This window comes from Pteropus alecto, unplaced genomic scaffold (genome assembly GCF_000325575.1).
Source record: "Pteropus alecto unplaced genomic scaffold, ASM32557v1 scaffold7, whole genome shotgun sequence".
In the NCBI taxonomy this organism is placed as follows: Eukaryota; Metazoa; Chordata; class Mammalia; order Chiroptera; family Pteropodidae; genus Pteropus; species Pteropus alecto.
Genome location: NW_006494614.1, coordinates 59,059,707 through 59,131,795, shown reverse-complemented (window position 1 = coordinate 59,131,795; position 72,089 = coordinate 59,059,707). Strand labels below are relative to the sequence as shown.

The following is a 72,089-nucleotide window of genomic DNA, read 5'->3' as shown; positions in this document are numbered from 1 at the left end:
AGATGGCATTAAGTGATTCTGGTGACAGATTAGAATATCAGATCCCAGTGACAATTTCTATGGATGAAAAAACAACAACAAGAAAAAACTATTCACTGAATAATTTCAATGACAGGGATTAATTTTTTTTTTTTTTATATATAACTATGTAGAGCAAAGGAGAAGGGACCAGATTTAGCCCCTAACAGTTAGATGCACTAGATATAAAAGCAGAATTTTTAAGTAGAGCAATGAAGAGGCATAATGAAAACTAGAAAAGGCTTCTAAACCCAATGTGTCCAAGTGCGGAGGCAAAGGTCAGGCTATCGTTATTTATCCTTTGTTCAAAAAATATCTTTAGTCCATGTGGCTTTTTGCCTGCAGGTATGCGACGCTTTTCCCCTCCTGTGTGTTGACAGCTTGGGTGAAAAAAAAAGGGAACACTGAACATCTGAGGAACTGGTGTTCCTGGCAGCTCTGGATTCCCCCAAGGCAAGCTCCTCTCTCCCAACAAGTTTCAATGTCACAGCTTTCAACTGCCATGGTTTCTTCTCAACTGCATGATAATCGAGAGTTTTCTCGTGTGGGCAAGAGCGAGGGGGTACATTCATTAATATGTCAGAGAATCAGCAGATTTAAAACTGGAAGGGACATCAGAAACCACCCAGGGCCAACACACACTGAAAGTTGCCAAGGGCAGTCCGAATGTCTGATATGATGTCTTGCTTGGCTGTGCAGAAAACTTCCAAGCCCTCTGGGGTCCCTTCCAGCCTCGAAACTCTGTGAGAGGAGCAGTCTGACATCAAGACAAGTGGGGATTAGAGTGCTGACTTTGTCTTATAGTGGGGCACCCAGGAGTTTATCTTAAGACTTCATTTATCATTTTGCTATGCAAGAAATTAAAGACAAGGTTCCCCATTTTCAAGTAGCTGATCATCTAGTTTGGGGTTGGGAGGGGGAATAATATACTTCGAACACTAAATTCTGTGGTTAATGTATAAAATCCAAGTGAAGGGTGCAGACAATAACGTATGCCATGAGGCTCAAAACTAGGTGAGACCACTTTGAACTGGAGTGGTTAGAAAAGCTGAGTGAATGGGCTAGGGGTAGAGGCAGCTCTTATTCTACCAAGCCTCCCAAGTAGGAATCACACAGGGATTCAGGAACTGTGCATCCAAAAGCAGGCTTGGCTAGAGACAACAGGTGAGAGTAATGAGGAGTAAGGCTGGAAATACTGTCCAGGATGGTTTGATGTACATCAAAGGAACCAAAGGAAAGACTAAATGTGATCCTTCTGGCACGTGAAGCTTGATGGTTTTTCAACAAGGGAGTAAAGACTGACCTGTGGTTTTAGAGAGAGAAGGGCACTGGGATTGCTAAGATGGAAGCTTGCACAAAGTTGTGGAAAGAGTAAATACAGTCACAACTAGAGAATACTAAAACTCCTGACTTGTTAAACTACATAAAACAAAGCCATCAATTAACTATTTTTTTTCTCTTGTCCTCCATTTTATAGAAAAAGGCAAATTCAAAGAGAACAAATCCATTTTAGATCTAGTTAAATGGTCAACTCCAGGAGTCACTGTGTAGTGACCGTGGAGCCATCGAGTTGATTGATGACGTGAGTTGCAACCGTCACCAGCTCTGTATTCTGGGCACAGCACTTGACCTCAGCAAGCATTAATCCCCTTACCTATGGCTTGCTAAGGATGAAATAAGCAAGTTCATGAAAAGCACTTACTACCCACTATGCCTGTTACCAACTCTTCCCATTCTAAAGTGGAAGCTCCTGGACCAAGCAACCTTGGAGCCTAGAGCATGCCTCATATAAGATAAACACCAGATGGCTGCGTGCTGGATGGGTGAATGGGTAGATGATTTCATTCTGAGACAGCCTCCTATGCAGTAAGAATCAAGTTCCAGAAGAACCGTCATAGAGCACTGGTCCCTGCATGAAGAAAAAAAGCCCGCTTGGATGATAGGCTACACCCAAGCCTCCCTTGAGAGGAATCAGATGGAAATGCATGAAGTATGTGAAACACGAATCAGATGGCTTGAGCCAGTAACATGGTCGATTCAGCATAGTAAGACTCCATGACTAATTTGGTGCTGGTGCAATAAACAACTGTGGGTTCTCAGTCTGTGAAGGTTTGTGGCCCTAGGTAACAGTATTGTAAATCGACCAGCTATCATGAGAAATCAAATCACAGCCATTATCATTACTCTGAGATTAATCTTTAACAACATCCAATTTCTGTGCATCTAAGGCTAAGTAACTAAGAAAGATAGTTTCTGACACCACTATAACTCATATAACATGATGGGGATATGAAGTGTAGTACAAAGAACCCCAGATTTGGATCTGGGTGGATGATCCAAGACATATCTATTTGCTCTAAGTTCTTGGGCAAGTCATACAACCTCGATATACGTTTCTTTTAGTGTAAAAGTGGATATGCATATCACCTATCTAGAGTGAGGCAATAAACACTATAACTACCATGCCAGTGTTCTTATGTAAACTAGGACATATTGTTCAACTGTTCAGTATGAAATTCTGAATGTCAGAACTTCCTGAAACTTTCAAATAATTTGTTTACTAAAAGCAAGTTGTGGTCCCTCCACATTTAAAACCAATAGTACAAAAGGACTATATTCAACTATTAGCACTCTTTCAAAAAAGTCATTATTTAAATCGAAGTATTTATTTGCATCTAACATGAGCTCACCGTGCTAAGCACTTGATTACTTCAAGAAGTCAACCAAGAATCAAGTTTCAGGGCTGAATTCCAGAAGGTAAAAAGCCCTGCAGCAGAGAGGTTATGCAGCACACAGACGACCAGAAGGCGCCCAGCTTCCTAGACGGTGGCAATCTCATCATCTAGTCATCTTTGTGCTGTTTCACAAGACTTCTTACAGGACGACAGTTTACACACCGTGAGTATGCATTTAATTTTTGCTGACACCATCCAGGTTTTCAGAAAGGCTGCCTGATGCCCAGTTTGGTACTCACTCAAGTATATACTGCATAGATGAAACTTCTCAGCTAAAATAATAAACAGACATGGAGCGCTCTAATCATGAACGAGGCGTGACAGTTGCCTTTAACGGTAGGCAAGTGCCATTTCTAGTAAGCACAACACAGTAAGGACTGGAGCAAGATATCACTAGAGGGAGCTAAGGATTCAGAAAGCGTCGGGAAGGGACGGGGTTCAGGAGTGCAACTCAAGGGGAAGTGTGCAGGGCTTCAGGAAGGGAAGGCAGAGTGTTTGGGGCTTGAGCGGCAGGTGAGGACTATACAGGGAAGACCGTCAAGAGCCCGCAGACCTAGGCGCAAGGCGGGGGCACGACCTGGGCTGTCCCCATTGCCCGCGGGTCGGAGCCTTACCCGGACGTGCGGCCCCTCCACCAGCTTGAGGGCCTGCGCCTCGAGCAGGTCGGCCCGCAGCTGCACCAGGAAGCGTACGCCGCCGTCCAGCTTGCTGATTTGGTGGAAGAGACCGCGGTAGCGCGGCACCAGGGCGTAGCGCAGCCGGTCCTCGGCCTGCAGCAACACCGCCGCCTCCCGCGGTTGCTGGCGCAGTTGGAGCACGCCGGCGCTTTGCTCTGCCACCTGGCCGTGGTCCACGCCGAAGCCCTGCGCCAGGCGGCCCAGCAGCTCGGCGCGTTCGGCCGCGTCGGCCAGGCCGCCGTAGAATCTCACAAAGTCCGCGCACTGGCCCTCCGCCGGCGCCGGGGTCTTCTCGCGCAGCTCGTAGGACGGCGTCGCGGGTACCGCGCGGTGAAGCAGCTCGTCCATGGCCCGCCCCAGGGCACCCACCCCCGACTGCACAGTTAACAGCCGGAGTACAGGTGGCCGCGGCGGCCGTCGGGGCAGCCTCAGCGTGGGGAAGCACCGCGTCGTCAGGCTTGATCGGAGGCCAAGCATAGTTCCAGGGAACAGCTGCCTAGCAAACGCCGCCAGCCTCACTGTTGTGCTTCCGGCTTCCGGCTTCCGACTTCCGGTGTGTGCCGGCCTCATTGGCCGAGGCCGGAAGACGGGCAGGGCGGAGGCCAATGAGAGGGCAGAGCGGAGGGACTGGGGCGGGGCGAGCGCGGGGCGGAGCGCGACCCGAGGCCAAGTGCAGCCAAAGGTCCCAGCACCGCAGCGAGGCAGGCTGCGGCTTCATCCCCTCCCCTCTACTCCACTACCCTGTCACCTGGCTACCCAAAGTCAACGTCTCAGCCTCGCTCCTCTTAACCCAGAGATGAACTCTCCAACCTCAGGGTGCGTCAAAGTCACCTGGAGAACGTGTTAAGCATGCAGATTCCTGGGCCCTATTCCCAGTGGGTTTGAGTAGGCGCGGAGGAATCGGCGTGCCTACGAAGTTTCGTGGTGGCAGTTCTCTGGCAAGGTAACCTAAGTGCTCTCAATTCATTGTCAGAGTCTGATTATACAAGCGAGTCCCAGAGTTGCAGCTCTTCTCTGTTCTGAGCTCTGGACCCAGCTTCCAACTGCCTGCTAGAGAGCTTTTCATGGATGCCACAAACGGGGCTCTCCTGAGCATCTTGTTCCCAACAGGTCCCTCCTTCTTTTGTTCTTATTCATTCATTCGTTCAACAAAGTATTAATCGCCTGGTATATGCCAGGTCCTATATTAGGCACGGGGATAAAAAAAACCAGACAGACCTTATCGTATCCCATGGACTTCACAGTCTAATGAAGGAGACAAATGATAACGACACTACAAATTGTGATAAGTGCTATAAAGGGAATAAACAGGGTGGATTGATACAATACAGGACCAGAGTGGATTTTCCACTGGGCAGAGTCATCAGGGAAGACTTCTCTGAGGAGGTGATATTTAAGCTGAGACCAGAAGCTAGTTGTGGGTTGGGGTTTGAGGGGGAAAGCCCAGAGAAGCTGATCTATCCACTCTTCCAAGTTCAAAAGCACAATTTTTATAACCTCTGTCATGCCCTTTGTCCTAACATCTAAGTTTTATTGATTTCTATGTTAAAAGGCCTCCTGAATTCATTTCTTCTCTCTGGCCCACTGCTCCTATAGCCCACGTCACTTCTCACCAGGGCCACTGCAGTAATCTCTTTGCTTCCAGGCTTAATCCCTTCAATCTATTATCTGTATCAGCTTCAGAATGACCTTTCTGAATTATCAATCTAATGGCATGACATTCACATGCCATTGGTCAAAAAAACATATTTTAGCGTAACTGGCAGAGCTTGGCACCAACAACCCCTACTTCCCTATCCAGCCCGTCTTCTGTTTCTTCCCACCTCATGTTCCTGACTCCTTGGCTTGGTGCTCCCAAACTTTTAGATTTTGGGATCTGTTTTCAAAATAGTGGGAGCACTGATGCATAACTGGAGGGCAAGAGAGAGAGGTGGTTATTAGTGGTGGTATGGGTGTTGTTGGTGGCTAAAATTGCACTCAGTCTGTAGTTTCCACACATGCACCCATTTCAGATAGTCTGTCCTTACAGGAGTGATATTTTTGCCATGGGTAGTGAGAGATTGGAGGGAGTTGCCAAATTTAGTGGAGGAGTCCTAAATGAATGAATGAATGAATCAATCAATCAATCAATCCAGCCAAGAGCCCACTTGGTCATCAATCAATCAATCAATCCAGCCAAGAGCCCACTTGGAAAAAGAGGAAGCTCATCTAGATACAAAGGATGAAGAAGAGCAGCAAAGATCTGGGGACAGATGGTGGATAGTGTGCCCAGGGCAAGTGGGCTCTGGGGCAAGGGCTTTCTTGTTTGTTTGGGGGATGTACAGGGCACCTGGTGATCAGTGGGTACTAGAAGGGTGTACCCTTCCCTTTCTTCATCATACACTGGTAACTCAAATCCCACTAAAGTCCCTCTGATATCCCCCTGACATGGCTGTGAGGAGAGAGATGTGTACAGGCACTGGCTAAGCCCTATACACACCTCTAACATTAACAACACGTCACCACTTACTAAATGCCATTCACTGTAATTAGCCCTTAGATGCATTATCTCATTTAATCCTCACAACAACCATATAGGGCAAGAACTATTCTCATTTTATCAAAATGGACAAGGAGGCACAGAGAGATACAGGGACTTGTATGAGTGCTTGCAACTAGTAAATAGTGGTGGTGGTTTCTAGATCTGAGACTGGAGTGTGAAAGGACTGTTTGGACACGGGTCAGACTCACTCCAAAGTTTGTACTCTTTCCACCCCAGGATCCTGCTTCTGCTAACATGAGGATTTCTGCATTACTTAGAGTTGAGTTTGTTTTTGTGCTGAAATGTTGAGGAAAATACGGAAGACATAGGAATATAATCAATACCAAATCCCTTCCACATGGCAGATAGTTTACTGCATTTAATCCTCATGTCAACTCTTGTCAGGTAGTTGTCCCCAACTACAGATGAGGCTGAGGCTTGAGAGGGCACATGACTTACCAAGGTCATCCTGTTAGTGAGAGGCAAAGCCCAGGTTTGACCCTTGTCTACGGACTCCAAAGCTTTTCCTTTCTCTACTCTCCTGAGTTAGGTTTCTAGAAAGGTTTTCCTTCCTCAGAGGCCATACAGGAATCATCCGTTTGCTCCCCAGTTCAATTCCAATGGTGATGGGAACCAATAGGTGGTATTTTATTATGGGGAGTGACTCAAAGGGAGGCCAGCCCTAAGAGATCAAAGTTTATGAAGCTCCAGAAATGAACAGAAAGTCCTGAGAGAGACACAGAAGTGCTTGGGTATTCATGTGACAATGGTAGCATTCTGCACTGCCCAGGGGAAACAATGGTTAACTTAGAGAGGTTCTCAGGAAAAAGAGCAAAGGTGAGTCCCAACCTCAGACTGCACAAAGTAAATTCCAGATGGTTTTAGCAATTAAATTTTTACACAAAATGAAATAAAAGTATCAGAAGACAATATTCTCAGAGCTAGAAATGTCTTTTGAAGTATGGCACAAACCCAGAATCCTTAAAAGAGAAGACTGGTCAATTCAAGTACATAAAAAATCTTAAAAGGTTCGTTATGCTTTAAAAAAAAAAAAAATCAAATGACAAACACTACCTTGGAGAAATATTTGCAAGTTGTATCATATCCAAATGGCTAACTTCCCTAATACATGAAAAACTAGAAAGCAATATGGGAAAAGACTGTCGACCCAACAGAAAAATGGAGAAAGGCTATAACCAGAGAGTTCTTAGAAAAGGAAATAGAAATGGATCTTAAAAATATGAAACGTGTACAACTTCACTCATAATAAGAAAATGCAAATTAAAACTCCAATGATCTATTAGTTTTTGTTTATTGGATTGTAATAGTCAAGAAGTTGGATAACAGCTGTACTCGTTAGCCTGTGGGGAAACAGGTACCCTCTTGCATTGTGGGAGTGTAACTTATGACAACCCTGTGCAGGGTGCCTTTGCAATATCTAACATTACAAATTGGCCCAGGAGTTTTTGCAGAAAAATGCTCCACCTGCTGAGTGGGTCAATGACAGGTTGGATCAGACCTAGGGTACTCACTCTGCAAGACCAGGAGTCAGGCACAGAAAGCAGGACAATGGGAGAGTCCCTCCAAGGAGATACAGGTCAGGGTGGAATGGCCACCTCTGGCGATAACCAGGACTCGGGTTCAAAATCCTAGAGTCTCTCGGCCAAGGAGAAACAGAAAATAGAGAGGAGAGGGACTTGCTTGGAGCAGCTACATCTGCAGAGCCAAGCACAGGCAGGTAGGACTGCATACTAATAAAAGTCATTGGGTCCAAAGTCAGCAGAGGGCCCTGGGTATGCATCCTGGACTTTCCACTTACGAGTTCAATGACCTTGAGTACGTTTCCTCACCTTATAAAGGCTGTTTCCACATCTGTGAGATATAGATGATGGTAATATCCATCTCACAAGCTTGTGAAAATTAAATGAAACGATTTGTGTTAAGCACATGGCAAGCATCAAAGATTCCATGATATTTTAGCCAAAGTAATGTAAGCATCATAAAATGAATATATTTTAAGGTGGGTGTATATTTGCATATGCCCAGAAAGAAGCAATATGTTGACCCAAGGCAGGATTATTTCACCATTACTCTGAGACACTGTGATTCATGTGGAGCTTCTTCCTAGAATTCTGAAATAGGTGAGGTAAGAGGCATCTGTGGATGAGAAGAGGGTGGGATGGTGGTGGAGATGCACTCTGATGGAAAGCCATATCTCTGAGCAATTGCCAGCATGGCAAAAAAAATTTTCTTTTGAAATAATTTCCAAATAGTTATCAAGGGAGGTTTGTTTTATCCTCTAGAAAGTTGACTCTGAACTCCCCTGCAGTTCCCTCTCCGTCCTGCTTTTTACAATCCACTACATTTATGAAAGAGAATATCACACCAACCAGGTCTCCCACAGAGCAAAACTGTAGGAGGCATTGGGAATAGAGAGGGACTTTGTTCTGCTCAGATAGAAATAATGCAGGTATCTTTTGTTCAAGGGTGAAAGTTCAAAGGTGTGTACCTGGTAGACTCTCTCTAGGTGCCAGAATTTCTACAAGTATTGCAGTATAAAAATACTGAGAGCTAGTTCTTTACCAGAACAGCTTTTGTTGGGCACGTCTAATCTCACAGGGCATAAGAAAACTACGTTTGGCTCATTCCGCAAAGACATAGACACGCAAAGCATTCTGAAGGCCTGGCAGTGGCTTCTGAGCAGGCCACAGTTCCTCTGTACTAAGGAAGTGGTGACAACTCATCACCAGCTGGAGGAAGGAGCCAGTCTGGTCCAGATGGGCTCCTTTGGTGTTTGTCTACCCTTAGAAGGGAATATAGGTGTAAATCTTCATGCCGTTGGATTAGGTAATGGTTTCTTAAATATGACACCAAAAACACAAACAGCAAAGGAAAAATAGATAAACTGGATTTCATTAAAATTAAAAACTTTTATGCATCAAAGGACACTATTGAGAAAATGAAAAGACAACCCACAAAAGGGGAGAGATATTTGCAAATCATATAACATAAAGATCTAGTATCCAGTTTATATAAGGAATTATTACAACTCGACAATAAAAGACAATCCAATTAAAAAATGGGCAAAGGAATTTGAATAAACATTTCTCCAAAGAAGATATACGAATGACCAATAAGTACATGAAAAGATTCTCAACATCATTAGTCATTAGGGAAATGCAAATTAAAGCCACAATGAGAAATTACTTTAAATCCACTAGTATGGCAATAACAATAATTAAAAATAATTTTTATAAAGGGAAATAAGTTTTGGCGAGGATGTTCAGAAATTGGAACTCTCATATACTCTTGGTGGGAATGTAAAATGGTGCAGCCATTCAAGAAATCATTTTGGCAGTACCTCAAAAAGTTAAACAGAGAGTTACCACATGACCCAGCACTTCCACTCATAGGCACTTGAGAGTATTGTAAACATTTATTCACAGAAAAACTTGTACATGAAATTTTCATAGCAGCATTATTCATAATAGCTAAGAAGTAGAAACAACCCAAATGTCCACGAACTGATGAAAGGGATAAACCAAATGCTGCATATGTATACGATGGAATATTATTCAACCATAAAAAAGCATGAAATACTGATCCATATTACAACATGGATGAGCCTTGAAAACATTATGCCAAGTGAAAGAAGCCAGGTACAAAAGATCACATATGGTATAATTTCATTTATATGAAATATCCAGAATAGGCAAATCTATAGAGACAGAAAATAGATTGATGGCTGCCTAGCGCAGGCGAGAGGAGAATTGGGAGTGACTGATAATGGCTATGGAGTTCCTTTTCAGTGATGAAAATGTTCTGGAATTAGTGGTGAAGATTGTACACTATTGTGAATGTGCTAAAACCCAACGAATTGCACACTTTTAAATGGCTAAAATGGTAAATTTTATGTTCTATGAATTTTACCTCAAAAAAAAAAAAAAAAAAAGACTGCCCCAGAGGGATTAGCATCTCTCTAGCCAATCAGTAGAGAGAATCTGATTGGTCCAGCCTGGATCAGGTGCCCAAGCTGGGATACAGGGTTATATGGACAAAGCAGGGCTGAGGGGGAGTCATCCTTTTGGGTGGGGACACAGTGTTTAGAGGAGAGGGGTATAAGCTGGGCAACTGTCCCAAAAGATGTCTACTTTAAGTATGAAAAAACAGCATTAAAAAGAACCTTGGAAAAAAATCGGCCATAATTCTAGCATCTTAATTACGACAGTTTATATTTCTGCAAATCCTTCCAGTATTTGTCCACAGGCCAACATGTTTTTCTGAGTTGTAATCACTGTGTTTATACTGTTTATTTCCTGTTCTTTTCACTCTCCATCATATCATAAACATTTTCCATGTTTCTAAATCACCTTCGTAATTATCCTTTTTAATGACTGCATAACATTCAATTGAGTTGATGTACCATAATCTCTTAATCACTTTGCCATTTCTGGATATTTACATGGTTGCTAATTTTTTTTTGTATATATATATATATCATACTGCAAGAAATACTTCCATGCATATTGATTTTTTTCTTTACTAAAGTTGCCCAAATTACTTAAAAAGACCAAATAGGAAAAATTTCCCATGAAATGTCAAACTAACCAAGAAGCCTAGACAGAAAAGAGGCTCAAAAACTTACTGAGCTGGCTGAGAAAGCAGTCATGATTCCTAGAGACTCACTCCCTTCTCCCCACAGGGAAGTCTCTGTTCTCACTGGTGTGTTTATGCCTCTCTAACCAGTAGTTCAATGAAGTCATCTGTGCTATGAATATACTAATGTAGGTTGATCTCTTCTTTTGGGTCATATCCAGTTAGTTGGCTTTTGTTGTTACAATGCTACGCTGAACATCCTTAGACGTGTCTCCCACTCCTAGGGCACACATGCAAGAGTCTCTCTAGACCAGTTTCTCAACCTTGACATACTAGACATTTTGGGATGGATCATTCTTTGTGGTGGTGCTGTCCTGTGCATCATGGGATGTTTAGCAGATCCCTGGCCTCAACCCACTAGATGCCAGTAGCATATCCCACTTGCAACAATCAAAAATGTCTGTGGACATTGCCACATGTCCCCTGGGGAACAAAACTACCCTCCCACAGTTGAGAACCTTGATCCTCAAGCTTTGCTGCACTTTAGAGTCACATGGGGGACCTTTAAAAATATTCCATGCCCAGAACGCACCCAGTCCAATTAAATCAGAATCCCCGGGGCACACTGCTAGCACTGGTTCTCACATTGCCTGCACACTGGAATCACCCAGGAGCTTAAAAAAAATACTGATGTCTGAGCCACACACACAGAGGTACTGACTTAATTGATCTGGAGTGGGCCCGGGCATTGGGACTTTTAAAAGCAAAGTCTTAGGTAGGTCTAATGTGCAGTCACATTTGAAACCACTGGGGCAAATGCCTGTGAGCGGAATTGCTGGGCTGCAGGGTTCCACTTGACTAAGTATTGGCAAACTGTTTCCAACCACTTTGTTGTTTACTCATGTCTGCTTTCCTCCTCCATGCATCCTCCAACACTGAGCTCAATGAAGGCAAGGTTGGCCTCATTTATCTTTAGTTTCCTGTTGTCTAACCCAGTTAGTACATAGCAGCTGCTTACTGTGTATTTGTTACTGAATGATTGGGAATGGTTTATAGTTTTGCTGCAATTTAAAAACACCTCGTTGTTGGAGCCAATAGGGATAACACCAGAGTAACAGTGACTGGAGATGAGGGTCAGCAACCCCATGGAGTCTTTAACACTCTCCTCAGAGTCGAGCTAAGAAAGATGATCAATATCAGCAAGTGTGAGCACTTGTAGCTGCTTCATTATGATGCCTCTTAGGACTGAAGATAGCCATCAGGGGCCTCCCTGCTGTCTGAAGGGGGTGCCAGGAATGACGAGCTGCGGGGTACTGGTAGAAAGGAGTACGGGCTGTGATGGGGAGGCCTGAACAAAGAGAAGTTGAATGAAGACTGGGGTGAAGGGACTCGTAGGCACCATTCTGTGGTCGGCAGAACGATGTCCCCCCAATATGTCCATGTCTTAATCCCTGGAACCTGTGGCTATGTCAGGTCACATGGCAAAGAAGAGTTAAGGTTGCAGATAGAATTAAGGTTGCCAATCAGCTAACCTTGAGATGGGACAACACCCTGAGTTATCTGTGTGGAGAGGGAGGCTGAAAGTCAGAATCAGAGAGAGACTTGAAGATGGCTGTGTGGCTGAGAAAGATGGAGGAAAGGGCTTCAGGCCAAGGAAGGCAGGTGGCCTCCAGATGCTGAAAAAGGCAAGGAAACAGTCTCCCCTGCAGCCTCCAGAAGGAGTTATCCCTGTCGGCACTGATTTTAGCCCAGTGAGACTCAGGTGGGCTTCTGACCTCCAGACTGTAAGAGAATAAGTCTGTGTTGTTTTAAGCCGCTAAATTTGTGGTCATTTGTTACAGCAGCAAGAGGAAACTTATATACTTTCCAAGGTTTGCTTTATTTACTCCAAAAGGAAACACAATGAAAAAATATGTTTTGTATCAACCTCTGACTCCCGTTAATAGTAAGAATAAGCTAATGCTTGATATTGAACATGCTAGGTGCCAGACGTTGTCCTATGCATTTTACATCAACTCATTCATTTAACCCTTACAACAGTTCTGGGAGGTAGGTACTATTTTGTTTTGCATTTTTATTGGTAAGGCAAACTGAGGCACAGAAAAGTTAAATAACTGCTTAAAGTTGCACAGGCTATCTGACTCCAGAATCCACATAACACACTGTCACGCTTGTGATTGGCTACTCCAAAGGTCAGTTTCTTTCTGGGAATACCGGGGCCCTTCTAGATATGTGATGGGGCATAACCGCGGGGGCAGCTGTGTTGAGAGGAGCAGGCTTGTGTCACTGTAGAGCAAGCAAGCTTCTGCATCAGGCAGGTGAGGGTCGAGATGATGGTTCTGTGGCTTAATGACTAGGAGACTCCAGGCAAGTTACATAACCTCTCTGAGCTTTTGTTTCCTCACCGGAAATGAAACAACACGACCCTACATTAAAGAGCTGGAATCTCATGACAGGAGGAAAAGTATGAAAAAGTACTCAATAAATGTATTTCCATTTCTTGCCCCTACCTGGTTCTACAATGCAGGATGGTAATTAAGTGGTTAAAAGAGAGGGGCAATGAGTCTTAGTTCCGGTTTTCAAATCCTAAAGCCATCACTTGCTTACTGTTACAGTAGGCAAGCTACGACCTCTCCAGCCTCAATTTCCTCATTGGTAAAATGGGTGCAGCGGTGACAGCACCCTTTCATATAGCAGTTGTGGAAACTGATTGGGATACTGTGTGCAAAGTACTTGGCACAGTGCTCAAGTGTCTCAGAGAGTGTTAGTCCTTCTGCTTGCCTGAGACAGCGGCAGGAGGAGCCCAGCTGAACCTACCCTTCAGCTGAGGAGGGGACTAGAGCCTGTGATGCTGGTGGTCGTGGAGAGGCAAGAAGATAACCTGCGAGAACCAGATGCTGACAAGAACCCAGAGGGAAGGGCTGAGCGGTACAGGGGTGGGCCTGGGACCAGAGGACCAGGCATTTTCAAGGACAGAGGGTGGGCAACTGGAGCTTCAGCCAGTCCTGCAAAAGCCTTGTATGGCTTACACAGTGGTGGGCGTGCAAAGGGAGAGAGAAGCGCGGCTTCTCAGAGTCCCCTCTCTGTTCCTGTTTCCCAGCTGTAATTCCCTATGGGAGCATACGGCAGCCCTCGCTCATCGGGTGAGTATTCATTACCATGGGAAAAATATTCAGGTCCAAAACACTATTATATCATGATTGTTTTTATTTTTTTTTTAAAAAAGCATTCTGGAAAAAAGCTCACCAAAATGTTAATAGTAATTATTTCTGGGTGATGGTATTTCTTTTTTTAACAAGCTACCTTTTAGACATATTTTTGAGTTGCCTGGTTTTTATTACAGCGAGCATGTGTGACTTTTAATAATAAGAATAAGCCATATTTTCCCCATTTCCATTTTGGATGGAAAAAAAGAATCTATATTTATCTAGCTTCACAATTTGTGCCTCCTCCAGAAAGCTACGTTTTATCCTTTATTAGATGTGATTCAATGCCATGAACATTTGGAGAGCGTCTACTCTGTGCCAGCTCTGGGCCCTGAGGTGACAAAGACGAATAAAGTGTACTTCGGCTTCCAGAGAGTGCGAAGTGCCCAAGTCATCACTTCTGGTGTTGGGAAACAGCTCACGTTTTCTGCCGTGATAACTATATTAAACGTAATTCAATCTCTTCCTGATAACTCGGTGCTCTCACCGAGACCCAAGTTATTGTGAAACACTTTGTTGAGGATAAATTCACTTTTTATGGCATTTCCATCATGTTCCTGGGGGCTTCTGCGACACATAAGGACTTTGCTGACTCCTTAGACTAAGTGGCCTGAGGCTGTTAGGATTTTCTTGCCACTCGGTAATACTAATGATGATATTTGTTATCTTCTGAGCACTGACTACATGCTGGGAAAAGTGCTAAGCCTTTCATGTGTTTGATCTCACTCAATTCTCAGATAAACCCACGAAAGAGGCGCTTTATTATCCCCCCACTTTATAGATGAGAAAACTGAGGCTCAGACAGGTTATGTAATTTGCCCAAGGTCACAGAGTTAGTCTACGAAGTGCCAAGATTCGAGCCCATTTTGGGCAGATTTCAAGGCATAAGATGTTCACCCCTACATCATACCACTTTCCTATGTGTGTGATATGCTTCGTGGGCTGCAGTGGGCTGTATGTCCTGAACACAGCTGCAAAAATGATTCTTCTCTCCCATGTTTGTAGAATCATAATGATACTCTGTCAAGGGGCAAAGCCTAATTCTCTTTTTCTTGAATCTGAATGGGCTTGTGTAGCAGCCAGCGAGTCTGTTGCTCGGATCTCCTTTCAAAAAAGAACTTGCAGTTAGCAGCTGCCTGCAACTGTTATCATCTGCAGCATGCACCTCAGCTCTCAAGCCAAGGCCACGCCCTTCCTGGGCAGCTCCTCCCTCCCTCCCCCGAATAACCCAGCAGGGCAGGAGTACAAGGCCTGGCCATTTCTGTCCAACATGGGTATCCTCTACCACACAATCATTGCCCCAGAACGTGAGGTTGAGTTGGCCATGACTGTCCAATCTGCACTGCCATCTGAGGCTCTCCCTGACCCCTCCCGCACCCTCTCCTTCCCCTTCAAAGGTGTCAGAGCCCCACTGTGGTCTGAAGGCTTTTCCCGCCCCATCCTGCTTCCTCCCCCTGTTCTCTCTCAGCATTACCCCCAATAAACCTCTTGTGCTCCTAACTCTGCCTCAGTATCTGCTTCCCAGGGACTCATCTGACACAGCCTATTGCTGTCTTATAACCAACAGAATGTGGTGGAAGCATCACTCGCTGTATGACTTCTGAGGCTGGGGCATAAAAAGTGAGGCAGTTTCCACATTTTCATGGGACTATTTGCTCTTGAAGCCTCCAGCTGTCATGTAAGTAAGTCAACACCCCCGAGGCCACCATGTTGTGAGGAAGCCCAAATTACTAGCCCACATGGAAAGGCCCTGAGACTATACAAAAGAGGAGGTGGGGGAGAGGGAGGGAGCGGCGAGAGAGAGCGAGAGAGACAGAGAGAGAGACAGAGGGGCAGAGGGATAGACAGATGCCTAGTCAGCCACCCCTTATTCCAATCTCCTGCTGTTGCAGTTCTAGCCATCACTCGACTGAAACCACATGAGAGACCCTAAGCCAGAACTGCCCAAATTTCTGACCCACTGAGAATGTGAGTGGCAAATTGTTGTTGGTTGTTTCAAGTCACAGAGTTTTGGGCTGACTTGTTACTCAGCAATAGTTAAGTGGTTCAGCTACCCTGTGGACAGAGGTATGTGAGTCTGGGGACTGTCATCTTCATAATACTAAAGCATCTTTGCTGCTTGAGAGCTTGGCACATAATAGGTGTTCAATAGATATTTGTTACTGCTTTGTACATTCAACAAGTTTATAAATAGGGACTAGTTCTGAGCTGCCTAGAAACAAATGCGTAGCGATTGAAATCACTTTATAATTAAATTCTGATGAGGATCCATTCTAAAATACCCTCCAAATATTTGTTGATTGGAGAAACAGAAGGTGCTTCTGAGACCTGGGATTAAAATTATGAGCTATGAACCTCAAAATTATGAAACCACCAATGTCAAATAAGCAGAAACAATTTTCACAAGGTTTTGGCTCCTGACCAATGTCTACATAGCTATAAAGATATACACAATTGTTAGGAAGGAAAGAAAAGTCCTTGCATCTCCTTGGCTCACCCCAAATCCTGACACAGGCTATGATATCTTTAAAAAGGAAGAGAAAAAAAGAAAGAAAAAAGAAGAGAAAGGAAAAAGAAAGAGGCATGGGCCCAGGAGTAGGGAGAACTAACCTGTGGCCTGACGCTCGTGGGTTGCCTGGCCTCAGGGAAAACCCTCGTCTTTGCTGGGCTCAGTTTTCTCATCTGTGAGTGGGATAACAATAAGAGCCCCTCTCTTAATGGACTGTTGTGGGAATTCAATGAGAGATGTATACGAGAGCGTTTTATTGCCTTAAACTACTTTACGCATGGAAGCTTTGCTAATTTAAAATGATTAAGAAGCATCTGTTTTCTTGTTGTAAGGGCACTTATTATATAGCCTACGAAGTAAATATAATCACTGAGGACGCAAAGATTTTTGAGCTGGGATACCTGGGTTTGAATCCCGTCTTTACCAAGGTAAATATAACTTGGTTGGTAAAGCTGTTGGCAGATCTACTAAAGCTGAATATATGCACTCCACATGGCCCAGCCGTTCCCTCCCAGGTAGATACCAAACAGAAATGCTTACACGTGTTCACCAAAAGACATGAAGTTCACCAAAAGACGTAAAACTCAGAACTGGAAATGACTCAAATGTCCATTATATCAGTTTTTAATTTTATTTATTTATTTATTTTTATTGCTGCATAAAAAATTGTCACAAAATTAGTGGCTTAAAACAACACACATTTTTAATCTTAGTTTCTGAGATTCAGGACCTTGGGCATGGACTTTGTTTCAGAATCTCAAAAAGCTGCAACCCAGAAGTCTGCTGGGCAGCGGGTGCATTCCGAGGCTCGCCTAGGGAAGGGTCCATTTCCCAGCTGGTGCGGCTCTTGGCAGAATTTAGACCTCTGTGGCTGTAACACTCAGGGCCCCAGTTTCTTGCTGGATGTCAGCTGGAGGCTGTCCTCAGTTCCTTGCCACATGGGTCTCCTCAAAGCCAGCAAGGGAGAAAGTCTACTGGCAAGATAGAGGATGTAATCATATGTAACATAATCATGAAAGTAAATTCCACACCCTTGCTGCATTCTGCTGGCTGGAATCATCACACACCCTGCCCACTATCACAGAAGGGACTACACAGAGGCATGATTACCAGGAGGTGGGCATCACAGGTGCCACCTTAGAGTCTGTCCACCATCAACAGTAGAATGGATAAATAAAACGTGGAATATCATACGGTGGACATCCACAGCAGTGAGAATGAGCAATCTTGACCTCATGCAACAATATGGATGAATCTACATATAGTATAAAGTGAAAGAAGCCAGACACAAAAGAGTTCATGCTGTGCGATTCCATTATTTAAAATTGTCAAAATCAACCTCTGCTGTTAGAAGTCAGGTTGGGGGTTACTCAGGGGTGGGAGATAAGATGCGTGGGGAGTTTCTTGATCTGGATGCTGGTTACAGGGGTGTGTTCATTTACTAAAAACTCATCATGATAGGTTCACTTCTCTGTATATCTCTTACGTATCTTATGCAAAGTAAAAAAAAAAAATTTACTCAAGAAGAAGTAGAAAACCTGAATAACCATAGATGACATCGAAATAATAAAAGAGCTATGACCATTCCCTAACCACACCCTCTCAGAGGCACCTTGAACTGAGCCATAAACATGGCTTGGTTCTCCCAGCTCTCCATGAGGCACATAATCCTTCCCCCGCTTATCACTAGCTGAGAGTTACACACTGCATTCAAAATATAAATTCCACTCCACGCAATGGCCCACATGACTCTCCGTGTCCCAACCCCTGTCTAGTTGCACCATCTCATCCCCTGCCACGCCTGCTGCTCTGAGGTCCCAGTCACACTTGGCATCTCTCAGTCCCTCTAGTGTGCCAGGCTCTTTACCACCTCTGGGCACCTGCACACACTGTTCTCGCTGCCTGGAACATGTGTTCGCCTCGTTCTTCAGCTGGCTGGCTCCGCCACATCGTGACCTCGAGAGAGTGGTTGATCCTTGCTCAAACCATCCCTTACCCTTACCACTTGCTGGGTCCTTCTTTCTTCGGTCAAAGCCTTTTATTTTCACCATCGCATCTATCACAAATATAACATTATTTTATTGACTTATTTTTTAATTTGTGTTTCCTTCCTCCCCACTAAGCTGTAAGTCCCACGAAGGCAGGGACCCCACGTGCCTTGCTCTCCACCCTACCGCAGGGGCTGCAGCTGTACCTGGCCCTGGTATCTGTTGGGTGAACAGCAGCACTTGGTCTTCTCATATCTCCCAGTTCACATGTCCTGAGAGAGAGGGACCAGCAGAGGCTGAGAAACATCTCTGAACCGTTTCCGGATTCTGAAGTAGTGTAGCTCTGACCCAACCAGCGACGGCCAGAGGAGCTGAGCTCTGGCAGTTCCTTCTGAAGGCAGTGGGAGGGGCTGTAGAAATGACCTTAGTGACATCCTCCAAAATTTCCCATTACATATTCTGTCACCCTCTGAGCCTAAGCCAACTCCTTGCCTACCCTTCTAAGTTGGATTTCTTTAGTTAAACCAACATTGTCCTGCATGTCTTTTCTTCCCTGGAAGCAGCGACAGGTGGAGGATTCCCAAGTCATTTGCACAGGCTGCAGGGAGCGAGAGCTCTCTGCCCTGTGTTCTCCTCAGAGCCTGGCTTTGGAGATGGAGGGAAACGGCTGTCCCCATGGGACAGGACATTAGTCACCTGAATTGCTATCATTTCTGACAGATACGGGGCAAAGAGAAACAGATCTGCTCCTTGAGTGGAAGGCTTTTCCCAAATGGAATGAGAAATGGCAGGAGTAAAAAGCAAACCAAGCAAACAAACGATAGTGGGCATTCTCTTTTCTTGATTACGCCCTCTGTGTTTTCAACTGCCAAGCACCGGGCTGTCTTAAAAAAAAGGCAACAGTACAGTCACATAAATGGTGGTGTTTGGCCACCAGAGGTATTGTTCTGAAATTCTAAACTACTAACTCACTCTCCTGCTCAAAGCTTGTCAACACCCCCTGTCACCCCAAACAGATTTTTCAGGAGTGGTTTGAGGCAAAAGCATTTTGGGTTTGGAGCAGTTGTGAGTTATGTCTCAAATAACTTGTTAGTCTTAAAAGTTAAAATATGGCTGTTTGCAGGTGACTTAAAATTTTTTAACTAGAAATTTGATTTTTTTTAATTAGAAATTTTAAAATTAGACATATATATGTTATAATAGCACAAACTGTAAACAGCCTGAATGTCCACACCAACAGGAGAATGCTGAAGAAATTGTGGTATATTCATACAATGGAATACTACTCGGCATTGAAAAAAAGAACGAGTTAATTGATACACATGACAGTATGGAGGAATCTCATAAACATAATGAGTAGAGAAAACTAGAAACAATGACTGTATATTGTATCTTCCATTTATATCAAATGAAAGGTCAGGGAAAACTAATCTACAGCAACAAAAGTCAGAACAGTGGTTACACCTGTGAAGGAGTGCGTGCACTCACTGGGAAGGGCATCTTCTGGGTGTTGGGAAAGTTCTGTACTTTTTTCTGAGTGGATTACACAGATGTCTATCTCTGTAAACCCCACAGAATTGTACACTTAATATCCGTGCACTGTAGCCTCACAAAAACACTGGCTTTGAAGTTACCCACATGGTAATCGTCACATTACTCTCACATGAATTGTGAAAAACTTTTGGGAAGATGAGAAGAAGGGGTCAGAGTTCGGGTGTTTGGTGTTTCCACAGAGGCTGTACTGACTGAGGCAATACTGACCATCCCTCTGACAGCTGGAGCCCCTGACCTGGAAAAAATAGTGGCTCTTCACCAAACCCTGTATGGTCCAGCCTCTTCTTCCCCCTGTGACCCTAGCACTTTCAGCTCCCCAAATACTCCCTGTGCTTTATGACTTCCAGGACTGCATGGCAATCAATTTCTGTTGTTTTAAACCATTCAATTTGTTACAGCAGCCAAAGGGAACTAATACAATTATTATGATTATTCCTGTTATGATTTTCCATCTCTCTTCCTTCCCTTTTTTTCTATCTGCCTTCGAGAAGATATTCATACATAAAAATCAACTGAAAATAGATTAAAGACTTGAACATTAAGACCTGAAACTGTAATCTCCTAGAAGAAAACATAAGGGAAAAGCTTCTTGACATTGGTCTTGGCAGTGATTTCTTGGCTATGATACCAAAAGTACAGGCAACAAAAGCAAAAATAGACAAGTGGTACTACAGCGAACTAAAAAGCTTCTGTATAGCAAAGAAATAACAGTGAAAAGTCAGCCTATGGAATGAGAGAAAATATTTGCAAACCACATATCTGATGAAGAGTTAATATTCAAAATATATAAGAAACTCCTACACTAAATAGCAAAGGCCCTAAATAACCTGATTAAAAAAGGGTCGAAGGATTTGAATAGACAGTTCTCCAAAGGAGACATACTAATGACCAACAGATAAATGAAAAGTTGGTCAACATCACTAATCGGCAGGGAAATTCAAATCAAAACCACGATGAGATACCAGCTCACATCAATTAGAATGGCTGTTATCAAAAAGAGATAACAAGTGTTGGTGAGTAGGCAGAGGAACTGGAACTCATTTTCACTGTTGGTGGGAATGTGGTCATTATGGAAAACAGTGTGGAAACTTCCTCAAAAAAATTAAAAATGGAACTACCATATGATTTACCAACCTCACTTCTGGGCATATTTCCAAAAGAACTGAAATTAGAATTTCAAAGAAATATTTTCCCTCATATGTTCACTGCAGCATTATTCACAATAGCCAAGGTATGGAAATTACTCAAATATCCATCGGATAAATGGATAAAGAAAATGTACTATATACGTACAATGGAATATTATTCAACTTTAAAAGGGAAGGCATCCCTGCCATTTGTGACAACTTGAGTGTGCCTGGAGGTCATTATGCTAAGTTACACAAACCAGACAGAGAAGGACAGATACCTCGTGTTTTTACGAAGTATTTAAAATAATCAAACTCACAGAAGCAAATAAGAAACTGAAGTTTACCAAGGCCTGCGGGGAGGAGGAAATGGGAAGTTGGCCTAGTTTCAGTTATGCAAGACAAGTAAGTTCTAGAGCTCATATTGCCTATAGTTAATAAGTGTATTGTGCATTTAAAAATTTGTTAAAAGGGTAGATCTCATGTTAAGTGTTCTTACCACAAAAAAGCAAAAAATTCAACCAAACCAAAAACAAGCAAACAAACACAAAAACCAAAGGGACATAAACAAACGTTTGAGGTGATGAATATGTTTATTACCTTGATTGTGGTGATGGTTTCACTGGTGTAAGTGTATGTCCAAACTCATCAAATTGTATGCATTAATTATGTATGGTTTCTCAATATACCAATTACACCTCAATAAATCGGAAAAAAAAAGATAAAGATTTGTTGAGCTTGAAAATCTGCCCCCTTTTCCTGTTTAATCTTCTTAGAGGGAGAACTTTGATGCCCACACCTTTATTTCCCCACGACCCAGCCGGCTTCATTTAGAATTCAGTGAAATTCTCCTGGGGCGTCCACGTGTACCAGGCTCACTGGGACAGGTGGGGATGAGGGTTGAGGGGGCTTTAAATGTAGATCTGGGCCCCACTTTAGACTTACTTATTTTAAATCTTAGGAGATGGGCACAGGGTATAAAAATCTCCATTTAAAAGAAAAAACACCACCTCGGAAGATTCTTACGTGAAAGTTTAAGAACCACTGTTTGGATGTAAAATGCATCCCAAATTCAATTTTTATGTATTCTTAATAAATATTGTAGCAAAATCTCCAAGTTCCAGAAGAGGGAGATGTTACTGCACATAAGAAAAAGTCTCTGGCAGGAAAATGAGATTTGACGAGCCCCTTTTCCAAGCAAGAAAATGAAGATGTTTTCTTTGAAAGGATGTCCACCTGTGAAAGGATTTCTCTACCACCCACCCTCTTAGAGCTCTCAGAGGAGAATCAAAGCACTTTGTAGGACAAATACTGGCTGATTTTGTTTACATTCCGAGAATTCGGGAAATTGTCACAGCACAATGTTGTTAAATTAGTAAAATCTTTGTTTTTAAGGAAATATTTTTTGACACCCGTTGCCATGTCAAATGTGTGTTTTCTTCTAAGTTGGTTGACTTTCATTGTCATGCCTGGCAGTGTTTTGAAGAAGCTATGGGTGAAGCTGTATGTTTCTTAATCTCTAGTTGAAATGAGAAATCGTTGCAAAGTAGCATTTCCTCTTGGACTCAATTTGCTCTGTTTCTGCTTCTTCACCGGTGAGGCTATATCCTGCATGAAGATTGCACGTATGGAAATTCTAACTGGAAGAGGGAGAGAAACTGACATATCGTCAGCAGCCGCTCTGTGCAAGCAATTTCTACATTGTAGCCCTTAGCCCTCCCAGATACTCTACAAAGTCTAAATTAGTTTCTCAGTTTTAAAGAAGGGTAGCTCAGGATTAGGGGGGCTAGAAAAATTGCCCAGGTCATTCAAGGAGTGAGGAAGTGTCTGAATCAAGATCTGAACATGGTCTAGTTGACTCAGTAGAAAGCAAAAGAAATAATCATCTTAACTTCCTGTTACCAAAACAAGAAGTTTATTACTTTTAGCCAAAAGGACAGAAATGTGACAAAAGAAATACTATGTGCATTATCTGAAAATGAGGTCCAGTCCTTCTCAAAACATATCCCAGAAAGTAAGCTCAGGGCACTGCCCAGCTGGGGAGTTTTCACACCCAATCTGACCCTGACCATCACAATTTCTCTCTTCCTTGGGTCAGTCTTATAGTTTCTGCCCAAGGTCTTTTTGGCAGGTAGTATGGTGGCCTCTAAAGATGACCACACATTTATCCCCAGAACCTGTGAATGTTTCCTTACTTGGAAAAGGGGACTTTGCAGATGTGGTTAAACTAAGGATCCTGAGATGGGGAGATGATCCTGGGTTATCTGGATGGGCCCAGTGTCATCACAGGGTCCTTGTAAAAGGGAGGGAAGAGGTTCGGAGTCAGAGAAGGAGAGATGATGATGGAAGCAGGGTCAGGAGCCAAAGGATGCAAGCACCTCTAGAAGCTGGAAAAAGGAAGGAAGTGATTCTCCCCTGGAGCCTCTGGAAGGAACCGAGCCCCGATGACACCTTGATTTTAGCCCAGTGAAATACACTGGGCTTCTGGCTTCCAGAACTATAAAATGATAACTGTGTTGTTTTAAGCCACTAAAGTTATGGCAATTTGCTACAGCGGCCATAGGAAACTGACACAGTCACCTAACATTTTTGATCATACATATCCATCAGCAAAAGACATTTGTCTTGCATAGATACATCATGTATATTACATAGCACACAAAAACATAGAAATCAAAAAGGAGAAAATAAAGAGGACATAAGAAATATTTCAAGATGCATTTTTAAGTTTAAATGCATGAACGGTATAAAAACTTTCGGTTATCATTAAAATCATTTGCATTAAAATATTAATATTTTTAATCAGAGAGAAGAATTGAACATGCTTCAATACACTTTAAACTCTAACACTTTTGATACCACAATTTAAGGACCTGATTCTAAGGTTCACTAGATTTTAATACATGGTTTGAAAGACTATCATAACTGAAAAATATTCTGCACAAAGATTCGTGGCCCTACGTGAAAGTAGATAACGATGCTTATTTTTCGATCCCAACTGCCAATTATACAAAAATTTTTGTTGACGTCTGGCTAGTAAATGTCCATGTTTCCCAATCTTGATGTTGTTATTGAAAACTAATTGAAAGGTACTTTTAAAAAATATTTTAAACAAGTGGGTTCAAAATCCACTAAAACTTTTTGAAAGATTTGTAGTTAGAACGATTTATTTTCAAGATTTTAGGCACACAGCTATGAGCACTTTAATAGATGATACATTTAAGTGTTTGTGTTTTTGAGAAAAGAGTGACATAATGAAAATCTTCCCCAAAATGCTTTCTCCATAGGAATTTGTTTTAGAAAAGCAGCCTTTCTCATTTGTATTAAGAATGGAATCTGTACATGACAGACTGAACATCCATTCTTTTGAAATTATTTGCTGTGTTATACATTCTTCGGAGCCACCTATCATTACAGAAAATGTCAGGAAATTTAAACATTTGTCATTTTGTTTTAAAAAAGTGTAAAGTCTTTAAGTTCAACTCTTCTAGTGCCTCTGTCTCGAGGTACCCAGTACGTCTGAGATGTTTCTTGCCATGTCTTGATGAGTCCTGGATTTCATCGGGTAACTGCATCAAGTGGCACTGGTGCATGGCATACTTCTTACTTAACCGATTTCTTTTCTTTCCTTGCTCCCTTTTCTTTTTGACCTTGGGTAGAGATGCTGGGTTAAACATATCCCTCAGTGTGTAACACACCATCATCACTGGTCCGCCCAAGATCTCTCATAAAAAAATTCCTCCCTTGTATCCCCATATGTCATTTCCACTTCTCTAATCCACCAAGAAACGCTTCTCCTGTAGGTAACATGGGGTTCAGGGGTACATGCCCTTGAAAAATATATATTATTGTTTTGTGTGATGTATCTTCGATGTAAGTGGTATTATATCTCATTGCTTTTTCTGCTGAGCCTCTGTTTTTAAATTCATTCACACTGCTGGGTGTGCACCTAAACTGTTCCTTCTAAACCCTTGCCATGGTATGCAACCCCGTATTTTTAATCTCTCTCTCAAGATGGACAACTAGTTTGCCTATGACTCCTTACCACCATAAAAATAATACATTAGACATCCTTGTACCTGCCCCTTTATAAAGCTGTGTGAGTCCTTCTTTGAAATAGAGACCCAAGAGTAGCACTGCTAGGCTGCTGGGCATGTGCTGCTAATAATTAAGTGACGGTTTTCTCCTCTCCAGAAGAGCTATGCCATTCACTTCTGCCCACAGGACATGAGGAGCCCATGTACCCACATCCTTGCCAACACTTGACATCATTCAGCTTTCTAACTGTTGTCAGTCTAATAGGCATAAAATGCTATCTCATTGTTTTAATTTCCATGATCAGTAACGAATTTGAGCATTTTTACACACGCTTGTGAGCTTTTTGAGTTTCCTCTTTTATAAGTTGCTTATTGATGTCTTAGTCCATTTTCCTATTGGGTTTATTCTCTTGTTCCTGCTTTTGATTTGCAGGACGTCTGTAAATAGTTGGTAATATGGTGGCTTCTAACCAAGTATGGCTATTGAAATGTGGCTGGTCCAAACTGAGATGTGCTAAATAATGTAAAATATATTTTAGAATTTTGAAGGCTCAGCATGAAAAAGAGAAAGCAAAATTCTCGTTAATAATTTTTTTTTAATATTGATTGAATGTTGAAATAGTAATATTCTGGATATATCAGGTTAAATAAAATATATCATGAAATTAACTTTATTATTTATTTTTATGTTTTTAAATGTGGCTACTAGAAAATTTAAGATTGCACAAGTGGCTCGCATTGTATTTCCAGTGAAAGTGCTGTGCTAGATATTAAGCCTTTGTCCATTTTAGCCATTGTAAATGTTTTCTCCCATTCTGTCTCCTTTTATCAATTTTATTTTTGAAAAAGCCTTTATTTTGAAAAAGCCTTAATTTTTGAAAAAGCCTTAATTTTGATGTAGTGAAATTCACTGATTTTGCCTTATGGTTGACACTTTGAAATGTGTTTTGAGAATTTCTTCCTCTGTCCTGGTTCCAAAGATATTTTCCTAAATTTTTCCTATTAGCTTTATAGTTTCATCTCTCACTTTTAACCCTTTAATTCATTGGAGGCCACTTTTATGTAAAGTGTTATGTGGGGTTCTTGTCTTAGTGAGTTTTTCTTACACTATTAAGCGATCTATCCTTTCCCCACTAATTTGTGGTGCTACTTTTACTGTATATTAAATTCTTAGACACACACACACATGCACACGCGCACATGCGCACACGCACACAGGCCTGAGCTCTCTTCCATTTCTTCGCTAGTTATATACTTAGCTTTTCCATAAAATATTCTTTTAAAAGGAGTAACATATTATTGAGAATATGTATCCCCTGGTACATTTTTCATTTAATGGCTCACAAAAAGTGGCCTTTTGTATATTTCTTTATTGAAAAAAAATCTAGCAAATGCCATTATCCGCACATTTTTTTTAAAAAAAATCTGTGCTGTCATCCAGTTGTATAGAAAACTTCCCACACAACATCCTTTCTTCTAATTCTAGTTTGTTCAAATCTTCAGTGTTTTCTATGTCTTTTCCACTGGCAATGCTGACAAAGAAATGGATTTTACTTCTTGCATTTTTCTTTATTTTACCCTTTCCTACTGCAGCAAGAAGAATAAGTATTTCCCCAATGGCATGTGTCTCTTCTGCCTTTTACTAAGAAATCTCAAAAGAGACTTCTGTATATTTATAATTATATTCAACGAAATTTTATAAAGCACTAGACTATTGTTTGGTTTTTTATATATTACTGAAAACAATGTGCAGGTTTGTCTGCGCATCCTGGACCTTTAGTTTCTCAAGGTCTGGTTAATCACGATGGCTTTGACTCTGATTAGCTAACAGCTACTGGGTATAATATCGGTAGGCTGAGAAAGGAGCAGACTTCCTGAGTCAGTGTCCACTCCTCCTTCCCACCATCAGCATTTTGATTTGATTTGGTGTAATCATCTCCTTTTACTCTCAGCAGTGGAGTGTTTGTGCAACTGACACCAGTTCGTGTGATCCAGAGGTGGGCGTATGACTCAGGTCCAGCCAATCAGCCTATTCCATCCTCTTGGCCCCGATTGGCTCACAGATGGGCACGTGACCCAGGCCAGACCAATGAAACTTGATTCTAGGATTTTGTTGGCATATTAGAAAAGAGAAGCTCCCTTTCCATTGAGGTTGCTAGACTCAAGGATGTAAGCCTGGACAACCAGGGAAGACAGTGTGTCTAAAAACACAGGAGGCCTGATAGTGTAGTTTGAGTTCCTTCTTCAGCCTTGCCTCCCCTCCATGATGTGAGCCAAAAAAAAAAAAAAAAAGCTCCTTTTTTTGTTTGTTTGTGGCTATTTGGGTTGTTTATGTCATTTTCTAACTTAAGAAATATGAGGAACCATTATACTTTCAAGGTGGTTTTCCTGTTTATAATTGTCTCCAGTAAAGGCACAGGGCAGAGTAACTGTGTCATCCAAGGCTTTCTTATGGGTCACCTCTTATCCACAGGCTTCTATGTGGCCTGAATGAAAAGGCCCTTCTCATAGTCCATGCTAAGCTCGAGCTGATGGCATCAAACAGGAGTTCGCCAGGACCCTGTCCACCTCCCACTATGTTAATTAAGTGTATTAATAGTTAACAATAACGTGCTGTATATTTGAAATTTGCTAAGCGGATAGATCTTGTGTTCTCATCACAGACACAGAAAGAAAGAAAATGGTAACTATGCGAGGTGATGTGATATGTTAATTAGCTTAACTGTGATGATCATTTCACAGCACATATGTAAATCAAAACATCAAGTCATACACCTTAGATATATACAATTTCTATTTGTCAATTATACTGCAGTAAAGCTGAAAAAAAAAGCCAAAAAACCCATAAGCCTGTGGTGAGAGTGCTTGCCTTTTATTTCTGATCTTTGCAGATGTTTTGGGAAAAGGGAGGATTTGCCAACTCAGCAACCTTCTGTGCACCTAACTACCTCGAGGATTTTGTGTTCGAAAACAATGACAAGGCATTACAAAAGCAGCACAGAAATGACACTTGAAAGAATCTCAGAGATTATGATTTGTAGCCTCATAATCTGAGGACCCGTTTCACCCTAACAGAAATTCAATGCTCGTAATATAGCTTCATGACAAAATTCTTTAGAAAAAGGTCTGGAAATTTCTTTTCAAACTAAACATTCTCCTACTCTACAACCAAACAATTCCATCCCTAGAATTTTACTCAAGAGAAATGAAAACATGTGTTTACACAAAGACACGTAGGCAAATGTTCTCCATAACTTTATCATAATTGTCCCAAACTGGAAAGAACCCAAATGTCCAGTGTAATAAAATTTTTAAAGTACTATATTCAGACAATGGAGTAGTACTCAGCAATTGAAAGGAATAAACTACTAAACAAACAATCCAATTAAAAAATGGGCAGAGGAACTGAAAAGACGTTTTTCCAAAGACGACATATGAATGGCCAACGAGCACATGAAAAGATGCTCAACATCACTAAACATCAGGGAAATGCAAATCAAAACTGCAATGAGATACCGCCTAACACCTGTTAGAATAGCTCTTACTAAAAAAATAAGAGCTAACAAGCGTTAAGGAGGATGTGGAGAAAAGGGATCTGTGGTGCACTGTTGCTGGGATTGTAAACTGGTGTGGCCCCTATGGAAAACAGTATGGAGGTTCCTCAAAAAATTAAACATAGAATTACCATACGATCCAGCCATCCCACTTCTGGGTATATATCCAAAGGAAATGAAAACAGGATCTCGAAGAGATATCTGCACTCCTATGTTCACTGCAGCATTATTCACAATAGCCAAGCTATAAAAAAACCCCTAAGTTTCCATCAATGGTATATATGTTCTATACAATGGAATATTATTCAGCCAAGAGAAAGAAGGAAATCCTGCCATTTGTGACAACATGGATGGACTTTGAAGGCATTAAGCTAAGCGAAGTAAGTCAGACAGAGAAAGATAAACATTGAATGATCTCACTTACATGTGGAATTAAAAAAATTAAACTCCCAGAAAGAGAGACTAGAATGGTGGTTACCAGGGGCTGGGAAGAAGAGGAGAGACGTTATTCAAAGATTACAAATTTCTACCTGCGAGATATAAATTCTGAGGATCTAATGTACAGAATAGTGATTATAGTTAAAAACACTGTATTCTATACTTGAAAGCTACTGAGAGAGTACATCTTAAATGTTCTCACCAGGAAAAAGAAATGGTAATTATGGGACATGATGCAGGTGTTAGCTAACACTACAGGTGGTAATCATTTTGCAATATGTAAGTGTATCAAATCAACACTTTGTGTACCTTAAACTTATACAGTATTATGTCAATTGTATCTCAATGAAGCTGGGGGTGGAAAAGGAATGAACTGATAAACACAACATGGATGAATCTCAAAAATAGTATGCCGAGTGAAAGAAGCTACGCCCAACAAGCGTGTGGTGTATGGCGTTGATTATAGCGATTCTTGGACAAACTGATCTAGGGTGTATAAATCAGGACATGCGCCTTGGTACCTCTGGATCCATGGGAGGCAGAAGCTGGGACCCTGGAGGAAAGGCCGCTGCTGCCGGAGATGAGTCCAGAAACACTGGCTTTTCCCTTCCTGCTGCCCTCCGCTGCCCAGACCAGCTTGCACGGGAGCCTGGAAATACATCCCGCAGAAGTCAGATGCAGACACTGCCAACGTCACGTGGTCAGTGACAGAGCTGAGAGGCAAACCCAGGTCTGCCTTGCTCCCAAGTTCAGGTTGCCAGATATAGGCTGTATAACTGAATTTGAATTTCAGATAAACAATGAATGATTTTTTTTTTAAGGATAAGACTATCTCATGCAGTATTTAGAACATACTTATCCTAAAAATTATTCACTTTTTATCTGAAATTCAAATTTAGTTGTGCTTCCTGAATTTTATCTGACAACCTTATCCTAAACTCTTACTCTTTACACTTCACAGTCCCACCGCCTCTTACAGGAAGAGACCATACTGCTCCCAGCAACCAGACTCACATTTTTCTAAGAGTAAGGGAAGAGTGTCTTCTTTTATTCAGATTGGAGAATAATCTGCAGGAAAGCCTTAGGTCACAAGGAAGCCATCCCCCATATCACTGGTCCTCAAAAGTGTGGTCCTCTGAGCAGCAGTGGCAGCATCTATGGCAATTTGAAAGCTGCCTCAGAGACACTGAATTAGAATCTGGTTTAACAAAGCCCCCACGTGATTCTGACGCATGCTCAGATCTGAGAACCACTGCTCTTTCTAGAAGAAAAGAAAGGTTCTGGACAGAAAGCAGTAAATTGTTATCCATCACCACACCAGCCTCTCTGAACCCAGTGAGCATGAGTTCTCACAATGCTTTGATAAAATTATGTCTAAGAGCTTGCAAGAGCCCAGACCTCGGGGTGTGATGACATCACTAGGACAGGTGCTCAAAGTGGGGTAGGATGGTCTGATGATCAGCCTTCCCCAGGCGTATTCCCAACTTAGTGTCTTTCAACCCTTGACCCCAATCTAGACGGCCTCTTCTTCCCCATCCCTCCACACTTAAACTATAATTAGCTGATCATTAGTGTCTAAGACAGGGCAATAAAATGGTAAAAAGAAGGATGCAGCGTTAGTTGTCCCCTTTGATGATATAACAGGCGCGTTTTACATTTTGTAAAATTATGCTTATATTTATATGCCTAACCTGATTATGGTTTCTTCAAACGCCTTTTTTCACTTAAGATGTTAAGGCAGACATTTAAACCCGTATCTTTGTACATCTCTAATGTTAACAAATTATTAGACACTAATTGCTCTGGGTTCCAGCCACCTCTCTACAGAGAGTTTTCCATTTGCAGAACTTAAAACATACTAGAGTAATTTGTGTTCCTTAATAGCTACAAATTTGTTAGCTTGACTCAGAAGCAGCAAAACCTGGGAAGCTATTATGTAAATATAGATAATGTCTCTCCAATGATGGTAATTAATGCAGAGATCTCCAGAAAAGCATGCTCTTTCTGGTTGGGTCCTGATGAACATTTGAAAGCTTGTGAGGTCATACAAAGAATCCCCAAGACCTTTTCCTAGTCCCTCTGCCATTCTTTCTGAGTCTGAAAAAGCCCTTAAGTCCAATAAGAAGCAGAAGATGAAGACCCTCTTCTCCAAAGCCCGAGCTAACGACCAGCAGAGTGGCCCTTAGCAGTTGGTTATAATCCCTCTTCTTGTCTCTACATCTCAAATGGTCATTTCCATTTCAAAATAGAGTGCTGTATCTGATGTTGAGTTCTAATTCGTATTAAAATCCGTGTCATTAAAAGTTGCGTCTGCTCTTAATCAGGGCACAGATTTGCATGTTTCAGGTAACTCCAGGCAATGATGATCTGTTTGCCATTGTAAGAAAGGCCTTCCTGTATTTTCTGAAAGAGGAAATTGAGGCCAAAGAAAGGAAATGATTCATCAGACTAGCAAGAGGTTATGGAAGGGGACCCACGAACCATCCCCAAAGTATGTGCTGGTCTTTATAGTATCTACTGACTTCAAATCAACAAAAATAACATTTTGGGGTGTGTGTACTGAGCTTCAGTTCAAAGTGCTTGGACAGAAATGATGGGCAAGACATGGTCTTGGCCTTCAAGAAACTTTCAATTCAATATGAGAGTCAGATATGAAAACAAATTAGCAACGCGAGACAGCAATACGAGTCACGTAAATAGCTTGTCCCACTTGCCACAGGGCCTTTACACATGCTGCTTCCTCTGCTTGGTTCACTCTGTCTTTTCCCCTTCACCTGGTTAACTCCTACACATCCTTCCTTATTCTAGCATCACTTCCTTTCCACGGGGAGAGGTCAGAGTTCCTCCTATGCACTCTTGTTACACACTCAGTTCCTTACCAGACTGAAAATTCCCTGAAGGCCTCCGGTTTATCTTTATTGCTTACCTTAGTACTCATCTACATGAGAATGTGTTTAGATGTCAATAGAAACATCCATTGAAATAACAGAAGGTCTCAAAGACAGGGAGAACCTTTTCTTGACTGACTGGTCCATGCATTGCGGGACTTCTAGCATCCCTTTGAAGGCTGATGCCCATAACAGGCATTGAGACAACCAGAAAATACCCGACAAACTTTCAGAGCACCTCTCTGGGGGTGACAACTCCCCCATTCGAGAGCCACCATTCTAGAAACCCAACGGAATTAGCTACATCTGAAGAGACTAACCTGCTGGGATGCAGAGCACAGGTGGAGATCGAGGAGTCACAGTAAAGCATCATTCCTTCATCCCTTCATTCGGTCAACATTTGTGTGTGTACCTGCATAGTCTGGGTGTTAGGGACTCAGGGGTGAGCAAAACCTGACATGGTCCCTACCTTTGTGGGGCTTCCTGTCCAGGATTATAATATAGGCTATAGGGAAGGTCTTTGATATTTAGATGGATAGGAGCTTGGCACCACCACTAGTCAGAACATGCTGGGAGAAGGAGTTAAAAACTTTGGCAAGACTTTGCACCACTTGACAGTGTTGCTGCGTTGTATAGGAGATGTTCCTGATAGTTCATTTTCATGTGTATACTCATCTGTCTGCCTATCTCAGATGAAATAGAAGACATACTTATCAGATTTGGAGATGAGAACAGAAAGAGAGAGCTCTTACACTGAATGACAAAAATCTGAAAAATCTTAAGTTGAAAGGGTGATTGGAAAATAACCAGAATAAATCAAATGAGGGTGAATGCTAAAAATTGGTCTTATCTGCCTCCAAATCCCTACAAATATAGGACAAAGGAGGCCTAGGTTAAGAGAAGTCGTATGAAGAATCCCTAGGTTTGGGTACCTCCAGGACAGCAATGGCATGTGGGGGCCATAAAGTAAATGCTATGTTGGCTATATTAAAAAAGTATTGGGTCCAGATGCAGGGAGGAGATTGTCTCGCCGCAGAGTCAGTTATTCCCGACCTGCAAATCATACTATTACTGTTACCGAGTCCCCCAACCTTCCCCATTATCGTTGCTCCTCCTACTCCATGAGCATCTTATTGACACCACGAAAATATCAGGGCTTTGAGAGAATGTGGGACAAAGCCCAGTGGAAGGGGAGTGGCCTCCCTATTCAGCTGTGCTTTCGAATCTCAGTCCCACCACTGTTTAGCCGAGTGACATGGGTTAAGTTAGTGCACCTTTCCGAACCTCAGTTCCAACACCTGTTAGGTAGAGATAACGCTAAGTGAGGATTAAAGGAAACAATTTATATATATTATAAGGTCGGCCTTCAATTTACTCTGAGTTTCCTTCCCTATAATTTCTGAGATTGAGAGCAATTTTATTTCTTCTTTCCTTTTCATCTAAATTTGATGAATGCTTAAAACATTCCAAGGAGTGAAAGCAAGGGTCTTGTTACCAATCCCAATTAGATATTTCAAAAGCCCCGTAAATCTTGGTGAATATTTTTTAGGAAATTGAAAGCTAAAATTGTATGGCCATGGCTCTAAAGAACACAGCCATCGTTTTCCTAAAGCCCTCGTGTAATGTTTCCAGTCTGCTTAGCAGTATGTGTCTATCAGTGATTGGCCTGTCATCGATTTCCTAACCCCGAATAATGCAGCTAATGGCTCCCATTCTTCCCAGCCAGGACTAAATGAAGAGGCCTGAGGATGTTGAAAGATGGCTCCTTGGCTTACGGTTCAGGAGCATGTTAATCCAAAGCATGAATGACATATACAGAATTCGAGTCTCTGGCTTTTGAGAATGGAATTAAGTATTGATTTCTGTACTATTCTCTTATTGTTTAATTAAACAAATAGTCACTGCATGTGTGCTGGCCACCTAGTCTCTTACTCATTAACAAGCAAAATGGGGAGACGTATGAGCTATCGCACACCTGTCATAGCTCTGTGCACTGGAAGCCCATGGCACCTTGACAATTAGGAGTGGAATTCATAGCTCATGTTCCACTTCCTGTTGAAGACCAACTCCATTCAGATCCTTAGTAAAGAACCCTTGTTCCATATCATCAGGTGAGAAGAATATGTGATGACTTATTTTGGGTCAACTGGACTGGACTTAGGGTAGCCAGATTCAACATTATTTCCAGGTGTGTCTGTGAGGGTGTTTCTAGATGAGATCAGCATTTGAATCTGTGGCCTCAGTAAAGTAGGTCACCTTGACCAGTGGTTGATGGCATCTAAGCCTTGAAGCCCTGACTAGAACGGAAGTCGGAGGAAAGAGGAACCTTCCCCATCTCAGCTCCTGCCCTCATTCTGGGAGTTTTACACCATCGGCTCCCCTGGCTCTTAGACCTTTGGACTCAGACTGAATTACACTGCAGGCTCTCCTGGGCCCTAGACGGTAGATGCGACTCACAGGATTTCTCAGCCCCAGAACTGCAGGAGCCAAATCCTCATGGTAAATATTTATATACACGTATCTGCTACTGGTTGTCTTTCTCTGCAGAACCCCAGCACATGACATTCTGATTTGCCTTATTTATCAGGGCACCAGGCACCCGTCTGGCTTAATTCAGCCCTGGAAGCAACCGGCAGGACTGAGGGGAGCAGGCAGAAGGTAACTGTGGAGGCAGAGTGAGAAGAGGCTGTGACCGAAAGTGTGTGTGTGTGTGGTGTGTGCGTTTGTGTATGTGTGGTATGTATGTGCGTGTGGTGTGTGGGGTGCGTGTGTTTGTGTGGTTGTGTGTGTGGTGTGTGTGTTTGTGTGTGTGTGTGGTATGTGTGTGTGGTGTGTGTGTGGGTGTGGGGTGTGGGGTGTGTGTGTGTGTGTTTGGTAGGAAGAACACAGGAAGTGGAAGGTTAGTATGTGTGGCAGATGGCATTATTTGTACACGATTCTTCTTTCCCTCTCGCCCTTGCCAAGATGTCATTGTGGGTGGAGTCAACTCTCATCCTCTGACTTAGGGCTGAGCCATGTGTCTTGCTTTGGCCAATGGACTATGAGCAGATGTAATATATGTCACACTGCACCAGAGTGTTTACACGTGCTTTCGAGGTTTGGCTTGGCTTCTTATGCCCCCAACTTATACCTTGAGAAGAACATGTCCCAGAAAGCCACTGGCCCTGCAGGAATGAAAGACCCATGAAGTAGATGGGGACCCGGTGACAGCCAGAACAGAGCTGAGCCTAGTTCACTCACTGATGAGTGAGAAATAAATACGAGCTGTGAGCGCTCCGCATCTCGGATTATTTATTACAACATCTGACGGCTACAGTAGCTGTTCAGGAGCTGGGGACAGGTGGAGAAGGGAGTGAGAATGGGGTCTGTCTCATAAGGTCCAAGCTTTAAGCCATGGGCTTTGTTTGAGATTCAGATGGTGGCTTCCTGCTAAATGCCCCCCCGCATCCAAAATGTATTTCCCTGTGACACTGTAACCGGTGCTCAAGGAGCCGTGGGTGAGGACTGTAATTGTAGCACTGTTTGTAAAGAGGAACTTAAACATCTATCCACAGGAGAAAGGACAAAATCTATGGGGCATATTAAAATTGAATGGAATATGAAACATAAGGCAAATTGAATGCACTGAAACCACGTATGTCCACATGGCTGCCTTTCACAAACAATGTGGAGCTGAAAATAGCGAGTTGTGAAATGATGCGGTCTAGATGAGAATATTTACATAAAATTAAAACCTAGAAACCAATCCCACGTATCGTTTATGTATGCATAAGTATGTACTAAAAGTATAAAAACACACATGAAGGAGAAACACCAAACTGATGATGGGAATCTCAGGAAAGAGAGGGGGGAGGGAAGAGTTTGGAGATGTTGGTGATGTTTTTCATTCCTTAAGAAAACCAGAGATTTGAGCAAATGTGACATTTGGCTAAGATTTGATAAAGCTGTGTAGGGGCACGCAGACATTTATCATCTCATTCTCTCTTTTTGTCTGTATGTTGAAAATATTTCAGATAAAATTGCTTTAAAGAAAGAAGTGTCCATGGTGCGTGATGTGTGGGAGGAGGACGAGGGATGGTGGTAGCGGTGGAAGCGGGGGTGTATGAGGAGAGTTGATGGGGACTGGGATGTCTGTGGCAGGCTGGGACCTCTGGGATGCTGACTCTGGGAGGGAGTTGACTCTGGGGGTGCCCTGAGATCAGCACTGTGTCGGGGGAGCAGTCTGGGCAGGGGACACCGAGGTGCCATGCAGCCTTGGCCAGCCCCCTGGGAGTTCTGCAGCTGGAGTGGCCCTCGGAGTTGTCCCCGGCTGAGCCAAGATGGCCGGGCTATCATACACCAGTGTCGATGGGTCACTGAGCACAAGCTGCCTGGGAAGGGTCTGACCTTGTGTGCGGCTGACTCTGAGGGGTGACAGCTGAGCCATCTGTTGACAGTACCACCAGCGGTTGGGGCATATTCTCATTGAGGGTGTCTGGGTGGCAAATGTCACCAAAGGTCACTTGGGGCAAATTCATGAAGGACTCAGGGAATCTAGACTTGGTTCTCTCAGCAACTGTCATTCTTTAGTAAACGTGATCGCTACACCTAGAATTTTAAATAACATTTAAAACCTATTAAATCTGAAAAAATTGCAAACTTGCAGAGGAGCCGCAAGAACAGAATGAATGCCCACATGCATGTGCGCCTTACCTAGAGTCATCGCTTCACATGTGCCCGTGACAAACCATGTCCTCTTCCTGCATTTTCTCAGCACGTCTTCTGCAGGCTCTGAGCTAGAAGCAGTTGCAGCCATCATGACCCTTTATTCTTTGATTCGTTGGCATGTATCTCCTAGGAACAAGGATCTCCTCTTCTATAATCAGAGCACGGAGATCAAGTTCAGGCAGCTTACTATTGAGCCAATGCTATTATCTAAATAATTACCGATACCCCATTATCCTCCCAAGCCATGACCCAGTCTAGGATCATTCATTGTATTTCAGAGTCATGTTAAATAGTTTCACAAAGGAATGATATTTTGTGCATGTTTTGAGGTTTCCAGTTTCAACTCTTGGGGAGCCTTGGCTTGGGAAGAGAAGCTATTTCCTCCCTACCTTAGCTTCATTCAGTGTAGGAGGGTCCAAGTCCAAGCCCCTTTCTGCATTTAACATTCCTCTGTCTGTACTGTCCCGAGGACACTAATGATGATGGCGGGGGGCGGGGGGAGGGGGCAGGAAGTTCACTTGGCCTGTGGCTCTTAGAGCCTTGCTGTCTTTCTCTACAGCAAGCAGGAGAGTGAAGCCACTGAGAAGCATAATGAGAGTTCTGGCCTCATGAGGGGTTCTCAGCCACTTGCACCTTGTTGGGTTAGAGGAATATGCACATTAGGTTGACCAGAGGTAAATAGTGATGCTTCTAAATCCGTGTAGCTACTCCCATCGTTTCCAGCCTCACAGGAAGTCCCTGCCATGCTCACCAGAACTGGTACCAAGTGCAGAAGCCCCTGACATTTCTACCAAACTTGCACCATCAGCTGGTGCCCTAGGTCATCTTCCACTATCAACCACGCCTCCGACTTCACACGTTCCTACGACTCTCACAAGCCTTTAGCCAGAAGCAGCATAAAATGTGCTCCAATATCTATAAAACTCATATAGTCATAGACGCCATCCAAGATGCTTCACACCCAAGTCACCATCCACATCACACATAACAATAATTAAATGTCCCTTTATAAAAATCCCTATTTGTTTGAGCAATTGTCATTGGATTTTCTGTTACCTGTGCCCAGCATTCCTAACTGATACATGTTCCTACAAGTACAGCTTGTCGGAACCTGAATTTCACAGCGACAGATGCTTGTTCGATCATCTGTTGCTACTAGCAACACCCTGCAGTCAGGTTCTGGCCCTGGAGACAGACTGCTTGCGCTCAAATCCTGGCTGAGTGACCTGGGACAAGTACTGAAGCCCTGTGAACCTCATCGGCAGAAATGCAGAGAATAATGTTACAGGAATTAAGTGAACTAAATGGACTAGTGGTTACCAGAGGGGAGGGGGAAAAATGTTAAAAAAAAAAAAAAAAAGAATGAAATGAACTAATCAGTAAAGCACCTTGACAGTACTGCGGCCTGGCAAGTACGCACCAAGCTAGCAGCTGGCATTACTACACTACCTGCCGGTCCTTCCAGAAATGGCCCCTGCGTCTGGGCCTGATCTCTCACGCAGAATGAACAGGGTAACCAAAATGCAATCACGCTATCTTTTGCACCAATTAAAAATATTAATCAATGGAAAAGATCAATGACCATATCCTTAAAACAGAACGATCCTACAAAACAGAAAGAAAAATTAACAACCCAATTTTTAAAAATGGGCAAAGCCCTTATGCTGGCAATTCACAAAGAACCAAAAATGACTGAGAAATAATCACGCGTTCCGCTAGTAACTAAAGAAATGCATCTTAAATCAACAGAGATAAATTTTTAGCTATCATTTTACAGCATCGGGCCCCAGTATTGGTGAGACTGCAGGAAAATGTGCCTTTTCCCACACTGCCGGTTGGATTCAAAATTTCTATCACCCTATGGTCAAATTGGCAACATCTATAAAGGATTTCCAATTATTTAGCATCTATGAATTTATCTTAAGGAAATAATGATAGAGGTGCAGAAAGAGCTTCAAGAGTGTTCACTGCCTGCTGTTTATAGCAGTGAACAAGTGGATTCAATCTAAATGTCTAACAAAAGCGATCATTTACATAAATTCATGCACATCCACACTATGAAAAACTTCCTACCTTTACACAGTGGTAGAAAAAAATGTTTACGGATACAAAGTGTTCACAATTTATTGTTCAGTGGAAAAAATAGTTTAAATGAAAAATTGTATATACAGTATAATCCCTTTTGGTAAAAACTGAAAAGAGTGTTTATACAAAGGAAAAGTATTTAGAATAGTACACCCCCAAACTTTAACAGCCAGTTATCTCTGGATAATTTTTATTTCCTTTTGCTTTTTTATATTGTCTAATTTCTCTGTAATTTTATAGGAAATCACATTTATTTTTAACAAATAGAAATAAGTGGTGATTATTGTGGGGAACAGAATTGAATAGGTATGGGTAAAATACTTCTTTTTAATATACTTTTTAGAAAAGTGGTAATAAAGGTAGTTTTCTCACTTTCTTTGGAATCTTCTAGTCCTTTTCAAAATTAGAAAAGGATCCAGTTGTGTATGTAGACAGCATAAATTCTGCCAGGGTTGTTTAACAAATTACTAATTAAGGTCCTGACACATGATGCTAGGCAGTCTTTCTGGCTGTCTGGGAGTTTCAGCTTTTGTCCTGTCCTAAATCCCACAGAAAGTGAAGTCATTTGCTTAGCTGAGTATTCATTACATAATAAGTTGAATGTAGCCACTGAAAATACTCATGCAAATATCTTCATTAGTAAAATCATGCAATTAACCTGAAATATGTGCTAAATGAAGCAGCCAAATTGTTGCATATTTTCCCAGCTCTTAATTATAATTTTGGTAATCAATTTTTCTCCTGATTACCAAAAAGAAAAAAAAAAAAGAAATCTTCAGCATATGCACGCTCTGAGGATGAGTTGGAACGCTGAGATAAAACCCTCGAATCGCTTTAGTAAAGAAGGCCATTAACCTTTCCTGTGTTTTTGTTCATCGCAGGCATTTCCTGCTAATGCTCATTGCTGAAGATGATTGGATTTTAACAAGAGCTTTTTGGATCAAGCGTCAGCCCTTCCTGAACTGTACATTTTGCAAGCGCCACTGTCATTAAAGGTTACCAGCACTTCCATTATCAACTTTCCAGTGTATATTTCTTAAATGACTTTTGACTGCAGGGTAAAAATTTTCCCTAAGTGAAAACTGACATCCAGCTCACAAACCGATTTAGTCAGATGTCCCCGAATGCCCAGCTGCCGTATGAAAAGCAGGAGGGATGGGGAGCTGTGAGCCCTGGTGGACACGTCTCCCATGGCCTTTGCTCTCTTATCCCAGTTTACTGAGCTGTCAGGGATTTGAAGGTGGGAAGAACCACACAGTAGAGCATTTCACAAGGTGACCCTGGAGGAGCGGCTTAGCCATAAAATTTTATAAATTCTATGTAAAATGGGGGAAAGGATGAATTCACAAGCTAGTAAGGGTTGAGATAAGAGAGGCCAAGTCTCCAGCACAAGTAGAGAAAATAACCACCAACATTGAGGTTGACACCTTTTAACTTCCCCCTTTCCAGCTCCTCAAACAGTCAACCTCCATAGGCTCCCTCCTAAGGCTAAATAAGAATTTATTGCACCTGGACAGAACAGGACAGGACAGGACAGGACAGGGTGGGCAGTGCTTCATCTTTCTAGCAAAATATTGATTTTGACCACCTGACCCTAGGGTTCCTCCCCAAATGCAGAAATGCCTAATGCTTAGTTGTGGGAGTAGAGCTGAGGAGACACATATACGATATCCAGGGAAAAGCCAGGAAGGCCGGGCCTGGAATGCAGGTTGTACACTGCGCAAAGATGTCCTCAAGGAGAGCCTGCCATTTACGGCAGAGGCACTGTGAATCTGTATATTTATCCTGACAGTGTTCTAAGTCCCAAATCAGTAGATTATAGTGCTTTTCTGCCAGGTGGAGGTAAAGTATCCGAGGAAGGGGCAGCTCTTTCTAAGTTGCACAAAGACACTATATAGCTGCTCCCCGAGAAAAACTTTCTCCTGATGACTCTGCCAGTTTGCGGGGAGAACAGGAAACAAGTAGGGAGCAGAGGGGAAGATCAGATGCATGGGTCCTTCAGAGGAGACCCTCGTTAGGGACTTACGGGGGATCCTGAAGGTGGAGAGCTTCTGCCCTGGTTCCTTTTTGGGATCTGGAAAGGGGCTGCATCCCGGGTGGTCCTGGCCATATCACAGTGAAGGTGGTGATGCAGTGAGACCAGAAGGACAGGCCTTGAGTATGTGGCAGGCTCCTGCAGATGACAGATGACCCATTCAAGCTGGGGACTTGGCAGAGATGTAGGCAGGGCCTAGAGAAGGCAGGGAGGGGTAGTGTAGGGCCTGAAGCCAGAAAAGCAGGGAGCCATGGCACTCCTAGGCCTGAACGGGCATGGGGAGGGGGCTGGATGGACAGGGTGGGAGAGAGGACCCAGCAGGGAGGGAAGCAGAGACTAACACTCAACTTCACTGTCCTCCTTCCCTTTGTGTGTGTGTGTGTGTGGTGGTGGTGGGGGGTGGTTCTCAATGTAAACCAAGTACATAACAACAGCTAGACTTGACCCTGACTGTCTGCCTCCAGAGCCCATGCTGACCATTAGGCTCCACTGCCAATCCAGCAGGAGGAATGCTCTAGAAAGGGTATGCGCAGCACTACTTGGCAAAGCAGAGTGGGTGGCTACGCCTGTCAGGGAAAGTATATGGGAGAGATCTTGTTCCAGGTGGTCTACGAACTAGAATTTTAGGTGCCCGAGAATGGAGGTGGAGCTCAGATGGAGAGCCTGTTTGGGTGGGAAAGAGGGGGACATATTCAGGACTGGCAGGTCCTTCAAGGTGGCTTGGTTGGGAGAGTAACAGGAGAGAAGGTGACTGGGCAGAGTTGTGCTCATCTTCACCCCATCAAGGACAGAATAAGTACCATAGAGATACCTAAATTCTAGAACTCCCCTCGGAGCATGTCAGCAGATGTGTCTTCTGCCTTCCCAGAAAATGTCCCTTCTGAAAAAAAAAATGTTTCTTCTGGAAAACCTCTGATAGTAAGATACAGAAAAGGTGAAGGTGTGTGTATGTGTGTGTGTGTGTGTGTGTGTGTGTGCATACGTGCATGCGTGTGCTTATGAGCATCTGTGAGGGGTGGGCAGAAGAGGGGGAAGGGAACAGGGGGAAGGAGGGAATCATTAAATCAAACCTTTCTCTAATATTGAATCCCAGAAACTTAGTTAAACAATTATCATACCCTCTTATAATAGAATGTCTTAGAGCCATGAAAAAAGTCTACTTCTAAAAAATATTACAGATCAATAACACTTTTAATGATAGATGCGTAAGTCCTTAATAAAATTTTACCAACCAGCAAAAAAACAACTCATTAGAGAAAGTCATCCAGACCGAATTGGCTTTGTTCTTAACATAATTTATCACTAAATAAGCGAAAACGTTTAAAAGCATTAATAATCGAAGCAGAAAATTTGAAAAATGATTTGATGTCCCCTTTTCATAAAGTCTGGAAAAATAGTGGTTACAGGAAATTTTCCATTGACATGGTAACATTCTGCATTTGAGATTCAAATCCAGCAGATATGTAGGAATGAGCACACATCCATTCTGCTCTTGGCGCTGTGCCAGGGCCTTGGTGGCCTCGCCCTGTCCTTACAGCAGTGTGCTCAGTCCTACTCCGCCTGGTCCCACAAGGCCCCTTTGGCTTCACCTCCTCCCTGCTTCCCTCTTGCTCACCTGCTGGCCTTCCTGCTCTCCTGGGGCAAACCAGCTTCCCTTCTGCCACAGGATCTTTGCACCGATGGTGCCCTCTCCCTAGAACACTTACCCCTGCCCTGGATATCCCTGGAGCTGGCTCCCCCATATCTTTGAGGTCTCAGCTCAAATGTCACTGTCTCCTTAGGGAATTTCTTGAGGTCCCTATGTAAAAATACTAGCAAGGTCCACCCCAACTCCCCACCAGGGTGGTCCATCTCGGCTCCCTGCCTTTCTCTCCATCTCCTGCACACCGTATACTGCCGTGTTGGTTGTCAGTCTCCTGCTGCGAGGGCCCTGAGGGCTGGAGCTTTGTTAGCTGCTTCCCCAGGGCCCAGAACAAGCCAGGCACAGTCACTGCTCAGGGAGTATCTGTTGCATGAACGAATGAGCAGGCCAAGGGGCTGCCCCGTGGGAGAGGAAGCAACATCTGCAAATTCCCCATTTCAAACCTCTTTGCTTAGGGAGTCTGTTTGCTTGCATTTAAAACATTTATTTTTGAAAAAGCAAAATATGTACCTGGAATACAATTCTAAAGAGACATAGATTTAAGTGTACACAGTGAACGCCAAGACCCCCACCCCGTCTAGGGAGACCCTTCCCTTGCCAGTCTGACAGAGGGGAGATGCAGCTCATCTGTCAATGGAATTTGCATTTCTCTTTTCCTGTGAGACTGAGCTTCTTCTCATAGATTTAAGAGCAGTTAGTGTTCACTGTTTTTCCGGGGACTGTCAGTCTTTTTCTTATTGATTCATAGGAGCTCTTCGCTTATTAAAGAAATCGGTCTCTTGGATATGCAAACCGTTTTCCATGGTTTGTGTTGTTTACCGCAGAACAGTTTAATTTTCCTGTCAAAGGTATCGCTCTCCTTTATGGTTTCTGTTTTGTGTCAGACTTAGGAAAGCTTTCTTTTCAAAGATTATACCACCATTCTTCTGCGTTTTCTTGACTTGCTTTTTGATAATGTATGTTGCCATGCAGATCAGGAGCAGACTTGTCCCTCTGTATTCCATGCAATAGGACAGGAAGTTATATCTAGATTTTACCACGAGCCCATAATATCTGTCCCAGGAAAATCACCAAAAAGATAACCAAAACACCATGTTTGTGGTTAGGGGGTATTTTCAGTGGTTTCTACGGGGGCTGGGCTGCAGGTGTGGGCGGAAAGGCTTCCTATGGCTGCCCTGTTGGTGGGGAGCAGGGTCACCTTGGAACTCTGGGAAGTGTCAGCAAGTAACGATTCCGCCCTCAGGCACAAGGCTGGAGGTGGCCTGGGGGCATCTCTGGATGTTTCGGGACAGAGCATTTGATACAGGACAAGGTGACTTGCCCTATCCTGAGGGAAGACACTGGGAAGGTGAAGCCCTGTGATGGGTCTCTCGCATGTAGTGTTCTGGACCATTTATCTCATTGTGATTTAAAAAAAATCCAAACCTGAGGTAATGAGAAAGTCCACTTGAGGGTGGGAGGGTCTCTCAGTCCTCTTTCCACCCCTGACTGCAGTGGGGTCTGTTCTGCGTCAGCCACCTCTTGGCTCGCTCCTCTCAGGCCTTTATGCCAACTAGTCTTCTGATAAAGGCAATGCTCCCCAATTCTGTGCTTGTTTTTCTTCTCTCCACTCCCTCTTCCTCTCCCTATGGGTAATTTCCTCCCAGGTGGCCACAACGAGCCTCCACAGACTGATCGCTTCCCGACACATTATCTCTGCTGTATGCTGGCTTTTAAAGCCAGATGTTCTGAGGCAGAGGTCTAACTTGGAGGAAACTAGGGAAAATATTTTAGTTACTTGTTTTTTTTAAAAAAAATAATGACTTTAGAGTTTTCATAAAATGATACATGGTTAAGCTTTTGAAAAGTTGAGCAATGTATAAAAGTACAAAGAATAATGCCAAAGAAAAAACACCCTCAGTATCCCCGGCCCTCCAAATAATCGTCATTATTACTGTTAGGTCTGTGCCATGTAAAAAGCCAAATCATACGCTTTGTTGAAAATAGGGAATTTTACTCTAATACTATTTTTAATGAGAAAGCATTTGATTTTACTTAGATTTGACAATAAAAGAATCTGAAGTTAAACTAAAAAAATTGCCTGCTGTAGGACACACACACACACACACACACACACACACACATACACGCACAATCAAAAGAAACAAGTTCACTATCTCTTTAAAGTTAAGAAAGATTATTATAAAAATCGTAGAAGCTGAAGTCATTAACTTTTTCTTAGACTCCATGTTTTAACTCTAGATGGTATTTATCAATTCTGTGGCATGAAAAATGAGAAAATTGGCCCATTTATTTTTTTCTTCCTACTCCTCTCTCTACCAGCCCCAGGAAATAGGTTTAAAAAAGAAAACTGGTTTTTACAGTAGTTGATTAACAAATAATTACGCCATATAAATCCTCAAAACTTAACTATTGGCTGAATTTAAAATATTGAAAATCTGGAGAGTAAAGTAAATTAGATAATTACAATGTGACACTTGAATTAATTAATCTGTTTTGTCTCCTCAGCTCTGTCTTGAGGCTGAAACGGGAGAAGACACGAACATAATGCAATGGCTTTGAAGATTCTCTGCCTTCTGGTTTTGCCTCAGGAGTAAGAACTTGATACAAGTGGAAAATTAAGATTTCTGTTATACATGATAAACTAAAGAATTCCATAGAGTTTAAATTATTGTCAGTATTTCCAAACGGCACTTTTTATCCGTGGTAGTGGGAAGGAGAAGTATCAACCTTACTAATAACTACAATAACCAGTTTGAGCGTAATTTCCTGCAGTGTATTAATGGACAGTTTAGTTTTTATAGCAGTCAGGGGACCTGGACTAAAATTTGGATGTTCTTTTACAATCCATAGAAAAGACATGACAAGTTGTTCTAATGCAATTAGAAGATTATGTCTGATCACATTTTTCTTTCTAAGCACATAGTCTATGAAATCAGCAATTAAAAAGAGATCATGGTTGCTATAACTTGATCCTCCTACTCTGTGGAATTAATTTGTCCAACAGAATAAAAGGGTTGCATCCTTCATATTTCTCATGTACCCATTCATTTATTCATTCATCAATTCTCTTTTGCTCATGGACTCATTTATTCATTCAACAAATATTTACTGAGCATTTACTAGTGCCAGCCCTATGCTAGGCATGAAGGAAACAACAGTGAATGTATTAGTGTTTGCTGGGTAACAAGTCACCCCAAAACTTAGTATTGGACTATAGCTTAAAACAACAGTGATATTTCCTTACTCATGATCTTGTGGGTTGGCAAGGAGTTATGCTGGTCTCGCCTGGGCTCGCTCATGTGCCTACATTCAGCCGGAGGTTCAGCAAGACTGGAAATCCTAATATGGCCTCACTCACTGGATGGTGGTTGGTGCTAGACATTGGTGGGTGACTCAGTTCTCCTCCAGGAGGAGATTAGGTTAGACTAGCTGGGTTCACCTAGTTTTCTTAAAGGGCAGCATTCCACAGGAATGAGAGTGGAAAGGACTCTTAAGACCTAGCCTCAGATATTTTGAATGTCACTCATGAAGCATTTCGTGGTCAAAGTGAGTCATGAAGTCAGCTCAGATTCAAGCGGAGGGGAACTAAGGCTCCATCTCTGGATGGGAGGACCGACAAAATCACATTGCAAAGGGACGTGTATTTTAGGATGACAGGAATTAGGAGCCATTGTTTGCAATTCACCAAAGTGAATAAGATGGATGCGGTTCCTGCCCTCCTGTAGCTGATGGTCCAGTCATAACAGTCACAATAGCTCACACTTGTTCAGTTCTCACGATACAACATGTCAGGGACTGTCCTAAATGATTTACAAGTACTAAGATAGTTAATCCTCACAACAATCCTTACAACATAATAATATGAGCCCTATTTTTAACATCAATAAACATAAAGAGGTTATGTGACTCTGGGGGTCTAGGAGAGATTGATATTGAATAAATGAAACATGTATGAAAGCCCAGGTGGTCTGTCCACAAGTCTACTTATATTATTTACTTTGAGTTAGGAATATTTCTAGTTTAACGGAATTAACTAAACAATGGTTGTATAATCACAGTTATATTAAGTATGAAAAAGGATGGGACATGGTGCCGTCAGAGCATGCATATATCACGAGGTGACTTGTCCTATCCTGGGGGTTGTTATGGTGGCTTTTGCACAGAAGATGTTCAAACTCTCATCCGAAAGATACAAGAAATAGCAAGGGGAAGGGAGCGGGGGTGGGGAGAAGAGAAAGATCCATGAGCACAGTCACCCAGAGGCAGAATTTTGTTTGAGAATCACCACTGTCAACACTGGAATGAAATCTAGACCAGGTAAAGTCACCATGCCGGGCGGCAAAGCAGGAAATGTCATCTGTAACAGAAGCATTCACCCATCCTAGGAAAATCGCTCAGAGATGTTGATAATCTCTGTACGAAATTTGAAAGGCAGATGCCAAATGGGAAAAAACAGTAATGTGTGTTCATTGAATCATTCATTCATTCAACTATTGAGTACTTACCAGAGGCTACAGTTCCAGATTATTTTCCAAGCATCTGCCTAAATAAATTCCCATATAGAAAGTTATTTTGGGGGGCATTATCTAACATGAGTTTAAACTTGATTAATTTTTACCACATTTTTTTTCCCTCCACGTGTATTGTCATTGTCTAATCATTGTCTAATCCACGTGTATAATCATTGTCAGTATTGACCGGTCTTATTCATTTTTTCGAATGTATGTTCACTCTTGTTTATTTAAATATTGAAGGGTTTTAAGTTGTTTATAATTTTCTCCTATCATGACCAGTGCTACTGGTACCTCTTTGTTCTTGTCTCTTTCCATGTAGGTAAGTTTTTTTCTAGTCTAGCATCTAGAAATGAAGTTGTTGCATTCTAAACATTTAAATAGCTACTGCCACCATATCTTCCGATAAGGCTGTACCAATTTATATCTTATGAACCTATTGTGAGAGTATCCACTCCTTTGCCAATATTAGATATCATCATTCGTTGAAATATTTAACAATCTGAAAGGCCAACAAAACCAACACAGGAACAACCTACACAAAACACCACCACAAAACAAATGAAAAAACCCAACAAAAATCCTTATCTATTATTGCTGAGTTAGTGTGAATTTAAATTGTCTTAATTTTTAGTGTAGTCCTTATTAATTTTAAAATGGCCATGTTTATAAGACATGGTTTCACATTTCAGGAGTAATTTGCTTGGGGAATTTGCCCAGTTTTCTTTAAAAGTTTGTGGATAAACTGAGGGTTAAATTGCCTCCAAATGAAGTTTAAGGTTTATAGCAAAATGTTTGGTTCTAATGGGTATCAGAGTAACAGCTCAGCGCAATTTCAAAGTACTTATAAGGCTCCTATCAGAATAAGAACATATATGAACAGGGAATCCATGATATGTCTAGGGCTTATTCGTTACAGAATTCTTTAGGGGATAATAATACAAATTGGTGGACCACCTTTCCTCCTGAGCAGAATATGATAATATTATACTCCTTACATTCATCAAGATAGGACGGTAATATCTTATGTTGAATGATGCAGGTTTAATCATTTTAGAATCAGCAGGAAATGCAGACATAAAACCACATGAAATATAAACTGGGCTTTTGACTGGGGCTGGTTTAATAAAAGCCATTATGTTTTACTTTATACCTAGACATTTATATTTTAAATTTAATCAAGTTGAAGTCTTAAGTGGCATAATCTTATTAAACATGGAATTGATTGAATACAATGTTGGTTTTATTTCTTTAAAAATTACTCCAGATTGGACTGAATTGATTCTAAGTGCTTGGGACAGAAACATTTGGTGAAGTCATTGGTAGGAACGGAAAATATCCCCAGTAAACTGGGTTCTTATTCTTACATAATTTCCCCTCTCTGAAGACTCATATTTATAATAAAATTGTGTTTTCTGTGGTGGTTTTGGGGTGTGATTACTAGAAAATTGAATTTATGAAAATAATCATGTAATGTTAAATCCACATAAAGAATTTATCTCTTGCACCAAGCTATCAATTGATTCCACCTCTCAAAATATACGTCTGATTCATCCAGTGCTCTTAATGTCTGCTGCTTGTCTCGGGCACCATCATTCCTCGTCTGGAACACTGTGGGAGCATCCTAGGAGTCTTCCAGCATCCAGTCCAGCTCTGGCTGTGGATATGGTTTGGTACCAATCCTGTATCCATCTCCCTCCTTGCTAAGTCTTCTTTGCTTAGAACACCCAAGAATTCAAGGGGGAGTGACCCCATCTCCAACCCAGGAGTAGATTTTGGTTAGTCGGAGCCAATTAGGGTAGCCTCATTTTCCTTGCAGTGAATAGTCTGCAGGAAGTACATCATCCAATTGTGGCCAATGGGCCATGAGGAGGAATTCTGCCAGAAACTTCTGGAAACAGTTTCTTCATTCCTAAAAAAGAGTTACTGGAGCTGTTGGTAGTCTTTCCTTTGAATATTGTTGCACCTGAATGTGATTCCTGGAAGGAAGGGCCCTCATCTTGCCACTAGCCCAAGGACGAGACCTACATATTGGAGGTAAAGTGGAGTTAGATCCCCTAAAATTAAAGTAAGTTGGTCTGGAGCCCAGAGATATGAGCCTGAGTCAGCTCTACTTCTGTGCTCCATGAAACAGAGCTGTGCATTTTTCTTCTTCTTTAAGTCGTCTGGAATTGGCTTTTCTATTATCTGCGGGAGAGCACCTAATGCTTATGGTACTCACGATTTCCTCACCCTGGCACTGTAGGGGAAGGTTATAAAAAAACACAAGAACTACCAAGTCAGTTCTCAGCTTAACACCTCTCAATGGCTTCCTGTGTCTTTTAGAACATATTCCTGATACGGTCCTTTGCCATCTGTCCCTTGAAAAGTACTCTAGCACTTACTCAATGTACCTTCTCTCTGTCTTGGGGCTCCAGTCACAGAGATTCTCTCTGAGCTGCTAGAAGCTCCAAGCTTCCTCGTGCACGAGGTCACCTCTTGCCGCAATCATCTTTCCATCCTTTGCCCAACTAACTCTCTCAGCTCCTATAAAATCTTCATGGGTGCCCTGCCCTCATACATGTAAAGTTCCCCTTTTACAGGTCCTTATACCACCCCTGTAACCCTATCCCAGCTTCTCAGACTTCTCTTGTTGACAGTTTTGAGGAGTACTGGGTTGTATATTTTGTAGAATGTTCCTCTACTGAAATTGGTTTGGTGTTATCCTCATGATAAGAGTTTGGTTATGAGTTTTTGGGACAAAGACTTTCAGAGTTACAACGCCCTTCTCATTCACCAGGGTGCATGCTATCTCCATGACTTAACACTGTTGATGTTGACCTTGATCACCAGGTTTGTTTGAAAGGTTTTACGACTGAACATTATTCTTTTCCCCTCCTCCATCCTGTAGTCTCTGGGAGGAAGTCACTCTGTGCAGCCCATACCTAAGGAGTGGGGAATTTTGCTCGCCCATAGTGCAGTTTTAAGAAAAGCTTGGCAGGGCTGCTGAGAGTACAAATGCCAGGGGCGTCTATGAGAGTCCTGTGTCTTCCAGAAATGGGACAGGCTCAGTATTCCTGCCATACTCCATCCTTGGCTGGGCACAGCCTGTGGCAATCATGCCCCTGGTGCAGATGTGGCAATGGACTTCAGGATGCGGCAGCTGGGGCTGTGGAGCCATCACCGTCCCTGTAGTCAGAGATCTGTGAGGTGCCTCCTCATGCAAGCCCAGGCTGCAGACAGAAGCCCGCGCAGTGATCCTTTGACAGTCCCAGCCGAGGTCTCAGCCAACCGCCAGACAATGCCTCAAGCCTCTGCTCCTTCCCAGCAGAGGCCCCAGACATCATGGAACAGCAACACACCCTTCCTACTAGACCCTATCTAAAGTACCAACCCACAGAATCTGGGAGCATTAAAAAATGGTTGTGTTACGCCGCTAGGTTTTGGGGTGATGTGTCATGCAGCTCTGGTCATGTGAATACAGCCCACCCTCACTTCTCTGAGACCAGCCTGTCCTCTAATAACAAACTCTATTTTTGCTATGTGGCTATGGTGGCTTCTGTGACATCCACCCTGAAGCTTCTCATGAAAGACCTCTCCCGGCCTGCGGTTTAAGCAGCCGCTGGCGCTACTGGAGCCACTGGTAAGAGATGCTGAAAAGAATACTCTGCTCTGGACAGTAGCAAAAACTAGACACCCACGAGGGCTCGTCCAAGCCTGGGGCTCGGTCTTCCTGGACCACGCGAAGGGCATTTCCCCTTCTCGGTGAAGGCAATCTTAATTTATCTTCAACCCTGAAAATGCTTCTGTGGGAAGAGATTGGGCCACTGCGGTAGAAAGGGAGTAAAGAGCCATTCAATACCCCTCGGTCAAGCCTACAATTTACTTGATTCCATTAGATGCATCTTCCCACCAAGTTGGGAACACTCAGCATTTTTCTAAGCAACACAAATTGGAATGGTGAGACCCATCCTTTGACACAAAGAGGCTTCTGCCAAGGACATCAGAACTACTATTTTCTGCTCATATAAAGAAACTGAAGCATGATTTCACGCAAACAAGATTTGCTGATCTTTAATGTATTCCGGAGTGTTTATTCACCACCTTTTGGAAAATTAAAATTTCTGTTTAAACAAAAGATTTTCTTCTCATCATCTATTTACGCCTGACATTGCAAAAGTCATTTTATAATGTGAACCAAAGAGCGAGAAGTGGAGAGTGAGGGGAAAGGGCAGAGGGAATGAGGAGAGTCACGAGGTGGGGAGGAGCAATGACTGAATTTTTAGTTGCCCGCTTTATGCAAACACATCCCAGGGAAGGGGAGAGGACTAAGAGAGGAGCGGGAGGAGGGAGAGAGGCAGAGAGGAGTGGCGACTGTTGAGACCTACTCAGCATTTATCCCTGCTCTCCTTCCTAAGGGTATTCCGATATCATTTCAGCATCCACCCCATCCTCAAAACCCCACAGGAGAAAGCGCTCCTACCCCTGCCTCCAGGATGTATCTGTATCATCCAAGGCATCAAGAGGCAGCAGAATATGCACATAAATTCTGGAGTCAGATAGCTTGCACTAAAATCCCAGCTTATCCACTTACAAGCAGTGCAACCTAGACAAAGTAACTTAACCTGTCTGGGCCAGAGTTTCCTCATCTGCAAAGTGTGGATAATAATTACATCCACCTTATAGGGCGGTAGGAGGATTGAGTTAGTATGGCGAAGTGCATAGGAGGATGCTTGGCATAGAGCATTTTGTTCAATAAATAAAGCCAATCTTATTCTTTGTACCAGTATGTGGTTCAGGAATGAATACACGACTGTGTCCAGCCAAATATACAGGAGAGGAAACTGCCCCCTCCAGGCTTCTTGTTATGTGAGAAAAACACCCCCATCATTTGACTGAGCATCAAGGGGATCTGACACTCACCACCGAAGCCTTCCTAATTTAGTTATTTCACTATAAGCCACTCAATTAATGGTTGGCTATGAGCTCTCAGCACTGCATACTTGGCAGTTTTTGTGACGTGAGAAAATGAAACCTGCAATTTACTTTCAAATACAATGGCGTGCTATGAATGCTCACTGTAACCATGAATAAAGTTGGCACAGATATAATTTGCAGATATGCATTTAAACATGTGTTGGTCTTTGCAATTTCCTTTTTGTATTTTTGCATCAATACCATTTTCTTCCAGGTCTCTAATATGCTTGTATGTCCTCAAAAGTTCGCAGGACCTACGCCCTGGACCACTGATGCCTACTGAATAGAACGGCTCAGTCTTCTTTGTCCTCTGACTTCCCACAAAGTAGCAAGATGGCTGCCGAGCTCCCCGCACAAACCTTCGTCCTCCCTACAGCTTGTTATATTGGAGAAAGTCTATCCTTTCAGCCTGTTATCAACACCTGACAAAGGTTCTGCTTGGCCTGCTTGGGCTGCATGGACAGATGCCTTTGGACCAGGAGTGTTGGGGGGTATTTGGGGCTCTGTCATGTCCTGACTAGGTCACATGACTGCTTTGCCAGAGTCACAAGGGAAAGGGGCAGCCTTGGGACTGATTTTGGATCAGCCAAGGTGCCTTCTCTGCATTATCGCATTAGCCAGGCTCTCCCGGCAGTAATGCTGTAAATGAAACAGACCTGCACCGATGTCCTCACTTGCAGTGATGTCAGTGGCCACAGCGCTGAGCTCTCCCTGCTGCTTTCACGTCTGCAAGTTGGTGGAATCCGGGCTCCAAGGTCTCACAGGGCTGGGGACCTCGGCAGCGCTGCCCGGACTCGGTCCTCTTGCCTCACAAACAGAGCACGTGTCAGGCCTGGCTCACGCATCACGTCCGCTCACTTCCCATTGGCCTAAACAAGTCACGTGGCCCGGCCCGCGTGGCAAGCGTGGGAAGTAGCACGAGTCCTAGTCCTAACCGTGGATGTGACTCTGACCACACAGCAGGGGAGTGAAGACTGGGCACTAATCCAGTCACCCAGCTATTTACAGTTGTTCGTGGTGTTCGTGAATTTGGAGTACCCTTCGAGCGTGGTGCTGCCATTCCCTTGGCCAGGCTGCTACAGAGCAGAGTAGAAATGACTAGGTGTACCTTCAAAGATAAGGATTTCTCGGTCATTCCAGGGAACTGGTACTAACACCTTGTTAGCACACCTCTCCCTGCTAATTACTGCAGCTCCATTACCATGGGAAAATAGCCGGAAAGTTGGGCACAGAGGCCATCGTGCATGCTGGGGAATAAAAAACAAATAATAAATGATTCTAGAATGCATGCATATGCCCAGTACAAAATTCAAACAACAAAGAAATGCACAAAATAAAGATATTTTGGTACCCTTCTCCCTGCCTCCCTGTAGGTAGACACTGTGATGCCCGCCTGCCTCTGCCTCCTTGCTGTCCCTGTGGGGTTCCCCCGCCCACCCGCTGCTCCCAGGCTGCTGTTGCCTCCCTGGAGCTTCTGGAGTCAACACAGAGATGGGGGCTTCTAAAAATATGCCAGTATGCCTTATGCTAAGGTGCAGTTTGACCTGGCATGTCAGAGGAAGCAGCTATGCCATGCTACATGGGCTCTCCCTTTCATAAAAGGCTGAGCTTCCTATCCCCTCTTGCTAATGTTGGCAGCCCCAGTCCCAGAAAAGGAGCTGGTGCATCTTTCTCATCTCATGATAGGCAGGTGCAGAGCGTCTTCTTTCTTGTGCCTGTGCCCCCTACTGGTAACAATGGCTGAGGAAAGGCAGTGGGTGGGGGAAGAGGAGGAAGGGTCATCTGGCAGGGATGGCCCAGGTCCCAGGGGCCTTTGATTTAGCACAGGGACCACTGTTCAGGGTCTGGCTCTGCCATTCAGCTCTTCCCTGACCTTCCCTTTGTCTTCAGCACAAGGTCCCAGTGCCCTTTCCTAGTCCTCTTTACTGCGTACTGAGTATTATAAGGGTCTTTGCCTCGGTGGAGTTGCATCGTTACATGGTTACCATACAAGATATTCCAGACCTGTCCACCCTCTGCCCTGCTAAGGAGGACACTGGCAGTGTCGACTCAGCATCCTCAGCTACAGAGTGTGTGCAGGGGGGCGTGGAACGGGGACAACCAATTTGAGAAAAAGAGAGAAACTTATCTTGTGGCTTTGAGGGGCTGACATACCTGGATAAAAATCTTGGCTCTGCCAGCTGCTAATTGTGTGACCATGGACTGCATGTCTTTCAAGCACTGGACACTGTATGGGAATTTTAGTCACTAATAGCTGACCATAGCTGTGTTCTAGGGCCTATATTCCTGTCCTGAGTTTGCCTCAACAATGTACCCCAAACTGGGGTGCTTACGACAACAGAGATTTATTCTCTCATATTCTGGAGGCCAGAAATCAAGGAGTCAGCACGGCCACATTCCCTCTGGAGTCTCTAAGGGAGAGTCTTTCCTTGTCTCTTCCAGCTTCTGGTGGCTCTAGGCAATCCTTGACATTCCCTGGTTTGTGGCAGCATCACCCCAGTCTCTGCCTCTGTCATTATATGGCCTCTCCCTGGGTGTTTTGCATCTGTCAAAATTTCCCCCCTATAAGGACCTGAGTTATTGAATTTAGGGCCACCCTAATCCAGCGTGACCTCATATCAATTACATCTGCAAAGACCCTATTACCAAATAAGGCCACACGCACAGGTGCCGGGGGTTAGGACTTCAACATACCTTTTGGGGGACACAGTTCTACTCACTATAATATCCTTTCCACGTCCCCATCTTTGCCACTTCGGTAAACACAAGCCTGACATCTGACTGCTAGCTTCTGCGTCTCTTCACCTGAGAGCTTTTCATTGCCACTGAAACCCATGTTATCCCCCCCACCCCACCCGTGCCAGTGAGTTAACACCACTTCACACCCCCCGCTCGGCCCTCAGTGGTGCTCAAGAGATGGCTAACGAGAGCTGATACATAAACATTTCAGCCCTCTTACCTTTGGGGATAACTCTGCCCCAGACTGGCTTCCAGAGTGCCCCTGGGGTACCGAGCTTCTGGTGCCCGCAGTATAGCTGGCTTGATCAACCCCCCATCAATTGTTTTCCCTTCTCTGTCTTGCTTTACAATTCCCCGGTAAGTGTTTGTACCTCTCGTACAACTTACACCAGAACCCTTAGTTAGGGCTTGCTTCTGGGAAAACCCCAAATAAGACAATTATAGATACTCAGTAGCCCTTCCCCCGGGACAGGAAGGAAGGAGGTGGTCCGGCCTTGTAAGGCTAACAAAGCAAGCACCTTCTTGAGCTACTGAAATGGCATCTGCTGTGACCACTGACTGAAGAAACACAGAAGCCGGAAAGAGTATATGTCTGGGAATAAGAGATTCGTGTTGGACTAACCACTGTGTGGTTTGGGGCAGGTCACTCAACCTTTCTGTGTCTCCATTCCCAATTCCCCAGCCCCTTTAGAGTGGTGATGGGGGCCAGATGACCTGTAGAAGCCTTTTTATCTCTGGGAATCTAGGATACCTGCTCCTCCCCACCCTCAACTTTCAACAACTTCTTTCCCTGGTTCATCTATTTATTATAACATTTTTTATTTATTAATAATTTCAAGGCAGAGAAGGCATAGAAACTCGGGTTTGTCTCTAAGAGGCAGGCTCATGTGTTCTGTATGGTTTCAGGAAAACGTGACATGGTAACAGGGAAGTTTTATCATTGAAAAAGAAAAAAAATGATTTTCCTTATTCTATTTGTAACAGACATTTGCCCATATTTGGCAACAAGATAAAGTGGGAAGTGAACTGACTCAGGGGTCAGGCGATCTGGGTTGAATACTAGCTCTGCTTCCTACTAGCTGTGTGTTATTGGGCAAGTTTATTTATTTACTCAGTAAGTACATATTTATGAGTGTGTGCCAGACAATGTCAGGATATTAGAGACTCAGTGGTGAGCAAGATGGTGAGTTTCTGCCTTCTTGGTGCTTACAGAATAGTGAGAAAGAAAGACATTAATCAGATAACCACACATCGTATCGCATACAACACGACAGAAAGCTTGCAAGGTTATATGCAAGCAATAAACAAGGATGCCCGGCAAAGGCCTGAAAGATTTGAAAATGTCTCCCTGATGATGTGATGTTTAAGCTGAGATGGAAATATGTGTAGGTGCCAGCCCAGTGAGGAGTGGAGTGGAAGAATACCATTTCTGGCAAAATAAACAGCACATGCAAAGGCCCTGGGGTGGAAGGAAGCTAGCGGATCCTAGAAACAGCTCTGGAAGTGTTATTAATTCTTCTCTTTAGAAATGAGGGAATATATAAAAATGTTTACCTCTCCAGTCATTATGAATATCAAATGAAATACTATACACAGACATGCCTGTCAAGGTCTCCCTGTTTCCAGGGCCCTGAAGTTCCTCATCCTGGGAATAGAGGACTGGGAAGAATTGGGTTATAGGCCCCAGGAAAGTAGTTACTTCCTATTGCTTCTTTATTACATGAAGGTTATATGTCTTTTGCTTTAATCTATTGTCCTGGTCTTAGGCCAAAGGTCACTGGTTGGTATTATTTCTTGGGACTTGGTTTGTTTTAGTTTTGAGAATTAGGAGTAAATTACCAGCTCCTTGCCATACATTCTTGCAAAATATTCCCTTGACCTAGTTGTGCAAAGCTGCCCTCTGCCAGCCACAGCTAGAGGTCAGAGGACAGCTCCTTGGCAGGGCAGGACGCCTTGCCATGAGGATAGCTATCTCTCAATTTGCAGGTGGAGATGGGGCCTCCACTCACATTGGACGGTCAGTCTACCTCCCTTCCCTCTTCTCTCTTCTTCCCTTCACCCACCAAATGCGTATGAAAGTCCTAAGCATTCATGATCATGTTCACGATCTTATTGTGATCTGCACAACCACACGAGGTAAACACTGCCATCCCCCTCGCGGAATGAGTCCGGAGCTAAGGGCGCTCGGTGACTTTCCCAAGATCATAAGCAACGAAACTGGGACGGCTTCATGGGCGCGTGACCTGTGCCCAGGACTTTGCACTCAGAAGTTCTCCTCCCCACCCCACTCGGTTTAATGCTTTGCTGTCACCATCTTGAGATTCTTAATCGTTTCTGAACAAAGGACCCAGCATTTCATTTGGCACCAGGCCCTGCAAATTGTGAGGCCAGTCCTGCTCTTAGAGTTGGGGCTTCAAATCAGAACTGCTTCACTCCAAATTCTGGCACCCTCTCGCCTCCCCTAGGGCTATCTAGAAGGCATAGCTGTCATTTCCCTGTTCAGCCCCCAAGTGGCTCTCTATTACCTGTAGGACTAAGCGTCTCAATTCCTAGTGTGGGGATTCTTAACCTTGGCTGTACATTCTGGAAGAGGGAAGGTTGGGGAAAAAAATTGACACCCTGGGCAATATGCCCAGAGCAATAAAAATCAGAATTCCTGTAGGTGGGGCCCCAGCATTAGATGTAAAAGTTTTCCAGGTGATTCTAATGAGTAGCCAGGATGGAGCACTTTTATTGGAGGGCCTAGCATAGTTCCTGGCATTTAGTGGGTGTTTAATAAATGTCCTCCAACTTTTCAGAGTCATAAATTCACTTAAGGTCTCAGGCTGATAGTTCAGCTGAGCTGTGAACAGATTCATCTTTGGGTTCCATGTTTGCGTCAGAATAGGAGCTCAGTGGGGGAAGCGACCTGGGGGTGGGCTGCAGGGTGGGGCGGCTGGTTCAGTGGGGAGGAGGGAGAGAAAAGAGACTGAGAAAGATGTGGTAATTAGGTTCATCTTCCCAAGCTGATATTTGGTTTACTCTTTGCCTGGAAAGAGCTCCTGATTCCATTTAGGCAACATTTTGCTCCATTCTCAATTCTGGTGTTTTAACGCAGGGGTCCCCAACCCCTGGGCCGCTGCAGACCGATACTGGTTTATGGCCTGTTAGGAACAGGGCCACACAGCAGGAGGTGAGCGGGGGTGAGAATGAGCAAAGCTTCATCTGTATTTGCAGCTGCTCCCCAGCGCTGGCATCACCGCCTCAGCTCCACCTCAGATCATCAGGCATTAGATTCTCACAGGAGCATGGTACTTGGTGCCAAAAGATTGGAGACCGCTGCTTTAACGAATGGGTTTATCTCAACCCCGATGTCGACAGAAGGCATTGGCCCAGCCCACGAAAGCTCTTTCTTGAGGGTGTTGGCACCCGAGAAGGTTGGATGCAATTTGGAACTGCTGGTGGCCATCGACCATGATGGTGAGAGCAAACACAGAGGCAGCAGAGCTCGATGAGGACAATCAACTTCTGATGAATATGTTCGAGCACCTGTGATATTGGCAACAGGCCCCACCTTTGGGTGCTCCCCAAAAGTCACCTCATTAACATAAATTCAGGTGTGGTTGGAAAGGGTTTGTTATGGATACCGAGACACCTTTAAAGTCCTTACCACTTAGGAAATTCCAAGGGTTTTAGGAGCTCTGTGCCAGAAAGGAGAAAGCAAATAAATGTTTCTTATTATAAATCACAATAGTAGTGGGGGGTCAGGTATGAAGGGCTTCTATCTGGGCTGATGAACTTGGAAAGTGAGAGCTCAGAATCTGCTCTGCATTTGCCCTACAAAGACTCCCTAGAGCAATTTGTCAATCATCTAATTTAAAAATTAATTCCCCAGGGGAGAGAGGAATGGGAAAGGAATAGAGATATGGTCAAGCAAGTACAACTGTAATTGAGTGAAAGCTTGAATGCTTGCCACACGACAGCCAGTAGGTCGAGTGACAAGGAGTTGGGGCAAGGAAGTCGACTTTATTCAAAAAGCCAGCAAGCTGAGCGGATGGTAGGGCAGACAGCATCCTAAATAACCATCTTGAGAAAGTACAGAATTCAGGCTTCTTTTACATCAGGGGAAGACGGAAAATGAGAGGGGTCTGAGGTCAGGAGGTGATTGATGACCGAAGACATCTGGATGTCAGCAAGGGTCCAAGAAGGATGGGGAAACTTCATTCCTTTTGGTCAATATACTCTGGCTGCCATTGACCCAGTCACGAGGTTCCTATAAATCTTTTCCTAGAAATCATTATTTTTGTACGTACCTCCTTTATCTTGTTGGGGAGGTAGTTGTGAGCAGGGGATTGTTTCAATAATTCCTAGGCTACAGGTTAGATCCCTTTAATGATTAGCATATCTACAGCAGATGTTGCTAACCAACATATTATAGGAACTGGGCAGCTTTGAGCAAGATGGAGTCAGAAAGACCGATTATTTTATGCTATTGTAGTCCTTATGCGCTGATGACAGAATCTAGGTGGTACGTGTACAGGTGCTCACTGGAACAATTCTTTCGGTTTTGCTGTATGTTTGAAAAATCTTCATAAATAAATGTTTGGGAGAATGAACTCAATTAAAATTTATCATTTCCCTCTTCCTTTTGCAATGCTGTTTTTTCCGAGTTTGAGGTTTTCATCTTTTTAAAAAAATAATTTTTAAATTACAGTTGACCTACAATATTATATTAGTTTCTGGTATATGACATATTGATTTATGTAACTTACAAAGTGATCCTCCTGATAAGTCTAGTACCCATCTGACACCATAATTATTACAATATTATTGACTATATTTCCCATACTGTATCTACATCCTTGTGACTGTTTTTATCACTGGCAATTTGCATTTTTTTCACCCATCCTCTACACCAGTGGCCCCCACCCTTTTGGGCACCAAGGACTGGTGCTCCTGTAAGAATCTAATGCCTGATGATCTGAGGTGGAGCTGAGGCGATGATGCTGGCTCTGGGGAGTGGCTGCAAATACAGATGAGGCTTTGCTCGCTCGCCTGCAGCTCACCGCCTGTTATGCGGCCCGGTTCCTAAGTGGCCGCGGACTAGTCCTGGTCCACGGCTCAGGGGTGTGGAACCCTGCTCTAAACCCTCCTCCCATCTGGCAACCATCAAAATGTTTTCTGTACAAGTTTGATTCTGTTTTGTTTGTTCATTTATTTTGGTTTTTAGACTCCACCCACACTTTTAACCGCCACACATAGGTGTAGGACCAAACTGTTCAGCATCTCTGCCGCTCCTACCAGCCTCCACGTGGCTTCTTTGGTATGTTCTTAGTTATAGGACTTCTGTTCAGCTAGACTTTAGGCAATTCTCAGTGATGGTTTTTCTGTGGTTTAGTTGAAATTTCGAGGTGGTTATGAGAGGAGGTGAGCACAGCATTTTCCTACTCCTCCATCTTGACCGGAAGTCTTCCTCGGTTTTTCTTAAGCTTCTCTTTGGTTACTGAAGTTGCCAGCACCAGAGAAATCACTTTCAGCACCTAAGTTGTTAGAAGCCTCAAATGAATTTTAGACCTAATTAATGCCCAATTTACTTGCTTACAAAAAAAAAAAATCCTTATTTCTCCAAACCAAATCAACCCTTGAATATCAGTTATGATTTCTTTTAAAAAGCCAGCCGTGAAATGCTAAGCTTGTCACTCTGAGATGGTCCGAATGAATTAAGTGCCGGGAAAAGGAAAGGGTGTTCAGAGCTTCTGGGGCAAAGGGCAGATCCCAAGCAGAGATCAAAGTGAGCCTGAGAGTATGTGTCAGGATAACAGTAACTGTGCGGAAACTGGCTGCTCCCCAAAAGCGAGGACAAATTGGGCTCAGATGGTTGGTTGGAAATGTGGGGTGCCAAGGAAATGGAGATGAGGAACTTGACACTCTAACTACTTTCCAAAATATAAAAAATCTTTACGGGAACCAGCAGATAGGAGTCAGGAAGTTGGAAAAGTACACATTTACCTTAGCGGCTGTGAGGGAGAACCTGTTCCAGGCCTCTCTCCCAGCTTCTGGTGCTGCTAGCAATCTTTGGTGTTCCTTGGCTTATAGATCCATCGCTCCAGCCTCAGCCTCTGTTTGTCACGTGGCGCTTGCTCTCCCTGTATTTATCAGTCTCTGTGTCTCTTCTCCTTTTTTTAAAGGGCCCCAGTCATTAGATTCGGGCCCGTCTCAATCCAGCATGACCTCATTTTAACTTGATTAAGTCTGTAAAGTCTCCATTTCCCAAAAAGGATCACATGTATTAATTAGGTATTGGGTATTAGGACTTCAACAGATCACAGAGGTGGATGGCGAGAAAGGTTTTGGGGAGTGGGGTTGGGCTGGTCCTCAGATGTGATACGTGAATTTATATAGTGAGGTGAAAGGCCAGAGAAGCACAGAGCGGCCAGCCTGGAGTTGGGATGGAGTGGAACTGGTAAATTAAGCATTCCCAGGACTGTCTACCTCTAGACTTCTCATTTTATGAGGTCATTAAACATCCTTACTGTTTAAGTCATTGTCAGTCATTGTTTGCAATGGAAATTATATTCTAATTCTTTTTTTATCCAAATAAAATATTTAACCATAAGTACTTGAACTCAGTGTCTTAATTTTGGGCTTAAGCTTTAAAGCTTTCCTTTCTACCAATAAGAAGGAAAAAAGTCACGTATTAGTTATTTCCTTTAGGATGGATGACTCAAAAGATAAATGAGAAACTTGCTCTTTTTTCAAAGTAGCACGCTTAATTTCTTTTTAAGTATATAAAACTATGCTTAAAATCCTCCAAATGTTCTTTCGGAATGTAATTTTACAGCTATCGTTCTTGTTCTTAGTAAAATCTTGTTAGTTTCATCAGTTCGATTCTATTTCAATACACTTACGTATTGCAGAATGATCAGCTCACAGGTTAACCTGCTGTGGGAATAGAAGAAACGTGCGCCCAGATGAAAAGAATGCACTTTCATGAAAATAAGGAATAATGAACTAATAAATTACTGGTTTTTAATAAATAATCTTCTTATTGAATAACTTATCTTTCTGGTAAAATATTTACCATGCTCTTTAAAACCTTTTAAATCAACTGGAGCAGTCAGAAAGCTTTAAATGATTGGATATTCTTTTGTGGCTTAAGAGTTGAAATTATTTTTTATTGAAGTACATTTTAATAAGAAGTAAATTGATTTAAAGTGATTCAAATCTTTGTGAAGTGAGGGCTCTTCACGCTCAGCTCCTTGGGCTGGAGGGCGAACTCCTCATTTCACAGGGCGGGAAAGGTCACACTCCATCCCAGTGCTCGGATGTTCTGGGTAATTAAGAATCAATTCCTGTTAAATTACCTTATGACTGGCCTAGGCCTGAGTGACTCAGCGGGAGAATATCTTCCGTGCTCTCTTATTTCCCTGTGCAGTGCGTGTCTGCGTAGGATGTAATATATGACAGTCGTATACTGGGGAATTGACTGAAAACATGGCTCCCCAGCCCCGGCATCATTGTATTGGACCAGGATATAAAAAGAGGAGCCTTGGAATCTGCATGTTAATGGATGCCCCAGGGGCTTCTTCTGTTCAGACTAGTCTGACCCTCAAGGCTGTTGGACAACCAACGTTGACTGCTAAGGCCCTGATTCTCACACTCGAGACAGAATCCCCTGGAAGATGTGTTAAAATTCAGGCTACTGGGCTCCATCCACCCCGGGGTCTCTGACTCAGTGGGGCTGGGCGGGGCCTGGGGATCTGTATTTCTAACAAGTTCTCAGGAGATGCTGCCACCGCTGGCCTGGGGACCACACTTTAAGAACCACTGCCATAAAGTGGTTTGGTTGAACAAATTCAGTGTTCTGGAATACAGATTTTTCTCGGAGGAAAAAATATTGTCAATGTTTGTTTCGTTTAAATCCAAGGCAGAACAAATATCTGTTCTCAGACCAAAATATGGAAAACGGATATCAATAGACTGCAGAAGAATGACTATTGTTAGAGCTTTAGTGATTCTGGCCAGATGCCATTGCAAACCTTTCACAACCAACACCAAATACATGGTCATATGCAGAAATTATAAAATCCAGAAGAGAACAGTTGTTAGTTCCCAAGGAAGAAAACGCGTAACATTTCAATGGTGTTAAATACGGTGCAAAGCAGACAAATTACCTCATCAATTTAGTTTCAAAGAATCTTACCCAGTTTATTATATTACTTAGTACAGAAAGAGATTCTTTAAGTTTTGACTTACCAAACAGTAACTTCTTAAAGCATTATTAACAAATCTTGTTCAGAACTGTTCTGGAATACAGATTAGTTTGAATAAACCTAAGGAATTTCTGGCAGAGTTCATGGTGAGGAAAATTTCCTCGGTCAGTGATTCTAGAAATACTGGCTCAGCTGTGCCAGAAGGGTCCTACGGGGCCTGCTTCTCATTAAGAGGAAGACAAAGTTGGGTCACATATCACTGTTAAGTCTTGTCTGCACTTGAGAAAATGAAATTGACTCACGAAAAGAAATTTTACTGTATTTCCTTTTGATGATGCTGGCACGATGTATGTTTCATATAATCAACCTCTTGGACAGAAGGTTCTGATAAGAGGTCTGGCCACAGTGATGAGGGCTCACGGGCCCCCATGTTGACCTGTGGTAATTATAAACTTTCTTTTTAAAGTTCTGCAAGCAAGATAGTATAAATTTTACAGCTAGTTTAAGATTCTTCATGTGGGCCCAACGCACACAAGGTTCTGATTGTGGGACATTTGAGTTTGGCACACATCAGGGATGTTTGTCTATCAAGGAGAGAGATTGATTTCTTTTTAGGACATTGTGTTGCAGCCTTTCCAGCTTTGCTATCTGTACCAAGCTGGTCCCAGTCTTCTGCTCCACAAATAATTCAGGCCTGTCCTTTGCCTCAATAGGATTTTGAAGCATATTCTCAGGAGAATGTATCAATAAAAGAAACAACCATATTATTTAAATTTCCAAAAATGACTCTTCTGCTGATTATCCACAGCCCATCAAAATTAACTGGGTTTTCTTCTGCACAGCAGGCTTTGAGTTTTAAGATCTGTAATATTTAAAGTTTCTTTCTGGAAACAGTCATTGGGTTCAGATGGTAACTTCTAAAGGCCTATAAAAGATAAGAGATAATAAAACCAGAGCAATGGTATAGGATGGATTTTTTTGAAAGATGATTAAAGAGGCAAAAATTCCAGCTGCAAAACTTTTTGATGTCAATAGCCTTTGAGGGTTCTGAGGAGTTAATGAGACAATGCAGCTGAAGGCACCTTGCTTGCACTGTGCCTGCGGCGGGGCAGGCAATCAGAAACGTGAGGTAAACCTGAAGTTGAATCTGGCTAACAAGACATCACCTGTCAGGGAATCAGACATCCTTTTATTCAAACTGTGGTTGCACCATCCAGTCGTTGAAGCAAAAAAGACACATGAATTGAATTGATTGCCAGATAAAGTGTGCCAGGTTCGACTGCCTAAGTCAAGAATGTCAGCTGGATTGACAGAAGGTTGGCAGAACCCTATCAAATTTGCTTGGCGAATTACGTCACTGATGAGCAGCAGTGGACAGTTGTTCTCGAATGCAGTTTCCAGCCTTGATGCACATGCGAACTTAAAGCAACCCACTGTCTGGACCCACCTGCGGGGATTCTGATGTGGTGAGTCTGGGTGCTCCCTGGTCATGGGTTTTGGAAACACTCCCCAGGTGACTCTAATGTACAGCCGAGGGTGAGAGCCAGCTAATCTCTTATTTAATCATCTCCAGTGTTACAATTTATAACCCAGAAGCTATAGCTATGAGATCTGTGACATTGTAGGCTGTCCACCTAATAACTACCCTTTTCTTTCTGATAGAATTCTGGTTTTGTTCTTTGTCTCCCCTCCCCTGAGCATCCAGGGGCTATTAAGGTACACTTCATACCAAGCACAGGGTGAATCATGAGCTGGGGTTTCCCCACGTGCATTGTTGACATTTGGAGCTGGGTAATTCTTTGTGGTGGCAGCTACGCTGTGCATTACAGAATATTTAACAGCATCCTTGGTCTCTACCCATTAGAGAAGCACCCCAGATCCTCAAGTTCTGCCAACTGATAGATGAGAATCACAAGACTCAATCTGTCACTTGCCAAGGATTGTTTGAGGCACGGTCAATGGGGGTAGGAACACCTTTGGGAAAACATTTTCTTCACTCTCCAAGAGACAAAGGGAAGGAGGAAGGCATTCTCTTCCATGAAATGCACCAAGATGATAAAACTTGGGTCTTTGAAGGTCTTGTGGTGTGGCATCCACTTTCCCTGGAGCTGCTCTCCCCTGGGGCTTCTTGCCTTATGAAGCAATACAGACCCCTTTCACCTACAGGGCTGTGCTTTTTGTTACTTGCTGCTAAATGCTTCCAAATGTCTTGATCCTGAATCCAGGTTATTCTTAATTATTTGGAAACAATAATGCTCCTCTTTGGAAGGTAGACATTTTGCCATTCACCAATATGATTAATTGGTCAAAACGTGTCCACAAAGTAGAAAACTATAAACATACCACCAACATTATGACCATAAAGCAGGGTAGCATCTACGTGTCATGCACACGTATGTGGTATAAAAGCATGCTTTGGCCTTGCTCAAGGAGAGAGTAACAAAAATTACATTTCACCAGTGGTACTAGGGATGCAGAGAGGCAGATAGATGTTCTGTATCCGTGTAAATCTAGTCCTAGGCAGATGTCCGAGGAACCTCCAGGCACCTCTCTTGGTGAAAGCCTCAGTGTGTGAGAGCAAAGCATTAGAATTGATTCTTTTAACAGTTAACTTGACTTGTAGCAACAAACTCCTCTCCAATTTCCAAAATGATTTGCAGGGTCGATGAGTGTAATGTTCAATCACAATCCCTCTGGTTTTGATTTTGGGCAGTGACACATCCCCACCCTCGCTGCCAATTTTCATTGAGTGAAAAAAAGTTTTAAAGAGGCTGAAGCTAAAAGCAGACACTTAATATCATTAATAGGAAACTTAGATTCCAGGTGATGCTGCCTGGGTACCTTAAGGCTTCTGTACTCGTCATCTCTTTTCCTTTTTAAACAGAGTGACCTGATAAAATAGTAAGCAAATAGGTCACTGGGGGAGAGACATTTTTCCCTCTGAGGTGGGTCTCAAGGGATAATTTTTGTGTGAGAAATGATGGGGGTGTTACCAAGGAAACAGATGTGAAAACCAGTAGCTAGTACTCCCTGTGGTTCTGTGAAGGCAAACATTTGAGAAACCGAACTTCATTTGTTTCTATAGTTGTTCTCGAATAACCTACTTGGGGGAAGGCGGGGCGCGGGGCCTTAGGGGGTGGGGTAGGCGCTAGTCCAGGAGCTCATATTTCCTAACAGCCCTGAATAGTTTCAATTATGAATTAAAATGCGCATCAAGCATTTTATTATTATTTAATTTAGGTCATGTTTTAATGAAAATGCAAAATCAGCCTTTTGAAACTGAATTTCAAGATTCGAGGTAGTGGCTTGATGATTCCCAGGTAGTCCTGAAATAAATATTCGGAAATCTTAGTTTTTATAAAAAAGTGGACAAATCACAGCCAGGAGCAGGCTCTGGGGCTAGACACCTGTGGGTAGAGATCCCAAGGTCACTGCTTCCAGCTGTGTGACACCTTGATTAACTGATGCCCAGCACTGGGTTCCTTCTGTTCAAACCAGATACAAAACTAACTCAGGGTTGTCAGGAAGATTAAGCCAAATCATGTGAACAAAATGCTTAGCACAGCAGAGTGGTTTATAATAAATGCTTTCCATAGGTGCTAGCTATGACTCATCATTACCTGTTGCTAGGTAATTTTCAGGGGGAGATCTGACAACATATTGTGCAAATGCCTCCATTTCAATCTAATTAGAACATAAACTACAGAATACAAAAAAAGGAGGACCATAATTATCCATACAAGAAAACTTTGATTTACAAACAGGATGTGAAAAAAGTTCATTTTAAGTTGTTTGGAGGACTCTGTCCCCATAGCAACAATGCTCTAAGCATGGTTAGGATTCCAAGGACTCACAAAGGCAAATTAACCTTTCATTACTTGAAATACTGTGTTTATTTTGATAAGGTCAAACATGATAGTACTTTATGAGAAATCAAACAGCAGAGAAACAAAATCGATAAGATTAAAATATTTAAAATCGTGTGGCTTGAAGGAAAGTAGGAGTAACTAGAAGTCAAGAGAGGAAGCTGGTAGGGCCTCTGGGCCTGGAAGATGAGGACATTTAATCAAATGTGAAGTTGTTTCGCTTGTTTCAAGTGCTTCCATACTACTTGGATTTATTAGCCCTAAGTAGGATCTTCATTGGCCTTTAAATGAACCAAAAAAAAAAATAGATGGAGAGTAAGAGAGGCAGACATTTTCCTGCACAAAAAGATCAAGCCTCAAACTAGAAAGGGGCAGTGTCGAAAGCTAAGCAGGGCTGGGCATGGTTAGTACTTGGATGGGAGACCACCTAGGAAGACCAGGTGCTGTAGGCATAAAAAATAAGGGATTGTAAACTGACAAGGTCCTTGCAATCTGTGAGGTCAACCAAGGGTTGCCTCGCCTAAAATAAATAAATAAAATACAATAGAATAATAAATAGAAAGGGGCATTGCCAATTCACACAAACCCAGGCCACGGCTCGAAGCCTTCATGCAGTGGGTTTCACCAAGCAGAGGCTACAGGACAAGCAGGGTGTATGCAACCCTGGGGGTAAGTAGCTGTTTCTCTGGGGATTGTGCCAGAAAGGTTGAGACTGGCTGGGAGGCAGTGGCCGTGAGTGTGTGTGAGTGTGCGTGAGTGTGCGGGGGGGGGGGTGAGTGAATTTAGGCATCCGCAAAGCTAAAGCTTTGCCTGGAGGCTCAGAGTTTTAAAAGGATAAGTGAGTACTGGCAATGCAGGCCTCCTTTATAAACTGAACTCAAAGCTATTATTGGATTACTTTAACTGGTACCTACCTCCCTATGAGTATGGTATTTTACACCACACTAGTTCAATGAAATGTTAATTAGGTGCTAAGTATTAAAAAGATCCTTGGCCAAATAACTTGGAAACTGGCAGGTGACAAAGTGAAATCACATTTCTCGGCTCTGGGACCTGAGAGACTTAGATATGCTAATTTGCATTGTGAATTTTTATGAAGTGGATCTAGTACAAGGCAAGTTTTCTAAACCCAAGTGACCATGAACCTTTCTTTTCTGGAGCTTTTCCGGGACAAGTGTCCCAGGGAACACACTTGGAAAAGGTTTCTGTCTCGAAGACATAAAACATCAGCTCTCCAGCATCTGTCAGGGTCCACCAACCCTACAGTCACTGAGGCTTCTTGCAACACAATCTCCACCCACACTTCCCATTCCCATTTTGCCTTTGGTTATTTGTACTTAATCCTTCCAGAGGTTTTGGCCCATAATCTAATATGGTGTGTGCATTTAATCAGAAAACAGAGAAAACCAAACGAATCATTTTTGACACAAAAGAGGCTTCAATAGCAGGATTTCAGGCACCTTTATTCATGGCAGATAGTTTTGGCCAGGGAAGCCTGCCTCGGGAATCTTTCCAGCACTCAAGGAAGCCAACTCCTAAGACTCCGACTAACCTTCCAACAGCAACTGGCCGTATCAGTTCCAGTTGCCATATACTAGGCTTGAAAACTTCCTGCTCACAGGTCTCAGCTGGTTCGTTAGAGTCCAGCAGGCCTCGGGCTTTCAGGGCGAAACCTTGCAGAACGACCTGCTCATCAAAGGAGTTCCGCAGCTGGGTAATAATAATGGTTAAATCACTTTATCACAGAATAAATTTTCTCCTTTGTGATCCCCATATAATTTATAAATAGGACAAATAATTTCTTAATATCATTATATATTTGCAATACAATCAAGACTGGTGATATAGCAAACCAACCAACCACTCCGTGTTAAGGGTTTTCCTCTCTGAAGCGCAATGCCGTTCCTCAACTTTTCTATTTTTTTCTGTACAAAATCACTTTGTGGTGACAGTCGCATGGATCTCCTTCACAGTCAATACTGGACTCTAGGCTTAGCACTCCTGACATTACATTCTTGAGTGGCAAGAGTTATTATCCCTGTCTTCTATAATCAATAATTACTCTGCAAGATTTCAGGGAAGAAATAGTTTAAAGAAACTGCATTTCTTAAAATTGAGCCTACTACGGGTCATTTATTATGTTTTAACAAAGCAACTGGCACAGTCTTAATATGGCCTTTTTTCCCTTTTCTGTTTATTTTCCCATTCAGTAGCTCAAAGAAAAGATGGAACAATTGAGTTTTAAAATCCTGCCAGATTTTCTATGGTAACTATTGCAGATGAACAACGTCAGGTTCTACGGAAGTATTCAAATCTCATGCAAAACTCTAACTAATGAATGCCTCATTACGTTAGGCAATTCTGTAATTTTCCGAATTTAAAAATTCTCACACTAAAGTGGCAGTGGTTACTCTTCACTACTTTAGCATCTGACTTCAGGGATTTAGACATAAAATTATGACTCATGTCTGAGTTCTGGCAACATAGTAGTACCAGGCATTTCTAAATAAACAATTTGTAAATGTTTTTAACCATTTGAAAAGTACCACCAACACACTATTGGTGTTGTTAGCTCAACAGTCACTCTGTGTTGAGAATTAAAGAACCTTAAACTCTGTAAATGTCTTACTTCACAAAGTCTAATTGTAACAGAAGGATCTACTACATGTCTAATAGAAACAAATTACACAGCAACTTTTATCAAACATCCATCACTACAAAAGGAATGATAGGAAAAAAATGATTTCACAAAAATACACTAAAAATTTTGACAATTTTATGCAGGAACCACCAAAGTTATAGTGTTTGATATTTAATAGCACAACTGACCAAGGTCCAAGAGAAGTTATCACGTTCAAGAAACTGGGGGTAGTCACTCTATAAACTAACTATATAATATGTGATAAGAAGAATGCAAACTTTATAATATAAAACCTGTCTACACATAGTAGTTAGTTGCAAAAAGCCATTCGGTCTTCTCTTGGCTTGTAAAAACAATGTTCCAGATTTCAGTGTAAATTAGCAACCTATTGAAAAAGGAAAAACCATTAACATGTTATTTATTAAATAAGGACAAAAATGATACACAGAATTATCAACTAAGAAATCCTTTCAGAATCCTCTACTGAACTAAATTTATTTTTATTGCATAATATTCTAGCAAAAATACAATAGATTTAATTGGGAATCTTTATTGAAAAAACTTCCAAATCTATTTCCTACTTCTACTCCTTTCTTCGTATCATCCCTGTCACTTGTAAATATTCAACCCTCAAGAGGTTATTCGCATTCATTCAATGGGATTTTTGACTGTCATATAATGAGACCTAGAGAAGCTTCTAAGACTGAAAGGACATTTTCCAAATTACCTCTATGTAGGAATAAAGATGACAACCCACACAAAACAATTATGTGATTTACTCATACAGAGAATCAACCCAATGTATTGTTAAGAAAATAGCAAATATAAGTCCTTTACCTCCTAAGACTCTATTTTCTTATACTTTAACACAAACTGTATTTCAGTTATTTATAATTTGGTCCAGCCAGGATATACTCAGAAAATATAAAAGGAAGTTTTATCTTTTACTGTTATGTTCTGCTTGATACTCTAGTTATCTAAAAATCCTCAGTAAACTTTATTTTTATAGGGAATTAAAATGCTAAAAATGGGAGAAAGGGGAGTTTAAAAATTAGTTTTTGGTTGCAGTGTGGTAACCACTATTCTCATGAAAAAGATTATAATGAAGAACCCACTATGGTGAGCATAAGGCAGCCAACTGCGCAGCTATCTTGCTATGTAGGTATTTTTTATTATTAGTCTTTCCTCTGATATCTGAAACTACACAGTGGAAATTTAAATCAATTCTAAGGTGAAAGCTTAATGTGGCCATAATTTAGTTCACTAAGTCATAACCAGTTATTATCCTGGCATTTATCTAATACAGAAAGTGTTCCCAAAAGAATCTTTAGAATTTAAGGCATTTATGAAGGTGGAAATGTGGGTGCTTATCGTAAAGGAAAAAAAAAAAAGCAGTGAAAAATCTGCCAGTCATAAGAATTTGCAAGCCAACAAAACACATTTGTTTTTAGCTATAATGATATAAACTCAGTTGTAACCTAATGTTAACCAATGGGGATATACGTCTAATGAATAAAAACTGGGAAAATGACTATATCAAAATTATACTGACACACACCATATTTATATTGTCTTTTTCCTCACCTTCAACTCTTTTGTGTAGCAGGTATCTTGTTTTCACCTTCCAGTTCTTCCACCCCAGCCTGTGTCATGAGGTCTGCAATGTTTTTTTCCAGGTCATCAATGCGACTACTCATATCATCAAGTGGTGAAGTTAAAGATGACACACACCACCATCTCCCGTTTCTATCCTTTACCTCCAGGGCCCTGTAGACTACCGCCTTGAACACAACTGTCTTCATGAAACTGGTTTCCCAGTTTCCTTTGGATACTGTTATAGTCATGTGTCCTATAACGACATTTCAGCCAACAATGGACCACATACAGGACGGTGGTATACCATATAGCCTAGATGTATACAGTAGGCCATACCACCTAGGTTTGTCTGAAATGCACTCTAAGATGTTTGCACAATCATAAAATCACCTACACATGTCTCAGAATGTATCCCGTTGTTAAGCAGAGTATGTCTGTAATCTGGTGGTTACGAATACAGGAATCTGGGGCAAGGAACAAATTCCAGCCCCACTAGCGATGAGATCTGGGCAAGTTCTTTTTTTTTTTTTTCACTTTTCTAGCCTTCCGTTTCTTCATCTGCTAAATAAAGGTAACACTATCATCTCTTCATCAGGTTATGGAGATATACACATAAAATGTTCAGATCACATGTCAATCATATTATACATTATTATTGGTAACTGTAAGTTCCTTGCCACTGGGGACCTAGTTGAGCTGTATCCCCAGCTCTCTCTGCACAGCACTTGTCAAGAAGAGTACATTCAAACTCAGTAAAAAATCTGGTAAATGACTGGCTGAAGTTGGCCCGCACACTACCCGTTTATCGACACCACTGCGGGAAAATAGAATCCCAAGAACCCGAAGAGGCTGACTATAAATACAAAGGATATTTCTTCCAATGATCTGGTCGGACATGGTCTGAAATTTATCTTGCATCTGTTGCAGGAGTGTCTGCACCTATGAAACAAAACAAACAAACAAAACACCCAACGCGTACCCTGAGACACCTTCATGGGATGAGGATAGCAGCCCTGGTCTCAGAGGGAGACTAACATCCTGAGTTCCAGCCCCATTTCGGCCTCTTGGCGGCTTCGTGGCCTTCAGCAAGGCATTTCTCTCCCCGGGTTTCAATTTCCCCATCGGTCAAATTAGACGGATGGGTTGGTGAAGCCGCTCCCCGTATGGCCCCGCTGCCATTCGAAATTCGTTAGGTGTTTTAGTAGTTTTTGACGGCTGGGAGTCATCGGAGTGTGAGGGAGGAGCTGAAGGGTGGAGTGTGTGGAGAG

General features: G+C 42.7%; 2 protein-coding genes and 1 long non-coding RNA gene across 4 annotated transcripts in view; all 3 read right to left on the bottom strand.

Moving 5' to 3' along the window:
* MLYCD (malonyl-CoA decarboxylase) overlaps positions 1 to 3,958 on the bottom strand; it is a 16,538-nt gene extending 12,580 nt beyond the window's left edge. For both annotated transcript variants that reach the window (XM_006926713.3, XM_006926712.3), the window contains exon 1: positions 3,368 to 3,958. In XM_006926713.3, coding sequence (XP_006926775.1) covers positions 3,368 to 3,907 — 540 coding nt within the window. In that variant the 5' untranslated portion in view covers positions 3,908 to 3,958. The remainder of the gene's footprint in view (positions 1 to 3,367) is intronic.
* A 13,005-nt stretch (positions 3,959 to 16,963) lies between these two features.
* LOC112474567 lies at positions 16,964 to 45,646 on the bottom strand. The gene is made up of 3 exons (XR_003044406.1): positions 45,565 to 45,646; positions 36,541 to 36,703; positions 16,964 to 17,233 (listed from the first exon to the last, which is right to left on the bottom strand). It is a non-coding gene; the product is annotated as an uncharacterized LOC112474567 (long non-coding RNA).
* A 22,380-nt stretch (positions 45,647 to 68,026) lies between these two features.
* Positions 68,027 to 72,089, bottom strand: part of HSBP1 (heat shock factor binding protein 1) — a 4,514-nt gene continuing 451 nt past the window's right edge. The window contains exons 2-4 of the mRNA XM_006926711.3: positions 71,694 to 71,760; positions 70,810 to 70,930; positions 68,027 to 69,610 (exon numbers count right to left, since the gene is read on the bottom strand). Coding sequence (XP_006926773.1) covers positions 70,812 to 70,930; positions 71,694 to 71,760 — 186 coding nt within the window. The 3' untranslated portion in view covers positions 68,027 to 69,610; positions 70,810 to 70,811. The remainder of the gene's footprint in view (positions 69,611 to 70,809; positions 70,931 to 71,693; positions 71,761 to 72,089) is intronic.